The following is a 68,520-nucleotide window of genomic DNA, read 5'->3' as shown; positions in this document are numbered from 1 at the left end:
TCCTGGAAGGAAAGAGCAGCCGCTTCACTGTTGCTCCTGCAGCTCAGATCCCAGTCCCACAGGTGCATTGATAACAAAGGGGACAGAGTTTTTTCCCAGGGGCTGCAAGAGCTGAGACTCCCAGGGCCCTTTGTGCAGAGTCACTTTCCTGCCCAGCCCAGCCAGCACTTCCCCACAGGTCTCTCTCAACTACCTGCAGTCTCCGGCTGAGGAGTTGGAGCCAGGGGTTGGTTCCAGCCACCGCCTCAAGTCTCCCGGGCTAGGCACAGAGGGGGTTTAGTGCAGGTCTCTCCCGTGCACAGACCCCGCTGGGGAGCAGCAGCGGCTCAGCCCAGGGCCCCGGCTAGCATGGGCAGCTTGGACCTGCATAGTGTATATGATCCCTTTGTTCTTTATTATTCCCCCTTTCCTATTCCCCTCCTTGAGCTGCAAACTCTCTGCTGCTCCAGCCCCTTCCTGTGCCCCTCGATACCAACCCCCGCTACAACAACCCCCTGGGACGGGGACTTCCTCAGTCTGCAACACGGAACTAGAACCCAGGCGTCCTGATTTCCAGATCCCAGCTCCCTTCCCCGCGCCTCCCCCACTCCTACTCTCCACCTCACAGCCTGGGATCAGACAGCTCCATTCACCGGGTGTCAAGAACACCGCTGACAGGGAAGTGCCGGAGGCACCAGCCAATCCCCGCCAGGGGTGGAGCCACCCCCTCCATGTCCCACCGCAGCCTCCCCCTGCCCCCAGGCCAAGGAGCCCTTTGTAGTGGCAGAGGAGTCATGGGCCAGTGGCTGGGAACCCAGCTTGGAGCATGCAGGACGTGCACACCTGCCCTGGGGGCCTGCTAGGGCATTTCAGTGGGCTGGGCTGTGGGGCAGGTGCAAGGGGCAGAATCAGGAATTGCTCCTTTGCTGTCACTGAGCAGGCTGCATGGATCTGAGCTGTGCTCTTTAACATCTGATGAAACCACTGCCCTCACTCGCCATCCCCAGATCTGTTCCCTGCTGTAAACTGGAGCTAATCTGTGCCCAAAACAAAACAGCCTGCAGCGGGGTCAAACAGGTGAAGGGAGGGGAAAGGAGAGAAAGACAATTGGGCACAGAGTGCAGGAGTGGGATTTAGAAAGGGGGGAATGCACTGCCAGATAGGGAAACCCTGGGATAGGGAGGGGTAAGTTACCACAAGTGGGGTGAGCCATGTGCAATGGTTGTCAAAATAAGGTGTGGACTGGTAGGGGGGCTTGTGTTCCTCACTGGATGGTCCAATTCAGCACCCTCTTCCCAGGGTTATGGTGTTAAAGGTGCAGTGTGGCCCAAAGCCCAGATACAGCTGCTCTTCTCTGTCTGAACTGATGTACTGAGCTGACAAAAGAAATGGGATACAGAAGAAGTTTACACATAGATGCCATCCTAAAAATAAAAAGGAGTACTTGTGGCACCTTAGAGACTAACCAATTTATTTGAGCATAAGCTTTCGTGAGCTACAGCTCACTTCATCGGATGCATACAGTGGAAAATATAGTGGGGAGATTTTATATACACAGAGAACATGAAACAATGGGTGTTACCATACAGACTGTAACAAGAGTGATCACGAAAGGTGAGCCATTACCAGCAGGAGAGCGGCGGAGGGCGGGGAGGGGAAAAATCAAGGTGGGCCATTTCCAGCACTTTACAAGAACAGTAGGAGGGGAAATAAACAAGGGGAAATAGTTTTACTTTGTGTAAAAAGAAAATTATAAATTTATAAATTGGTTAGTCTCTAAGGTTCCACAAGTACTCCTTTTCTTTTTACACAAAGTAAAACTATTTCCCCTTGTTTATTTCCCCTCCTACTGTTCTTGTAAAGTGCTGGAAATGGCCCACCTTGATTTTTCCCCTCCCCGCCCTCCGCCGCTCTCCCGCTGGTAATGGCTCACCTTTCTTGATCACTCTTGTTACAGTCTGTATGGTAACACCCATTGTTTCATGTTCTCTGTGTATATAAAATCTCCCCACTATATTTTCCACTGTATGCATCCGATGAAGTGAGCTGTAGCTCACGAAAGCTTATGCTCAAATAAATTGGTTAGTCTCTAAGGTGCCACAAGTACTCCTTTTCTTTTTGCGAATACAGACTAACACAGCTGCTACTCTGAAACCCATCCTAAAAATGTTCATCGTTATCATACATAGAATCATAGAATATCAGGATTGGAAGGGACCTCAGGAGGTCATCTAGTCCAACCCCCTGCTCAAAGCAGGACCAATCCCCAATTTTTGCCCCAAATCCCTAAATGGCCCCCTCAAGGATTGAACTCACAACCCTGGGTTTAGCAGGCCAATGCTGTGTTTAAAAGAATTCCTTGTCAGTTTACATAGATGGAATGTGCCCATGCACATAGCCTCATAGTAGCTCACAGATTTGTCTTATCTGTAGTTCTGCTCCATTTCCTGTAATCCTCTGGAAATGTCGTTTCACTCCATTTATTTTTAAAACACTATTTTTATGACTCATTGCCCTTAGCACATCATCATTTACCTTGTTTAACGGTGAACAGACAGATGTCGGGCTACTTAATGTATGGTTTTAATAGCATACAAAAACGGAAAATAATAATCAATGCTAGTGGATAAACAATTACATGCCATAGTATTTTGAAATATAAAATATCCTATTATTGTGATTTTGTAATTTACAATTGTTATTTCAATTTTTTTGTTTTTATTTTCTCTATAGCACACGTTTATTCTTTGTTATTATGTAACTTCAGGGGTGTCTGATTTCCTGAGTTGCCATAAAAACCTCTATTTCTTTGGATCTACCAATGAGGACAGATTTCCGTAATCATTATTTTGCCTCTCTCCAGCACTCAGGTAACTTCCAACATAGACAAAGCCTTATTCCCGAATAGGAGTGTCCACCCAGGTAGTTATTCCAGTATAACAACGTCATTATTGGTATAGTTATACCAGTATGATTCCCTGTACAGAAAAGCCCTAAGACTATGCAGCATGAAGTTACAATAGATGTTAAATGCATCATTATATTCTTAGTGAGATGTTAATTTTGACACTGCTAGTCTGCGTAGCCACCAAATCTCCTTCACCATCTGAGGTATTTGCACAGGAATGTCTACAGCCCTCCATTTGTGTCTTTTGTGGGAGTGTCCTGGAAAATGAGCTAAAGCATTTAAAACTTCCCCTCCCTTCCCTTTTGTTAGAGAGGATGTTTTATCAGGGGCAATTTCAGCCAGCTAATATTATAATAAATGGTTTAAAGTTACCATTTCAGGACAAGTAGTTCTGTCTCTCTGCTCTTCTCTGGTCAGCACAACTTTCATGATCAGGATGATGAAAGCCCAATACCGTTATGGTAGATCCTGGTGTGCAAGCAAAGGGTGGTTGCAGCCATCCTGGTGATGCTCACCTATTGCAATTTACCCACCCTACCTAGCTGTACAGTGACTCCCTCGCTGTATATATATATATATATATATATATAAAGGGGCGTCACCCTCATTAACCCATTATTCCAGGTTTCGTGATCTCAGCTGCAAAGATTGCCTCTGTTGTGGTTCTAGGATTAATTCATAAGAACATAAGAATGGCCACATTGGGTCAGACCAAAGGTCCATCTAGTCCAGTATCCTGTCTTCTGACAGTGGCCAATGCCAGGTGCCCTAGAGGGAATGAACAGAACAGGGATCATCAAGTGATCCATCCTCTGCTGCTCATTCCCAGCTTCTGGAAAACAGAGGCTAGGGACACCATCCTTGCCCATCCTGGCTAATAGCCATTGATGGACCTACCCTCCATGAAATTATCTAGTTCTTTTTTGATCCCTGTTATAGTCTTGACCTTCACAACATCCTCTGGCAAGGAGTTCCACAGGTTGACTGAGCATTGTGTGAAAAAATACTTCCTTTTGTTTGTTTTAAACCTGCTGCCTATTAATTTCATTTGATGGCCCTTAGTTCTTGTGTTACGAGAAAGAGTAAATAACACTTCCCTAGTTACTTTCTCCACACCATTCATGATTTTATAGACCTCTATCATATCCCCCCTTAGTCATCGCTTTTACAAACTGAAAAGTCCCCATCTTATTAATCTCTCCTCATAAGAAAGCCGTTCCATGCACCTAATCATTTTTGTTGTCCTTTTCTGAACCTTTTCCAATTCCAATATATCTTTTTTGAGATGGGTGACCACATCTGCATGCAGTATTCAAGATGTGGGTGTACCATGGCTTTATATAGAGGCAATATGATATTTTCTGTCTTATTATCCATCCCTTTCTTAATGATTCCCAAAATTCTGTTGGTTTTTTGACTGCCGCTGCACATTGAGTGGATGTTTTCAGAGAACTATCCACAATGACTCCAAGATCTCTCTCTTGAGTGGTAACAGCTAATTTAGACCCCATCATTTTATATGTATAGTTGGGATTATGTTTTCCAATGTGCATTACTTTTCGTTTTTCAACATTGAATTTCATCTGCCACTTTGTTGCCCAGTCACCCAGTTTTGAGAGATCCTTTTGTAGCTCTTCGCAGTCTGCCTTGGACTTAATTATCTTGAATAATTTTGTATCTGCAAATTTTGCCACCTCACCATTTACCCCCTTTTCCAGATAATTTATGAATATGTTAAATAAGACTGGTCCCAGTACAGACCCCTGGGGGACACCACTATTTACCTCTCTCCATTCTGAAAACTGACCATTTATTCCTACCCTGTTTCCTATCTTTTAACCAGTTACCAGCCCATGAAAGAACCTTCCCTCTTATCCCATGACAGCTTACTTTGCTTAAGAGCCTTTGATAAGGGACCTTGTTAAAGGCTTTCTGAAAATCTAAATACATTATATCCACTGGATCCCCCTTGTCCACATGCTTGTTGACACCCTCAAAGAATTCTAGTATATTGGTGAGGCATGATTTCCCTTTACAAAAACCACGTTGACTATTCCCCAACAAATTATGTTCATCTACGTGTTTGACGATTTTGTTCTTTATTATAGTTTCAACTAGTTTGCCTGGTACTGAAGTCAGGCTTACCGGCCTCTAATTGCCAGGGTCACCTCTGGAGCCCTTTTTAAAAATTGGTGTCACATTAGCTATCCTCCAGTCATCGGGTACAGAAGCTGATTTAAATGATAGGTTACAGACAACAGTTGGTAGTCCTGCAATTTAACATTTGAGTTCCTTCAGAACTCTTGGGTGAATACCAACTGGTCCTGGTGACTTACTACTGTTTAGTTATCAATTTGTTCCAAAACTTCCTGTAATGACACCTCAATCTGTAACAGTTCCTCAGATTTGTCACCTAAAAAAGAATGGCTCAGTTTTGGGAATCTCCCTCACATCCTCAGCCGTGATGACCAATGCAAAGAATTCATTTAGTTTCTCTGCAACGGTCTTATCATCCCTGAGTGCTCCTTTAGCATCTCCATTGGTGGGGAAGGATAGCTTGGTGGTTTGAGCATTGGCCTGCTAAACTCAGGGTTGTGAGTTCAATCCTTGAGGGGGCCATTTGGGATCTGGGGCAAAAATCGGGGATTTTCGCCGGCTTCCTGCTTCTGATATATTTTAGAAAAATGTTGCTATTACTTTTGTAGTCTTTGGCTAGCTGTTCTTCAAATTCTTCTTTGGCCTCCCTCATTGTATTTTTACACTTCATTTGCCAGAGTTTATGCTCTTTTCTATTCTCCTCATTAGGATTTAACTTCCACTTCTTAAAGGATGCCTTTTTGCCTCTCACTGCTTCTTTTACTTTGTTGTTTAGCTACGGTGGCTCTTTTTTGGTTCTCTTATTATGTTTTCTAATTTGGGGTATACATTTAAGTTGAGCCTCTGTTATGGTGTCTTTAAAAAGTTTCCATGCAGCTTGGAGGGATTTTACTTTTGGTGCTAAAAGAAAAGGAGTACTTGTGGCACCTTAGAGACTAACCAATTTATTTGAGCATGAGCTTTAACTTTTAATTTCTGTTTAACTAACCTCCTCATTTTGTGTAGTTCCCCTTTCTGAAATTAAATGCTACAGTGTTGGGCCACTGTGGTGTTTTCCCCACTACAGGGATGTTAAATTTAATTATATTATGGTCACTATTACCAAGCGGTCCAGCTATATTCGTCTCTTGGACCTGATCCTGTGCTCCATTTAGGACTAAATCAAGAATTGCCTCTCCTCTTGTGGGTTCCAGGACTAGCTGCTCCAAGAAGCAGTCATTTAAGGTGTCAAGAAACTTTATCTCTGCATCCTGTCCTGAGGTGACAGGTACTCAGTCAATATGGGGATAGTTGAAATCCCTCTGAAACCTCTCATTATTACTGAGTTTTTTACTTTAATAGCCTCTCTAAACTCCTTGAGCATTTCACAGTCACTGTCACCATCCTGGTCAGGTGGTCTGTAATATATCCCTACTGCTATATTCTTATTATTCAAGTATGGAATTACTATCCATAGAAACTCTATGGTACAATTTGATTCATTTAAAATTTTTACTTCATTTGATTCTACACTTTCTTTCACATATAGTGCCACTCCCCCACCAGCACAACCTGTTCTGTCCTTCTGATATATTTCGTACCCTGGTATTACTGTGTCCCATTGATTATCCTCATTCCACCAAGTTTCTGTGATGCCTATTATATCAACATCCTCATTTAATACGAGGCACTCTAGTTCACCCATCTTATTATTTAGACTTCAAGCACTGGTATATAAGCACTTTAAAAACTTGTCACTTTTTAGCTGTCTGCCATTACATGATGTAATTGAATGGGACTTTTTTTCTTTTGCCTGTTTCTCATCAGATCCTACTGTGGCCCTGCTCTCGCTCAGCCTCTTCCCCCTGAAGCCCTGCTCCTGCTTGGTCTCTTCCCCCTGAAGCCCCACATGGGAGGGAGGGGGTGGAGAGGAGCATCCACTGGTAAAACTAAAAGTCAGCGCCCATGCTACTGGGCACCCCATGGCTAGTGCCCAATTTTCTGATTGCAGGCGCTAATTGTTAGAGGGAATGTTGGTTGGGGGAGGGCTGGGTATGTTTGGAACTGGAGTTGTGGGCTGCGTCTCCACTCCTTCTAGTAGTCCCTCTTTTCCTGTGGACAATCTACCCCTGCCCGCTCTCCAGTCTGCCTCAGTGTAGCTTTAAAAAGCCCTGCCATGGGTGTCAGTGAGTCCTAGGCACCTGCAGGACAGGATTGGGCTGTGAAATCTGGCAGCTGTGAGGCTGGTAGTGATGGCTTGTAAAAACCACACCCCCCTGCTTCGTTCAGGTGGCACTGCGAGAGCCTAGCTATAAAAAGAGAGAGAGGAAGCCAATGAGCAGACCCAAAAAGAGAAGCTGCTGGTGGGTGCCCAATGTCCACCCCTCTGAGATTTGCCCAGGAGGAGGGTTTGCCTGAGTGCATAGCAACCATAGGGCCCATGCTGCCGGGTGGGTCTGAGCCAGGAAACCATCTGCGTTGGAGCCCAGGGAGTGCAGGGCCAGACACGTGCTGTGTAATGTGAAGCCCCTTGGGCTGCTGTGCAGATGAGTGCCTGTCCTCATATTGGCCTGGAGAGACCCCTGCCCATGTTCTGATATTATAAAAAGAAAAGGAGTACTTGTGGCACCTTAGAGACTAACCAATTTATTTGAGCATAAGTTTTCGTGAGCTACAGCTCACTTCATTGGATGCATACTGTGGAAAGTGTAGAAGATCTTTAAAAGATAAAGATAAAAAGATCTTCTACACTTTCCACAGTATGCATCTGATGAAGTGAGCTGTAGCTCACGAAAGCTTATGCTCAAATAAATTGGTTAGTCTCTAAGGTGCCACAAGTACTCCTTTTCTTTTTGCGAATACAGACTAACACGGCTGTTACTCTGAAATCTGATATTACAATGACCAGAGTTATACTGTAACATGTAGAGGGGAGATGGGGCGAGAGGATCGGAAATGTGGCCTGGTTGATTGGAGAATTTGGATCAGCACAAGTTGACGAGGTTTGGGGGAAAAAAGTCCTTTCTGTTGCCAATGTACCAGATGTTGCTGCTCACCTCTCCTCTAAGCCCACCATCCTTCCTGGTCTAAGGGCTGATCTACACACAGATTTTGCACCAGTATAAGTATGTAGGTTAGGTGTGTGTGTGATGTCAACCAAAATAGTTATACCACTAGTGGAGAGGCTAACAGAGGGAGTTTGCCTGGGATCTGTCTGAGTGGAGGTACGCTAAGTGCTCCATTACGGGGGCTGTGTTGGTGAGTATCTGAGTGTCTGTTGCGGGGACAGTTTGTCAGTTTGACTGTGTGCTTGATTGTTTGAAAAGTGTGAATTGGGAGTGCTTTGTTCCAGGTGAGCCTTGAGTGGGCCTGACTGTTATAAAAAGCCAGTCAGCTGCAAACAGTGGAGTGGCGAACAATGGAGAGGCTAACAGAGGGAGTTTGCCTGGGAGTTTGCCTGGAGAGAGTCCACTGAGGCTTTCATCTTGCAGGCTTCTCTGAGTAGTTACTACAGCTCCTGAGGAAGCTCGTAGAAGGAAGGTAATATGGATGGTGAGCATTCAGCTGTTGTGACCTGCACTGGATGTGCCATGTTTGTCTTTCTTCCACAGGACAGAAGCGACTTTGTCTGTACAAAGTGCAAGCTGGTCTCCATATTGGAAGAGAAAGTTCAAGGTCTGGAGAAACAAGTATTGACCCTGCGTTGCATAAGAGAAACTGAAGATTTCCTGGACAGACGTCAGGATATGCTTCTACAGGCACAATGTTCTGAAGATTCAGAGCAGGCTGCACAGTGGGGACAGAAGGACGGTGAAGAAATTTGGCAGCATGTGACCTCCAGAAGAAGAAAGGGGAGCGTCCATGTATCAGCAATGCAGACACAGGTAAGCAACCGTTTTCATGTTCTCTCCACAGGTACTAATGTGAAGAGTGGACTAGATGATACATCAGAGGAAAGGGAACAGAAGGAGACTCCATCGATTGGAAGGCATGAGATGCACTGTCCTAGGGATAAAGAAAAGGAGTACTTGTGGCACCTTAGAGACTAACCAATTTATTTGAGCATAAGCTTTCGTGAGCTGAAGTGAGCTGTAGCTCATGAAAGCTTATGCTCAAATAAATTGGTTAGTCTCTAAGGTGCCACAAGCACTCCTTTTCTTTTTGCAAATACAGACTAACACGGCTGTTACTCTGAAACCTGTCCTAGGGATGGGGGTTCCACGACCACCACTCTCAAGAGAAGGAGGTGGGTGGTGGTGGTCGGGGACTCCCTCCTCAGGGGCATTGAGTCATCCATCTGCCGCCCCGACCGGGAAAACCGAGAAGTCTGCTGCTTGCCAGGAGCTAGGATTCACGATGTGATGGAGAGACTGCTGAGACTCATCAAGCCCTCGGATCGCTACCCCTTCCTGCTTCTCCACGTGGGCACCAATGATACTGCCAAGAATGACCTTGAGCAGATCACTGCAGACTACGTGGCTCTAGGAAGAAGGATAAAGGAGTTTGAGGCCCAAGTGGTGTTCTTGTCCATCCTCCCTGGGGAAGGAAAAGGCCCAGGTAGAGACCGTCGAATCGTGGAAGTCAACGAATGGCTATGCAGGTGATGTCGGAGAGAAGGCTTTGGATTCTTTGACCATGGGATGGTGTTCCAAGAAGGAGGAGTGCTAGGCAGAGACGGGCTCCACCTAACGAAGAGAGGGAAGAGCATCTTCGCAAGCAGGCCGGCTAACCTAGTGAGGAGGGCTTTAAACTAGATTCACCGGGGGAAGGAGACCAAAGCCCTGAGGTAAGTGGGGAAGTGGGATACCGGGAGGAAGCATGAGCTGGAGAATGCGAGAGGGGAGGGCTCCTGCCTCATACTGAGAAAGAGGGATGATCAGCGAGTTATCTTAAGTGCCTATACACAAATGCAAGAAGCCTGGGAAACAAGCAGGGAGAACTAGAAGTCCTGGCACAGTCAAGGAATTATGATGTGACTGGAATAACAGAGACTTGGTGGGATAACTCACATGACTGGAGTACTGTCATGGATGGATATAAACTGCTCAGGAAGGACTAGCTGGCAGCCGGTGTCAAGTGGAGTGCCCCAGGGGTCGGTCCTGGGGCCGGTTTTGTTCAATATCTTCATAAATGATCTGGAGGATGGTGTGGATTGCACTCTCAGCAAATTTGCGGATGATACTAAACTGGGAGGAGTGATAGATACGCTGGAGGGCAGGGATAGGATACAGAGCGACCTAGACAAATTGGAGGATTGGGCCAAAAGAAATCTGATGAGGTTCAATAAGGATAAGTGCAGGGTCCTGCACTTAGGACAGAAGAACCCAATGCACAGCTACAGACTAGGGACCGAATGGCTAGGCAGCAGTTCTGCGGAAAAGGACCTAGGGGTGACAATGGACGAGAAGCTGGATATGAGTCAGCAGTGTGCCCTTGTTGCCAAGAAGGCCAATGGCATTTTGGGATGTAAAAGTAGGGGCATAGCGAGCAGATCGAGGGACGTGATCGTTCCCCTCTATTCAACATTGGTGAGGCCTCATCTGGAGTACTGTGTCCAGTTTTGTGCCCCACACTACAAGAAGGATGTGGAGAAATTGGAGAGAGCCCAGTGAAGGGCAACAAAAATTATTAGGGGTCTGGAACACATGACTTATGAGGAGAGGCTGAGGGAACTGGGATTGTTTAGTCTGCAGAAGAGAAGAATGAGGGGGGATTTGATAGCTGCTTTCAACTACCTGAGAGTGGTTCCAGAGAGGATGGTTCTAGACTATTCTCAGTGGTAAAAGAGGACAGAACAAGGAGTAATGGTCTCAAGTTGCAGTGGGGGAGGTTTAGGTTGGATATTAGGAAAATCTTTTTCACTAGGAGGGTGGTGAAACACTGGAATGCGTTACCTAGGGAGGTGGTAGAATCTCCTTCCTTAGAAGTTTTTAAGGTCAGGCTTGACAAAGCCCTGGCTGGGATGATTTAATTGGGGATTGGTCCTGCTTTGAGCAGGGGGTTGGACTAGATGACCTCCTGAGGTCCCTTCCAACCCTGAGATTCTATGATTCTATGATTCTATGACTGGCAGGGCAGAAAAGGTGGGGGAATTGCATTGTATGTAAGAGAGCAGTATGACTGCTCAGAGCTCTGGTATGAAACTGCAGAGAAACCTGAGTGTCTCTGGATTAAGTTTAGAAGTGTGAGCAACAAAGGTGATGTCACGGTGGGAGTCTACTATAGATCACCGGACCAGGGGGATGAGGTGGATGAGGCTTTCTTCCAGCAACTAACAGAAGTTACTAGATTGCAGGCCCTGGTTCTCATGAGAGACTTCAATCACCCTGATATCTGCTGGGAGAGCAATACAGCGGTGCACAGACAATCCAGGAAGTTTTTGGAAAGTGTAGGGGACAATTTCCTGGTGCAAGTGCTGGAGGAACCAACTAGGGGCAGAGCTCTTCTTGACCTGCTGCTCACAAACCGGGAAGAATTAGTAGGGGAAGTAAAAGTGGATGGGAACCTGGGAGGCAGTGACCATGAGGTGGTCGAGTTCAGGATCCTGACACAGGGAAGAAAGGAGAGCAGCAGAATATGGACCCTGGACTTCAGAAAAGCAGACTCTGACAACCTCAGGGAACTGATGGGCAGGATCCCCTGGGAGAATAACATGAGGGGGCAAGGAGTCCAGGAGAGCTGGCTGTATTGTAAAGAATCCTTATTGAGGTTTTAGGGACAAACCATCCCGATGTATAGAAAGAATAGTAAATATGGCAGGCGACCAGCTTGGCTTAACAGTGAAATCCTTGCTGATCTTAAACACAAAAAAGAAGCTTACAAGAAGTGGAAGATTGGACAAATGACCAGGGAAGAGTATAAAAATATTGCTCAGGCATGCAGGAGTGAAATCAGGAAGGCCAAAACACACCTAGAGTTGCAGCTAGCAAGAGATGTTACGAGTAACAAGAAGGGTTTCTTCAGGTATGTTAGCAACAAGAAGAAAGTCAAGGAAAGTGTGGGCCCCTTACTGAATGAGGGAGGCAACCCAGTGACAGAGGATGTGGAAAAAGCTAATGTACTCAATGCTTTTTTTGCCTCTGTCTTCACGAACAAGGTCAGCTCCCAGACTACTGCACTGGGCAGCACAGCATGGGGAGGAGGTGACCAGCCCTCTGTGGAGAAAGAAGTGGTTCGGGACTATTTAGAAAAGCTGGACGAGCACAAGTCCATGGGGCCGGATGCGCTGCATCTGAGAGTGCTAAAGGAGTTGGCGGATGTGATTGCAGAGCTATTTGCCATAATCTTTGAAAACTCATGGCGATCGGGGGAGGTCCTGGATGACTGGAAAAAGGCAAATGTAGTTCCCATCTTTAAAAAAGGGAAGAAGGAGGATCCCGGGAACTATAGGCCAGTCAGCTTCACCTTCGTCCCTGGAAAAATCATGGAGCAGGGAATCAATTCAAGGAATCAATTCTGAAGCACTTAGAGGAGAGGAAAGTGACCAGGAACAGTCAGCATGGATTCACCAAGGGCAAGTCATGCCTGACTAATCTAATTTCCTTCTATGATGAGATAACTGGCTCTGTGGATGAGGGGAAAGCAGTGGACGTGTTATTCCTTGACTTTAGCAAAGCTTTTGACACTGTCTCCCACGGTATTCTTGCCAGCAAGTTAAAGAAGTGTGGGCTGGATGAATGAACTATAATGTGGGTAGAAAGTTGGCTAGATTGTCGGGCTCAATGGGTAGTGATCAATGGCTCCATGTCTAGTTGGCAGCCGGTTTCAAGTGGAGTGCCCCAAGGGTCGGTCCTTGGGCCGGTTTTGTTCAATATCTTCATAAATGATCTGGAGGATGGTGTGGATTGCACCCTCAGCAAGTTTGCAGATGACAGTAAACTGGGAGAAGAGGTAAATACGCTGGAGGGTGGGGATAGGATACAGAGGGACCTAGACAAATTAGAGGACTGGGCCAAAAGAAATCTGATGAGGTTCAACAAGGACAAGTGCAGGGTCCTGCACTTAGGACGGAAGAACCCCATGCACCGCTACAGACTAGGGACCGAATGGCTCAGCAGCAGTTCTGCAGAAAAGGACCTAGGGGTTACAGTGGATGAGAAGCTGGATATGAGTCAACAGTGTGCCCTTGTTGCCAAGAAGGCCAATGGCATTTTGGGATGTATAAGTAGGGGCAGAGCGAGCAGATCGAGGGACGTGATCGTTCCCCTCTATTCGGCATTGGTGAGGCCTCATCTGGAGTACTGTGTCCAGTTTTGTGCCCCACACTGCAAGAAGGATGTGAAAAAATTGGAAAGAGTCCAGCAGAGGGCAACAAAAATGATTAGGGGACTGGAACACATGAGTTATGAGGAGAGGCTGAGGGTACTGGGTTCGTTTAGTCTGCGGAAGAGAAGAACGAAGGGGGATTTGATAGCTGCTTTCAACTACCTGAAAGGGGGTTCCAAAGAGGATGGCTCTAGACTGTTCTCAGTGGTAGCTGATGACAGAACAAGGAGCAATGGTCTCAAGTTGCAGTGGGGGAGATTTAGGTTGGATATTAGGAAAAACTTTTTCACTAGGAAAGTGGTGAAACACTGGAATGCGTTACCTAGGGAGGTGGTGGAATGTCCTTCCTTAGACATTTTTAAGGTCAGGCTTGACAAAACCCTGGCTGGGATGATTTAGTTGGGTATTGGTCCTTCTTTGAGCAGGGGTTGGACTAGATGACCTCCTGAGGTCCCTTCCAACCCTGATATTCTATGATTCTATGATTCAATTTTTTGTGACACACTGAGTTTGAGTTTGTCCTGCATTTGCCTCCTTAGCACCTCCTTGTGTGTTGTTAGTTTAGTGCCCTCCTGACTGCTCCAGTTAGTTTCCAACTGAGAAGATTGACCCCCTGCATGTGAAATTTAGGCTATCCTGTTCTTACAACCCCTTCTCTCACTGGAATGTGGCCCAATAGTCCATACCAAACTTACAACTTTATCTCAGTCACACAGCCAACAGTTTTTACTGCCCTCTTTTGCTCATGGGACTGGAAAGATCTCTGAGAAGATAACTTGGATCTCTTGGCTTGGAGATATAAAAACAGGCCAAAGTCTTAACACCAAGGCTGTGTCCACCAATTCCCTATGTGGGGCGGGAGAGAGTGCAACACAGACATTTGACTCTCCATAACCATGTTCACATCTGTTGGAATTTCACACACACACACACACACCAATGGAAGGGGACTGGGTCAAAATCATGGAAGTCTATGCATGGAATATTCCTCAGATACATAATTCACTCTCATCTCACCTGTTAACTTTCCCTAGGAATAGGTTTTCAGATTCTTAAACCCAGTATAATCATCCCACAGACACATGAGGAATCTAAAATGAGTTAGAAACCATCAACGTATGAAGGAAAGAGCTGGGATCCCCCTCCCCCAAAAACCCATGAGCTTCTCTAGGTTTGCCTCATTTCCCAAGGTCAGGACTGTGGCCAGCAGGTGTCATATCCTCTTAGAAGACATCACTCATGGCTTCCCACCCACCCTGATAGATACCTTCTCCCTGGGAGTTCAGGTGGGATCTGGAGGCAGAAATTGGTCCCCTTCTCTCTCTCCTCTGTGGAAAGAGTTGAGAGAAAGATGTTGATTCAATTCCAGATTTTTTAAATCTCCCATTAGTTATTGTGTTTTCCTCCCCCCCCCCCCGCCCTCCCCCAACCTTTCTGAGGTTCCTGGCACAGGGAACGGCTCCTGTCTGGATTCTCTCTCAAACCCAGAAGGCGAGAAGGGACAGTGAGTGAGAACACAGAGGAAAATCCTCAGCGGGAAAGCCCTGAGCAAGTGGAACGACATGGGGCATTGTGGGGAAGACCCACTTGTGAGTGTCAATGCAAGGAAGCATCAGACCCCCTGCCCCCACAGGGAAGAATTGGTGCAAATCCACTCACTGTGAGGAAGTTTCAAGGACCTTCAGGAAATCATGGATCAGCAGAGAGAAAGAAAAAAATGTATCAAGTGTCAGAAACAAAATCACTCAGAGCTCAACCCTTCTTTGATATCAGAGACATCACATGGGAGAGACTCCCTATATTAAGAACATATGAATGGACAGAGTGGGTCAGATCAATGGCCCATCTGCCCAGTATCCTGTATTCCGACAGTGGCCAATGCAGGTGCCCCAGAGGGAATGAACAGAGCAGGGAAATTATCAAGTGATCCATCATCTGTCATCTAGTCTCAACTGTCCTGGCAGTTAGAGGTGTAGGGACACCCAGAGTATGGGGTTGTGCCATTGATGGACCTATCCTCGAAGAACTTAATTATTTTTTGAACCCAGTTATACTTTTGGCCTTCACAACATCCCCTGGCAATGAGTTCCAAGGGTTGCCTATGTGTTGTGTGAAGAAATACTTCCTTTTGTTTGTTTTAAACATGTAGTCTATTAATTTCATTGGGTGATCCCTAGTTCTTGTGTTATGAGACGGGGTAAATAACACTTCCTTATTTGCTTTTTCCACACCAGTCATGATTTTACAGACCTCTATCATATCCTCCTTTAGACGCCTCTTTTCCAAGCTGAACAGTCCTAGTCTTACTAATCTCTCCTCATATGGAAGTTGTTCCATATCCCTAATAATTTCTGTTGCCCTTCTCTGTACCTTTTCCAATTCTAATATGTCTCTTTTGAGATGGGCGACCAGAACTACATGCCATATTCAAGCTGTGGGTGTACCATGGATTTATGTAGTGGCATTAGGATATTTTCTGTTCTATTTTCTATCCCTTTTCTAATGGTTCCTGGACTGTGGGGAAAGCATCAATCAGAGCTCAAACTTTACTAACTATAATAAAATCCACAGTAGAGCAAGAGAGGAACAGATAGACCTGTATCTTTGCGCATGCCCAGAGGTGGAAACAAGGGCACCACGGGAAATGTTAGTGCAAAAACATAGGGGCCAACAGAGTTACAGCTTCACGCTGCGAGAACCTTTCACCACTGCCTCCCCTCTGCCAGAGCTGCACACCACGGTGAGAAGTGCGGTTGCAGCCTACCTTTCACTGTGGTGTGTAGCAATATGCATAGTACCTGTACTGTACACGCCACCATAAGTGTAAACAGAGCCTCAGTTGTCTTGTTTCTTCTGTTTCCTTTCTTGGATGAGATGAGATGAAAAGGCTCAGTTCAGATGAGAGTGCTAAGAGCTCAGAGAGATCTGACTTACCAAATTTCAGGCCAATCTGGCTATTTTTATTTATTTTAGAGAAGGGGCAAAAATGGGAATTATTATACACACTCAGTGGCTTTGTAAAGTGTAACCTATAAACCAGTGGTTATTAACCTGGGGTGCATGCACCCCCTGGGGGTGCGAGATGCCCTTTCTGGGGGTGCGAGACATGCCAGATTTTTTTAGAAGGTAAATCATCGAAAACACAAATTAAGCACAGGCACGTAACTACTTTGTTTCATCAAACCTATGTATTTATTAACATTATACATTTAACAATTACTGTAATATACAAACAAAATATAAAATATACAAACAAAATATATCTAGGTTTAAAGAACTGACCTACTTCAATGATTTTTGATAAGGGGTGCGAGAACATATTTTGAGAACCAAAGGGTGCAGGCTGCAGTAAAAGTTAAGAACCACTGCTATAAACCCTTATAAAGAGACGTTGCTGGCAGCCCCATCTTGCCCCATTAAATAAATATGTTTACTCAGGTTCTCACTAGATAAAGGACTCTGGACTCTGGGGAACTCAGCTCATAGAATCATAGAATATAAGAGTTGGAAGGGACCCCAGAAGGTCATCTAGTCCAACCCCCTGCTCGAAGCAGGACCAAATCCCAGTTAAATCATCCCAGCCAGGGCTTTGTCAAGCCTGACCTTAAAAACCTCTAAGGAAGGAGATTCTACCACCTCCCTAGGTAACGCATTCCAGTGTTTCACCACCCTCTTAGTGAAAAAGTTTTTCCTAATATCCAATCTAAACCTCCCCCACTGCAACTTGAGACCATTACTCCTCGTTCTGTCATCTGATACCATTGAGAACAGTCTAGAGCCATCCTCTTTGGAACCCCCTTTCAGGTAGTTGAAAGCAGCTATCAAATCCCCCCTCATTCTTCTCTTCTGCAGGCTAAACAATCCCAGCTCCCTCAGCCTCTCCTCATAACTCATGTGTTCCAGACCCCTAATCATTTTTGTTGCCCTTCGCTGGACTCTCTCCAATTTATCCACATCCTTCTTGAAGTGTGGGGCCCAAAACTGGACACAGTACTCCAGATGAGGCCTCACCAATGTCGAATAGAGGGGAACGATCACGTCCCTCGATCTGCTCGCTATGCCCCTACTTATACATCCCAAAATGCCATTGGCCTTCTTGGCAACAAGGGCACACTGCTGACTCATATCCAGCTTCTCGTCCACTGTCACCCCTAGGTCCTTTTCCGCAGAACTGCTGCCTAGCCATTCGGTCCCTAGTCTGTAGCTGTGCATTGGGTTCTTCCGTCCTAAGTGCAGGACCCTGCACTTATCCTTATTGAACCTCATCAGATTTCTTTTGGCCCAATCCTCCAATTTGTCTAGGTCCTTCTGTCTGAGGAATTAAAGGAGTGGAGCAGGCATCAAAGTTTTTGGGACATCCCTCCCACAGGAAATGGATCCATATAAGTCATGGAGCCCAGCCAGATGTCGCGGTGTATGGAGAGGCGGGGACAAGTCTACAGAGTGAGTGAAAGGCCTGAACTAAGTAGTCTTCCCTCTGTCTCTCTGGCTTCATGGATGAGGAATAGGACATGGGAAAGGAGAGCACCCAAGTCCAAGGAGACTTAGCTAATGGGACTCTTTCTCTCCTGTTTTCCCAGACATTGTCAGGAGGCAGAAGAACCCAGCAACTCGGCAGCAAGGAGCTGATTAGTCATCTCCTTCTTTGCCTGGGGTTTGTAGGCCAGGCAGAGTCAGAGGTCACTGGTCAGCATGGAGTTAGCTGCTGCTGGCTTTTTCCTAGACAGATATTTGACTGTATCCTGCCCATATTTGTGGGATTGGGCAAATGCATTACTCATTTTGGCCAACCTGACTGAGGGCCCGTGGACAATTTCTTTCTCACATGTGTTCTCCGGTGTTTTGTGAGGCCTGTGCTGGATCTGAAGCTTTTCCCACACTCGGGGCATTTATAAGGTTTCTCTCCTGTGTGGAGTCTCCGATGGATAGTGAGAGTTGAGCTGGCCCGGAAGCATTTCCCACACTCAAAGCATTTATAGGGTTTCTCTCCCGTATGGATTCTTTGATGTCTAATGAGGGTCCTGCTGTTTCTGAAGCTTCTTCCGCAGTTGCGGCATACATGAGCTTCATGTCCCATGTGGGTTCTCTGATGGACGACAAGGGCTGAATGAACAGTGTAGCTTTTCCCACACTCAGGGCTTTGATGCGGTTTCACTGACAGGTGTTTCTTTTGATGCTTTTGGAGGGATTCACTCCTGATGAAGGTTTCCACGCTGTCAGGGCATTGGTAGGCTCTCTCCCCGCTATGGATTTTGCGATGCTTATTGAGGGACTTGTTTGCAATGAAGGCTTTCTCACAGTCAGGGCATTTATAGGGTCTCTCCCCCGTGTGCATTCTCTTATGGCTAATGAGGCTTGAGTTGGAGATGAAGCCTTTCCCGCAATCAGGACATCTATAGGGTCTCTCTCCTGTGTGGGTTCTCCGGTGTCTAAGGAGGGATGAGCTACTGCAGAAGCTTTTCTCACACTCGATACATACATGTTTTCTCTGTGCCATCTGTATTCCTTGATGGCTCTTAATGTTGTGGTTTTTGTGACCTTCCCCACTGTGAGTGGATTGAACCCATTTCTTCTCTGGGTAGTTTCCTTGTGGCCTCTCTGGTCTGCCTTGACTCTCACAGGCTAGAGAGACATCCCCTTCTGATCTTCCCGATGACATCTCACCACCTTCCCATTGAGGATCCTCCTCCTCCTTCTCACTCACCATCCCATCACCTGCTGGGACAGAGAGAGAATCCAGACAGGAGTCATTCCCTGTGCTGAGGGGAGGGGAGGAAAGGGAACCTCAGAAATGGGGGAACAAACAAAATAACTGCTGGGAAGATTGAAAAATTAGGAGGCAATTTTCCCCACCCCCAACTCTTTCACCAGAGGAAAGAGAGGAGGGGACCAATTCTGCCTTCACATCCCATCTGAATACTCAGGGGGAGGAAACTACAGCCAAGTCTCAGTCAGGAGGGGTGGGAAACCATGAGTGACATCTGCCATAAGAATACGGCACCTGATGGGCACAAGCCTGACCTGAGTGAGATGAGGAAGAAGTGGAGGCGCTCACGGGGCCTTTGTCATAATCCCACCATTTTCCTTTCCTCAGCCATTGTTTGAGAATGGGTCTAACGGGTTCTTCCTCTGAGCTTTCCTCGGAGCTCTGGATATCTGGGACCCAGGCTTCTTCCCCTCGTTCTAGCTGAGCAAGCAACTCAGGTTGGTAAATCGGAGATCCTGCTTGGGGGAAAGAAACAGGTGACAACAGCGTGAAGCACAGATTTGCAGAGTGTTTGATACAGAGAATGTGCTGTGATTTTTTTCAAACCTAACCTCTTCTTAAAAAAATAAAATCCTCTGCCCACCCACCTGGCTGTTCAAAGCCACAGGACCCTCTGCTAAGAGTGAGGATTTAACTCTTCATGTCTCTTCTGGGAACTCACACAGCCAGATGCCCATCATCAAAGGGGTTCCTAAGTTACATAGAAAACAGCTGCATCTCCATGGATCTGCTCCTTAAAAGCAGAGAGGGGCCAGGTGACTGTGAGAGAATAGTAAAGAGGTTCAGGGCCAGTGAACGCAGTCATTGCCCTGAAAAGTTTGCTATCTAGACAGGGATCAAGGAGTGAGTGTAACAAACAACAAGGGAGAGGGTAGGCTGGTGGAGGGTAATAATGAATAGAACAGGCAGAGACCCATACTAGTAACACCCATGGCCTAAATGAAAATAGTCACATTTTTTAACAAAAGCAACCTCTGTTAAGGAACAAAGTATGTAGGTTACACCGGCAGGATCGGGGACTGTATCATGGGAAGCAGTGACTTTGAAAAGGACTTAGGGGTCATGGCAGATAATCAGCTGAATGTGATCTCCCGGTGCAATGCTATGGCTAAAAGGGTTAACATGATCCTTGGATGTATAAAAGAGGGATATCAAGGAGGATGGGAAATTTATACAGAGTTGATGCGACCATTACTGGACATTGTGTTCAGTTCTGGCATCCACCCTTCAAGCAGGGTGATGAAAAAAATTAGAAAGGTTTCAGAAAAGACGTGTGAGAATGATTCAAGGTCTGGAAAACCTCTCATACTGAGAGAATTAAGAAACTCAAATTGTTTATTTTATCCAAGAGAAGGTTAAGAGGTGACTTGGTCATGGCCTAGAAGCACCAACTGAAGGAGGAGATTTCTGATAACAGAGGGGTTTTCAATCTAGCAAACAAAGGCAGAATAAGATCCAAGGGCTGGAAGCTGCACTAGAGAAATTTGGATTAGAAATAAGATACAATCTTTTTTTAACAGTGAGGACGATTAACCATTGGAACAACTGGCCAAGGGATGAGGCAGATTCTCCATTTCTTTAGATCCAGATTGGATGTCTCTTTAAAAATGATTTGCTCCAGCCCAATCAGTAGTTATGGACTTAAGTGGATGAAATTATCTGGCCTGTATTTTGCAGGAGGTTGGACTAGATGATCATAGTGGTCCCTTGTTGTCTGAATATCCATGAAAATCTGTGTCCATTTTTGAAGTAATCTTTCTTTCTTTCTTTCTTTCTTTCTTTCTTTCTTTCTTTCTTTCTTTCTTTCTTAACCTCAGCCTATTTCTATTATTTTGATAGACTCTGACTCTAATTCCTTGGGAAAAGGACAATGGAAATTCCTCAGGAAAATAAAAATTGGACCATGTCACTCAAAGGTCTAAGTCTAAAATTAACCTGTTCAGGAAAGATGGAAGAAGCTGAACAAGGATACCCAGAGTCAGTTACAGCTGCAGGGAAAAGAGGAAGGTAGCAGAAAAGAAGAATGAACTAATGTACCCAAAGAGGCTAAGGAGACTAATGTGAGATTTTACAAAGCTACCAGGTCAAAAAGGAGCATTGGACAAGGCAGATCCATTAACAAATGGAGGGTAAGGAAAAGAATAATGACTCATAGATGACCAGGCACTAAACTTTATAATGGCCCTCTCCAGCAAGTAAAATATGGAGATGCTAGTTGTGGACCCATAGTTAAGATTGACATTAAGGCTAATTTTGCACTTAAAGCAGGATTCCGCCTCAATGTTATGTCTGAAGAACACAGTGTAAACTCCTCAAAATTGCAGCACTTACGTTTTGAACATGGAATCTTTTTTTTGAGAATTTGCTAGTAAATCCATTAATTAGTTTACAAGTTAAAAATAATTAAATAATGGGTCCTTTAAGAAATTTTACCACTTGGTGTCTCACTTTTTTCATTTCAAGTGATCTTAGTAACGTAATAATGCAGATTCTTTAAACTTCCCTTATAGTTAAAACTCACTGGCATCTTCTATATAAGTTTAATTTGAAGGGCTTTTGTGTGTGTGTGTGTTTGTTTTTAAGATTCATGGTCATTTATTGCCGTCATTGTTCATAAATGAAAATTTCTCCTCCAATAGAATAATCTTCAGAAAGTTCCGTGAAGCCCTGCTCTATTTCAAAATGGCTGCCATCTCCTTTTGTTCTCAGTGAGACTAATCCAGCAGTTCTCAAACTTCATTGTACCGTCACCCCCTTCTGACAACAAAAAATGCTACATGACCCCAGGAAGGGGGGGCCAAAGCCAGAGCCCCACCTCCCCAGACAGGGGGCTAAAATTGAAGCCCACAGGCTTCAGCCCTCGTTGGGGGGGCCTGTAACCTGAGCCCCACCGCCCAGGGCTGAAGCCCTCGAGCTTCGGCTTTGGCCCCAGGTGGTGGGGCTCGGGCTTCAGTTTCAGCCCCAGACCACAGCAAGTCTAACAGCAACCCTGGCAACCCCATTAAAACAGGGTTGCAACCCACTTTGTTGTCCTGATCCACAGTTTGAGAACCGCTGTCTGCAGGCTGCCCTTAGCAAAGATGGCCACAGTCTCCATTCATTACTACTCTCTGACTCCTGACAACCTACGGTATGTCTACACTACAATAAAAAACCTGGCACCGAGTCTCAGCACTTGGGCTCCAGCCCAAAAAAGGGAAGAAGGAGGATCCTGGGAACTACAGGCCAGTCAGCCTCACTTCAGTCCCTGGAAAAATCATGGAGCAGGTCCTCAAAGAATCAATCCTGAAGCACTTGCATGAGAGGAAAGTGATCAGGAACAGCCAGCATGGATTCACCAAGGGAAGGTCATGCCTGACTAATCTAATCGCCTTTTCTGATGAGATTACTGGTTCTGTGGATGAAGGGAAAGCAGTGGATGTATTGTTTCTTGACTTTAGCAAAGCTTTTGACACGGTCTCCCACAGTATTCTTGTCAGCAAGTTAAGGAAGTATGGGCTGGATGAATGCACTACAAGGTGGGTAGAAAGCTGGCTAGATTGTCGGGCTCAACGGGTAGTGATCAATGGCTCCATATCTAGTTGGCAGCCGGTATCAAGTGGAGTACCCCAAGGGTCGGTCCTGGGGCCGGTTTTGTTCAATATCTTCATAAATGATCTGGAGGATGGTGTGGATTGCACTCTCAGCAAATTTGCGGATGATACTAAACTGGGAGGAGTGGTAGATACGCTGGAGGGGAGGGATAGGATACAGAAAGACCTAGACAAATTGGAGGATTGGGCCAAAAGAAATCTGATGAGGTTCAATAAGGATAAGTGCAGGGTCGTGCACTTAGGACGGAAGAACCCAATGCACAGCTACAGACTAGGGACCGAATGGCTAGGCAGCAGTTCTGCGGAAAAGGACCTAGGGGTAACAGTGGACGAGAAGCTGGATATGAGTCAGCAGTGTGCCCTTGTTGCCAAGAAGGCCAATGGCATTTTGGGATGTATAAGTAGGGGCATAGCGAGCAGATCGAGGGACGTGATCGTTCCCCTCTATTCGACATTGGTGAGGCCTCATCTGGAGTACTGTGTCCAGTTTTGGGCCCCACACTTCAAGAAGGATGTGGATAAATTGGAGAGAGTCCAGCGAAGGGCAACAAAAATGATTAGGGGACTGGAACACATGCATTATGAGGAGAGGCTGAGGGAGCTGGGATTGTTTAGCCTGCAGAAGAGAAGAATGAGGGGGGATTTGATAGCTGCTTTCAACTACCTGAAAGGGGGTTCCAAAGAGGATGGCTCTAGACTGTTCTCAATGGTATCAGATGACAGAACGAGGAGTAATGGTCTCAAGTTGCAGTGGGGGAGGTTTAGATTGGATATTAGGAAAAACTTTTTCACTAAGAGGGTGGTGAAACACTGGAATGCGTTACCTAGGGAGGTGGTAGAATCTCCTTCCTTAGAGGTTTTTAAGGTCAGGCTTGACAAAGCCCTGGCTGGGATGATTTAACTGGGAATTGGTCCTGCTTTGAGCAGGGGGTTGGACTAGATGACCTTCTGGGGTCCCTTCCAACCCTGATATTCTATGATTCTATGCTTCTATGATTCTAAGCCTGAATCTCTACACTGCAATTTTATAGCCCCACAGCCCCAGCCTGAGTCAGCTGACCTGGGCCAGCAGCAGCCATGCTGCAGGTCTTTGATTGCAGTGTAGACATACCCATAAAGGGCAGCTTGGCTGAATTCCCCCTTGAGAACAATGAGAGAGGGCAGCTATTTTGAAAAAGGATAATTTTGTGTGAATTTCTCTGAAAGATAAGATTTTACTTGCCAGCCTCTGTGGAAGGATAAAACTTTCTGTCATGACAAATAACAGCAAACAGTGACCCGTAGTCCTAAATCTTTATTTTCAAAAGCTGCACATTGCACCACACCAATTCAACCAGGGTTTAAAGTGCACTGGTTCCAAATGGGTCAGACATATTTTTAGTACTGCATTGGGGAGAGAAACCTCTCTGATTGGCTGACTTCGCTACTGCCCCACATCCTGGGTATGGGCAGCCAATCAGGGCTGCTGCAGGAGGCAGGCAGAGCTTTCCTCCCTCCCCTCAGGAACCAGCACTATTCTCACAGTAGCTCAGTTTGGCTCTGCTCCCTTGTCCCCCACCATGAACAACATGACAACTCCTCTGCTTCTCTCCTCTCTCCCTGCAACACCTGGCCTGGAAGCAGGGATGGTGGAGGGGACCATAGTGCCGACCCTCCCCCCCGGGTTGGGACAGGGGTTGAAGAGCCCCAGGAGCTGTAGGAGGGGCAGAGTTGGCACGGGGGGTGGGGGTGGGGACAGAAGAGATGTGGGAGAAGAACAGATGGGGCCTGGAGGCCAAAATTAGTGGCAGGGTCTAAGGATAAATAGATGTGGGGGTGATGGTAGACCCCCATTTCAGGTAGGAGGGGAAAACTTTGTGTGTGTGTGTGTGCATGCACTCACGCATGTGTGTTTGTTTGAATACATGTGTGTACATGTGTGTGCATGCACTCATGCACTGGGGAATGTGAGGTGTAGGAGGGAGGGAGTGTGTGCAGGGAGTTGCAGAGAGGCACGGGGAAGTTAGGGGTGTTTTCAGGGGACTGGGGGATTTGGGGAGCATGTGTACTGTGGGAAACAGGGATGCAAAGCAGCTGTCAACCCAACTGGACGGTATGCTCTGCTTGCTTTGTGCTGCTCCGAAGTGGTGTAAAGCAGCCACAGCCTACGGCTGAATCTGGCTGGCGCTGCCAAATGTCGCTTGTCTTGCGTGGCACCCATGCATCTTGCCAGGCTTGTCTGCACTCCCGATGCCCAGCTGGGGCGTCATATTCAGCAGGGTTGCAGGAATGGGCTGCAATTTTGCCTCATGGCTGCCAGAGGCTCCCGGGGAACCTGCTGAGTGGGCAGCCATGTGGCTTCCATTTCACTGTTTCCCTGCCCATATCCAGCAGTGGGGAGCAGTAAGCAGTGGCAGCAGAGTCAGCAGGTCTCAGGCTCCACCACCCAGCAAGCAGCCAGCTCCACATGAACATTCCCAGCCAACTACTCCCATACCCAGCCATCGGCCATCCCTGCCAGCTGCCTCCATCTACCCCTGAAGCTCCCAAGCTGCTCCTATCTTCCCCCCTTGATTTGTATGAAAATCTACCTACACTAGCCATCACCCAGCTGACCCAGACACACCCACAAAGCCAGCTGTCCCCAAATCTCTACCCCCCCGGCACTGAGCTGTTCCATCTCCCCCCACCACTAGACACCCCACAAGCCCACCTACCCTGGCTTCCCCCTCCACACACAGACAGCCCCGACCTACTCCCCAGACACCGTCAGTACGCCTGCCCACCTGCCAAGTTTCATGCAACTTCATGTCCTGTCCCTTCATGATTTGGGACAAGATGTATTGTCCTCAAGCCTTGGGCGACAGGGGATGGATCACTTGATGATTACCCATTCTGTTCATTCCCTCTGGGGCACCTGGTGTTGGCCACTATAGGAAGACAGGATACTGGACTAGATGGACCTTTGGTCTGACCCAGTATGGCTGTTCTTATGTTCTTAAGACGGAGCTTATGGCCACATACAAATTATGCAAATGATGGTTTAATTTGCATAAAATGTCACACATGGAGTTGTACAAACTTGGCAGCTATGTCTAGTCTAAATGTTAAAATAAAAATAAAAGATTTGCTGTTGATCCCATGTTTATTCAAGCAATGAGAAATAGCCCATGGTAACATTCTCTTTGGGCTTCTTGCTTACTGTTCATGCATGCCATTTTTAATTTAAATAAACAAATACATGTTTTGCTTGGGAATTTCTATGTTAAGAACTGGGATAGAAATTGAGATTACACATCAGTAATGTAGGGTAATTATACATTATATGGAGACTGTAATTATCTCAAATCAAGTATTATAAGACCAGGAAATTCAGAGTTAAATAACCTAAAAAAACAACAAAAATCCAAACATGTTAAGGTATGAAATATCTAACAGAATGTTGGGAATCATTAAGAAAGGGATAGATAATAAGACAGAAAATATCATGTTGCCTCTATATAAATCCTTGGCACTCCCATATCTTGAATACTGCGTGCAGACGTGGTTGTCCAATCTCAAAAAAGATATATTGGAATTGGAAAAGATTCAGAAAAGGGCAACAAAAATGAGTAGGGGTTTGGAACAGCTTCCATCTGATGAGAGATTAATAAGACTGGGACTTTTGAGTTTGGAAAAGTGATGACTAAGGGGGGATATGATAGAGGCCTATAAAATTATGACTGGTGTGGAGAAAGTAAATAAGGAAGTGTTATTTACTCCTTCTCATAAAACAAGAACTAGGGATCACCAAATGAAATTAATAAGCAGCAGGTTTAAAACAAACAAAAGGAAGTATTTCTTCACACAATGCACAGTCAACCTGTGGAACTCCTTGCCAGGGGATGTTGTGAAGGCCAAGACACTAATAGGGTTAAAAAAAGAACTAGATAAGTTCATGGAGGATAGGTCCATCAATGGTTGTTAGCCAGGATGGGCAGGGACAGTGTCCCTAGCCTCTGTTTGCCAGAAGCTGGGAATGGACAACAGGGGATGGATCACTTCATGATTACCTGTTCTGTTCATTCCCTCTGGGGCACCTTGCAATATCCATTGTCAGAAGACAGGATACTGGGCTAGATGGACCTTTGGTCTGATCCAGTGTGGCCATTCTTATGTACACAAACCACCTTAACTCATCCCTATGATGATGCCATGGGGGGAAGGAGGAGCAAAATCAAATGTGTCTTTAAAAATCAATTGAATCTGATCTCGGACAATGAACCTTAAAATGCTTTAAGTGTGACCTACTGGGTACAGCACGATCCTGTCACTCTCAAGATAGAGCTCTGCTGCTGGGTGATTGTGGCCAAGTCACATCATGGCTCTGTGCCTTGGTTTCCCCACCGGTACAGTGGGGATAATGATACTGCCCTCCTTTGTGAAGCCCTTTGCACTCTACTGATTAAAAGAGGTATGGTTATTGTGTGGTCTCACTGCAGGGTGGAGTTAAAGCCATCTGGGTGCCCTAACTGTGTGTTTCCAGAGCTTAAAGCATTTATAATTCTTTTGAGTGTCACACTAATTCTGAATTTCCTGGGCTTGTAACACTTGGCTCTGGGAGAATTACAGCATCCCTGTGACTTATTTGACCCTAAATTATTGGTCTGTCCTCTCAAACTTACTTCCAGGGTTTTGTATGGGAATAGAAAGGGAGTGTGCACAGTTACCTGGAGAAATCTGGCAGTGCACCGGTGTGGGAGCGGGAATGGTCTCCCTAGGGTAGGGTTGGGAGCCCCATCACTCAGAATATTTGAATCAAGGACTGGCCAAAGCACTAGAAAATGCACCACAGGGAACAATCCTGCCTTGGCTCAGGGAGATGGATGGCATCGGGATTTTCCCCTCTACCCCTTACTTATCCCATGGAAGTGAGTGAGCAGGGAATGGTCTCTATTAAGAACATAAGAATGGCCATACTGGGTCAGAGCAAAGGTCCACCTAGCCCAGTATCCTGTCTTCCAACAGTGGCCAATGCCAGGTGCCCCAGAGGGAGTGAACAGAACAGGTGATCATCAAGTGATCCATCCCCTCTCGCCCATTCCCAGCTTCTGGCAAACGTGGGCTCTGGAAAAGTCTGATCCCTCTGATATCTACAGCTCCAGTAGAGCATCCAGGGCCCTTCAGAGACCCCCACCAGTTCTCCTAACCAAGTGGCGAGGAATCCTTACCCATTGTGAGCACTGTCCTGCAATGCTTTGGCACAGCATCCCCGAAGGGGGCTCTCTGAGCAGGGTCCAGCAGAGCCCACTGCTCCTCTGTGGCACAGACGGTCACCTCCTCGAAAGCCTCTGGCACCTGAAACAGCATCCTCCACTCAGGACCAGCACCCGCAGCAGTACGCCCCCAGCTCAGCCATGGGCAGGGCATGAGAACAGCCTCACCCCCAGGCACAGGGTGCAGGAATTCTCACACACACACAAACCCACCAGCAGCTCCCTGAAAATCCCCTACCTGAGCTGGCTCCACCACAGCCATTTCCCTTCCCTGTCCCCTGGGAGGACGGGTCAGCCTGGAGTGAAACGTGGTCCTTATTCTGCAGCCTGTCAGGGTGAGAAAGGTGATGGAGGAGGTTTCAGAAGACTTTGGTCCATTTCACACCCCGATTGCCCCCCCCCTCCCCCGCAGAGAGACTAGTTCTAAACTCTGTGAGGCTGGGAAAACCCTGGGGCACTTTATTCCAGTGCAGACCCAGCCCCTCCCACCAGGACCAAACCCACCCAGACATTGGTGCCCCCCCCCCAGGTACTGAGCCTCTCAGCCAAGTGCAGAACCAAAGGAGCCGCACTGGGGGTCCCCCTGACACTGTCCCCAGGGCAGCGCATCCCCCCAGCAGCGCGGGGACCAGGCAGAGGCAGGAACTGGCTTTTCCTCTCCCTGCGCCTCCCCTTGTCCCAGGAAAGTCAATCTGCCCGGGGTGCTGCAGGGAATGGGGCTGGGCAGGGCTGGGAGCCGGGAACCTCCCTCCCCACTGATTGCTCCTCCTGCCCCTGCCAGTCTCTGCCCCTGTCTCCCTCCTGCCCCCTCGGGCTGGGAGACTCGGTCCCTGGCTCGGTCCTGGGCGGTCGCTCTCCCGGCGCTGGCTCGGCTTCTGCAGGCGCTCGGGGGGCAGAGCCTGGGGGGGTCGGGGGGCCAGCAGCTCCGGGACTCGCAGACCCCCGCCCCCCCGGGAGCAGAGCTGGGGCGAGGAGGGGCCGTTAGTGCAGAGTCACTTTCCTGCCCGGCCCCGGCCCTTTCCCCGGGTCTCTCCCCTCACCTGCAGGCTCCGGCTCAGGGGCTGGTGTCGGCAGAGCCCGGGGCTGCCCCACGGGCTAGTTCCAGCCACCGCAGAAAGTTCCCATCTCCCAGCACAGAGCCCACTGGGGGAGCAGCAGCTGCACATCAGGCTCCCAGATCACAATGGAGACGGAGGCAGCGGCAGCAACAGCAGCATCTGACCCAGGAATCCCAGAGACCCCACCTCCCCCCTGCGGAACAAACACAGACAGAGAACTCACAAGGTTGCCCTCCCTTAGCAATAGCCACAGCCCTCTGGTGGCAGCGGGTACTTAAACCTCCTCCCTGTGCCCCGGCCCATCATTGTGCTCCTAGCAAGTGTGGGTGGGGGCCCCAACCATCCACTCCCTGGAAAGTGTTGGTGGGAGGAACCCACCTTGCACACCCACCTCTAGGCAAGGTGGCTTTGTGCTGGGTCATCAGGGTGAGTGCTGGGGGAGGTGCCAGAGGTTGGGAGGGGAAAAGCAGCTGGGGAGTTCCCAGCCCTGGGGATTTTATTGCAAAACTCATGATATTTGTGTTTCTTTAAAATTTTCACGTCGTCCCATGATCGCCAGCATCTGCCTTGCAATTTCTCCCTCAGCCAAAGCAATCCCCATCCCCCAATTACTTTCTGTGGGCCTGAGTCCACGCTGCTCTCTCAGAAAATACCTGCCATTCCCCAGGAAGCTGCCCCCCAATAAATAGTTTGGCCGACTCCTGTTGTTCAGTCAATGAGTCTGAACCCAGGCTGTTCATTAGTGAAGACGAGGGCCGATCTATGGCTAGGGATGTGGGGAGCGGAAGGAAACTGGGTGCGGGAGTAGAGGTGGGAGAGAAAAAAGGTAAGGAGAAAGAGTATGTGAAGGAATTAGAGGGGATAATATGTGGACAGGAGACTGGGGAAGTGAAGGAGGAGAATGTGAGTGGAGGAGAAGATGGGGTGGGGTAGGGTGCCATACAGGAAAGGGAGGAATGACACAATGATAGCAGAGGGAGATGTTTGCCAGAAGCTGGGAATGGGCGACAGGGGATGGATCACTTGATGATCACCTGTTCTGTTCATTCTCTCTGGGGCCCCTGGCCTTGGCCACTGTAGGAAGACAGGATACTGGGCTAGATGGTCTGACCCAGTGTGGCCGTTTTTATGTTCTTATGAGATGGAAGGGGTAGAAAGGCAGCTCCCCAATGCCTGGAGTTAGGAGAAGTAAATCCCCTTTGCCCACCCTACAGAGAAGTTTACAAGTTTCCGTGTGCATTTAAATTTTGCATAAGGGCTGCTGTCACACTGATTGGGTGCCAGCAGCTTCATCCTGAAAGCTCGTAAATCACAAGGTACATACACACATACACACACACACAATTTACACTATCTTAAAGGCAGTTTCTTGATTTTGAGTTATAACTCATGAACGTCAAGCATTTGGGGTGGTTAATACTGCAAACAGCCTATAAGGAGCCACCATCTTCTCCAAGGGCAGCTTGTCTTCCTGCCCCTTGGCAATAAGAGGAGGTGCTGATGGTTTGGCGACAGCTGGCTTTGCTAAGAGGATCCCATAGCCTCACTCCCATTGAGAACAATAGGAGATAGAGGCTGCCATATAAGAGATGGCATTCTCTGGAGGAGAACGTTATCCACCAATCTCTGAGGAAACCTAAATTTTCAGTTACGTAGAATAATGTCACCCAAATTAACATTAATGATAAAAATTCTTTTCCAAAGCTACTTGTCATGGTTAAGTGGTACACGAGCACCTGGCCCTGACAAAAAGGTTCCCTGAGTTTAATCAGGGAGGGACTCCCAAGGAGAAGGGAAGCTTCTGAGAAGAGGAGCTCACCAGAGCAGGAATCCTTGGAGATACTCGGCATTCAGGTAGGCCTGATCTCAGCAAAAGGATCTCCCAAACAGAGGTGGAAGGCTAGGCTGCCAGGAACTATGTGATGCCCTGGGGAAGAGCTGCAGCTGACAGATCTCCACAAGTCATTTAGGAGGACCCACACTGTGAAAATTTTTCACACCCCATGAATTTTTCACACCCCTTCCAAACTTTTCACACCCACCTGGCAAATTTTCACACCTCATGCAAACCTCTATTCACACCCATAAGTGAAGATTGGCCGGAGCGGGTAAGGACACTAAGAGGGGCATGACATAGGTCTGGTTCCCAATTATGGGCTATGGGGCACAGGCATGATTTCTGATGGTAGCACCTCCTCTCAGTCAGTGCTGAGATGGGTCTATAAATCACAGCCCTCGATGTCCCCCATAATTGCCATGTGCATTCATTTTTATTCCTGAGGTAAGTCAGCCCCTGTGACCCACTCTGCAGCTTCCCCATCCTCGCCTCTGCCAATCAATCTCAATCTAGGTCTCTGCTTAGGCCCAACCAGGAGTGTGAGCCAATCGGTGGCACCTTGTGGGCAGTGGGACCTCCAAGTCCCAGGTCAACCAGAGAGAGTATCTAAGCCAGAAATCTGGCCTCCAGCACTGAGCTCTTGGTTGGCAACAGCACCCCGGAAGCACTTAAGCCCTTCAAGTATGAAAGTGGCCATCTTGTTCCAAGAGCACATTTTCAGAAATTGTGGAAAGACAGAGAGGAAACATGGACTCCTTCACCATCCCAGTGAGAATTATGGAATTTGTTTTAGCTCCCACAGTGCTTGGACAGCTGCAGAGAAAGTGCTACCTCAGAGACTGCTCTGAGGACACGGAAGGGGAGGCTGAGAAGAGCCATTTGGTGAAGTCGCTGCTGAAGTCCCTGGAATCTAACTGGGAGAACCAAGCTATCGTGTTGTCTGACAAGCATGTTGCCTGCCATAGTCTGAACCCATGGAAGAGGAGACCTCTTTTGAGGCTGGGGGGAGGGTCTCCCTTGAACATAATAGCCATACTGGGTCAGACCAAAGGTCCATCTAGCCCAGTATCCTGTCTTCCGACAGTGGCCAATGCCAGGTGCCCCAGAGGGAATGAACAGAATAGGCAGTCATTAAGTGATCCATCCCCTGTCACCCATTCCCAGCTTCTGGCAAACAGAGGCTAGGGACACCACCCCTGCCAATAGCCATTGATGGACCTATCCTCCAGGAACTTGTCTAGTTCCTTTTTGAACCCTGTTACAGTCTTGGCCTTCCCAACATGCTCTGGCAAGAAGTTTCACAGGTTGACTGTGCATTCTGTGAAGAAATATTTTCTTGTGTTTCTTTTAAATCTGCTGCCTATTAATTTCATTTGGTGCTTTGAACGACAGAGCCACGTTGCAGGTAAATAAAGTATAAAATATGGAGGGGCTGAGGATGTTGGGGGCTAGGAACAGACCGCAGCTGTTGAAATCTAAAACGGTTGCCTACCAGTTGTTTCTTTTCTGAAAATCTCTCAACAGCAGGATGATGTTTTTCTAGTGGCCTTTGAGAACCTACACATTGGTAGTCCTGTGCGGATGAATTTATCTCATATCAGGTGTCTCAAGATGAGACATGGAGCTCAAGAAGAAATGCTGAGTAAGAACAAACTGAAGCTCTGAATCTGTAATAGTTTTTTTCTCCTGCTGATAATAGCCTATCTTAATTAATTAGCTTCTTACTCCACCTTTTCATGTTCTCTGTATGTCTATATATCTTCTTACTATATGTTCCATTCTATGCATCTGATGAAGTGGGCTGTAGCCCAAGAAAGCTTATGCTCAAATAAATTTGTTAGTCTCTAAGGTGCCACAAGTACTCCTGTTCTTTTTGTGGATACAGACTAACACGGCTGCTACTCTGAATCTGTAATAGTATGGCTCATGATGGGCATTTTCCAGGGGCATCTGGAAAAAGTTGTGTTTAACCAAGTGATTAATAAAACTTGTTTTCTGTTTAAATTTTTTGTTGTGAACACGACACCTCCATACTCATGTTAGCAAAAGACATCACAGCTACACAGGCAGCTCTGTTAAAGAAAATGTATTACTTCCCAAGAAGGGTGGGAGCTTTGAACCCTGTTTTTCAAGCAGCCAAAAAGCATACTAAAGCTTTGACTAGAAGGCAAGTCACAATATGGCTTTCAGACCAGGATGCTTACCCTTTAAACAAACCAGAACAACTCTGTTTTAAAAGAAATAAGGCTATCGATTCAGATGTGGATGCATAATGGCAGGCAGATTTGGTGGATATGCATCAGACCTCCAAACACAGTGGTGGTTTTAAGCACATCTTAACGGTGATAAGACATTCTGTCTAAACATGATTGGGCCTTAGGCCTAAAAGACAAGACTGAAGACATAGTATGTAAGGCCTCTGAATCTATTTTTGATGAAGGGCACATACCCCTAATTACAGACTGATCAGGGAGAAGAATTTTTAAACAAGCAAGATAGTCAAAACAACATAAGAATCACCATTTTGTTACTAATATTCAAGTCAAAGCGGGGATTATGGAGTGATTTAACAGAACTTTAAAATCGAAGATGTGGTGGCATTTTATGAGCCACGCCACCTTTTGCTACATCAGTGTGTTACCAGTTTATAAAGAGTTTATAAAGAGTTTCAGCCAAAACTTTCACCAAACTATTTGTAGCAGGCCTGTTGATGTTGATGAGACCTCAAATTCTCTGAAGGTGTGGGAAATGGCTTATGGAGAGAGTTTTAAATAAAATCACTGTTCCTTCTTTTAGAAAAGGATCTAAAACCAAAGAAGTTGTTGACAAAGGTTTTACGAATAAACATTTACTGATGAAATATTCATTGTGGATGAAGCCTTAACCAAACAAACAAAGGAAATATTTCTTCCCACAACGTGCAGTCAACCTGTGGAACTCTTTGCCAGAGAATGTTGTGAAGGCCAAGACTATAACAGGGTTCAAAAAGGAACTAGATAAGTTCTTGGAGGATAGGTCCATCAATGGCTATTAGTCAGGATGGGCAGGGATGGTGTCTCCAGCCTCTATTTGCCAGAAGCTGGGAATGGGTGATGGGATGGATCACTTGATGATCACCTGGTCTGTTCATTCCCTCTGAAGCACCTGGCATTGGCCACTGTCGGAAGACAAGATACTGGGCTAGATGGACGGTTGGTCTGACCCAGTATGGCCATCCTTATGTTCTTAACCAAGAGACAGAGGCCTGCATACAAGTTAAAAGATAACAGGGATGAGACAGTCATTGGTTCTTCTTACTCTGAAGACTTACAAAAAGATAAACCCAAACAGGGCAGGATTTAGAGGGCTGAAATGCTTCTAGCTGAGAAAGGAAAGGGGAGAAAAAAAGGGGTTGCTGCTAATGGCCTGTGATGGGATGGGATCTGAGTTACCCAGGAAAGAATTTTCTGTAGCATCTGGCTGATGAATTTTGCCCATATGCTCAGGGTTTAGCTGATCACCATATTTGGGGTCGGGAAGGAATTTTCCTCCAGGGTAGATTGGTAGACGCCCTAGAGTTTTTTCGCCTTCCTCTGTAGCATGGGGCACGGGTCACTTGCTGGACGATTCTCTGCTCCTTGAAGTCATTAAACCACGATTTGAGGACTTCATAGGTGAGGTTTTTCGCAGGAGTGGGTGGGTGAGATTCTGTGGCCTGCATTGTGCAGAAGGTCAGACTAGATGATCATAGATTCATAGAATATCAGGGTTGAAAGGGACTTCAGGAGGTCACCTAGTCCAACCCCCTGCTCAAAGCAGGACCAATCCCCAATTTTTGCCCCAGATCCCTAACTGGCCCCCTCAAGGATTGAACTCATAACCCTGGGTTTAGCAGGCCAATGCTCAAACCACTGAGCTATCCCTCCCCCCTAATAATCATAATGGTTCCTTCTGACCTTAGGATCTATGAATCTATGAAATGGTTGGGCTGGCCCAATGGATTTAACAGTTGGGTGGAAGTCTCAATTCTATGACATTTAGACGTAAAATAAAACAATTACACCTGCAAGAAGGAGTGGGGGGAAAAGAGTCACAAGAGCTTTTACATCACTTTATCTAGCAATGCTTGCTCGGAGGTTTTCCCCCCAAAACATCAGCTTGACCTTTACTATAAGCTAGTTAAATCCCTGGATCTCGTAGAGGCCTGGGAGGTGGGTTGAGTTTCTAATGTGCCGGGGGGTGCTCCCCCCAGGTCTGCCCCCACTCCACCCCTTCCCCCAAGGCCCTGCCCCCAACCTGCCTCTTCCCACCCCCGCTGTGCCTCCATCCTGGCTCTTCCCGCCCTGTTCTGCTCCCTCCTCTGAGCATGGCCCATCCCCACTCCTCCTTCCCCAGTGCCTCTTGCACACTGCAGAACAGCTGATCCACAGCAGGTGGGAGGCACTGGAGCGGGGTGGGGGAGGCACTGACCAGCGGGGCTGCAGCATGTGGGAGGCGCTGGGGGGAGGGGGAGGTGCTGATAGGGCAATTGCCGGTGGGTGCTAAGCACTCACCATTTTTTTCCATGGGTGTCCCGGAGCACTCATGGAGTTGGCACCTATGGGGGGTGTGTGGAAATACAATACCCACACCACTGGAACAGTATCACTGAAGCCATCCCTTTTGAAGTTACTCATGGAGCTAAGAAATGGAGCTTCTTCCTAGACACACTTATTACGCATCCATACCCAAATTACTGGATCACATGGACAAAACCGCAGCTAGGCAACTGGTACCGCTTGAGGCGGTCATGAACTATGATCTCATGGGTAGAAGAAAAGTTAGACTTAACTCCTCTGAGGGCACTTATGCTTTTGCTACCAGTGGGCAGCTAGCCAGTATATTGGGATTGTTCTCTGATGGTAGTATAAAAAGAAATCCCCTTCTCAGCAGACATTGCAGGGGCTTTCAGAGGAGCATTGGTTGGGACGTTTCTGCAGTTGGGAGTCAGAGGAGTGAGGGGAAATTTAGAAGGGGTTGGTATAGTGCAGGGAAGAGTGGGGTGAAGAGGAGGCCCCAGTTGTGCAATGGAGGGTACTGGGGACTTCGTCTCTGTCTTCTCCAAACCCGCACGTCTACGACTGTCCCCCACATCTGCCACCCCCATCAAAAAATGGCCCCACACACTGCATGCTGCTCCCGGCGCTGTTCCGGCATCCTCTCCACAGCTCCTCCACTTGCAGCACCCACAATGATGCTCTTTTCTCCATGGGGAGGACAGTTGGGGATGGACAACCAGGCTCGACAGGCAAAGGGACGGGAGACAAAGAGATGATGCAGGGGCGGTGAAATGACTAACGTGCAGCCAGGGAATTCTGTGGCCAGGATAATCAATGCTAAGGTGCTAAAGCTGCACTCTGGTATGTGGGGGTGTTGAAAAAATATTTTTTATAAATTAATTGCCCCAAAACTTAATTAGTGCAGAGTTAAGATTGCTCAGTGTGGTGCCTGGTGCCCTTCCAGAATGTGGAGAGTGGCTAAACTGAAACCTCTAAAAATCAGGCAATACAAAGCGAAGGTAGATGCCACCCCAGCAGCGCCATCTCTTTGAGTGATGTCCTAACGCACCATTAACACACTTACTAGCACTCTGCCCTTGCGCTTTGGGAACCAGGGCACATGAACATGCCTGGGGAGATGAGGATGTGCAACAAATATTTTATTATGAATTTATTTGGAAAAAGAGAAACCAATAGAGGGAAAGACTTCCATGAGAAATAGACTCCACAAAATCTGCACCTCCAGAATAACAAGACCTCTCTCAGCCCCCATCCAGAAACATGGAGGGGCGGGAAGAGGGGAACATGGACAGGAACAAGGAGGCCAAGGCTGGGGACGCAGCTGCGGATGGGTCTGTGGCTGGGAGCAGAGCCGCAGACGGGCCCTCAGCCAGATGTGGAGCAGCAGTGAGACTGGGGCCGAGGTCAGATGCAGGGCCAGGAGCCAGGGTCGCACCTGGGGGTAGGGCCAGAGCAGAGCTGGGAGCGGGGTGTGGCTGGGTGGTGCTCCCTCCCCGTCCCCCATGGGAGCTGGCTTGGCCCACCAAGCCCTCCTGAACGTTCCTCCATGGCTCCCTAAGGGGGGGCCACCCCACAGTTTGGGAACCTTGCATCATTCTATTCCCTCTGCAAGTTCCCTGTGTGCCTCCCTCCCATCGCCTCTATTTCAGGTTCCCCCATTCCTCCCACCCCCATGCCAAGGGCTCCCAGGCTCCCATTTTTCCCTAAACATTTTAAACTCTGCTGGGACTACAGGGCTCAGATGGGGGGTGTTGCTAGCTGGAAGGTATCAATAGTTGCCATCAATGAGATTGTAACATCACTCCTGAGTTGCGGAAGGCAGATGAAAGTATTGTTGTCCTTTGGCTGCATAAGCTCTTTCAAACCCTCCAGTGCATGAATACCATCCCCCATGACTGGAAGAAGGGTGTTATTCTGGCTCAAACTTTGGTGGCACAAATAAGAAGGCCAGCAATGGATACAAACTGAATATACAGCTAGACCACCTTAAGCATCTAGCCAGAGATCAATCTGAGTGTCCCTCAGTTTCCAAGAAGGCCACATTCCTTTGGGATTTGCAATGATCAACCTGTTCTTTGATCTACAGACAATTGGAGACTCAGTAGGGTTCGGCCCAATTGGATGTGGTGTTCAAAAGTTATTGCGTTACATCCAGATAAACGGAGAAATGCCATCAAATTGATTGTCGGTCCTCTCTTTCCTCAGCCAAATAAGGACCTTTCCCTGCTTAGGTACCTGCATCCTTCTTAACACACAGTAATTAGTGACTTGCATGGTTCCCTGGGAGGTGGACGCATCATGCTGTTGTCGGTCTGGAGGAAAATCTTCACTTCTGTGTTAATGTCTTGAATTAACGAAGCACTTTTGCGAAGGTCACGATATTCACAGTGTGGCTTGAGATCTCATTGTTCCACGATTGACCGGATTTTTACCTCGAGACAGCTTTGTGAGAAGACAGCTGAACTTAATAAGCCATGCACAGCCATGGTACAGATTTCCACCAGCCCTTTGAGTCAGTGCACTGAACAAGGCCGTAGGTCTGATGAGGTGACACGGCATCCCTGGATATCCTTGACAGAGAAGCTCTATCATGGAAGGAAAGCTGCGTTGGAGTCAATAGCAGATACAGAGCATGGTGTCCTATATCCACGCAAGTTCAACAAGGCTGAGTTCTGACACCATCGTTGTTCAGTGTCAACAATTGATCGGTTGACGAATAAGATTGAGGAGGCAGAAGTGGGTGGAATTGAGCTGAATACTACTCTGCTTTGAGATCTCAAATACATCAATGACATTGTCTTGCTGGTTCAGTCTCAATTGCACATTGATCTGGTTATTAATCCCCAGCTATTACCATCCAGTGGCCTCCAGCTCCAGATTGCAACCAACTCAGTATTAACCTGTCCAGACAGGAGACTGAGCAAGTGGCAACTGTCATATATTTGGCCAGTATCATGGACAGGGCTGCAGGATGCTCAAAAGATGGCACTTATACAGTAGCAGTGGTTGCCGTGTTTCGGGCCTTTCAGCGACCTTTTTGGGAATATTGTGACATCAAGCTTGCTATGAAAATGTGGCTCTAAAGAAGCATGGTTCTATTAATTCTATTGTATGGAAGTGGGCGCTGGGGAAGACTGAAGAACATCATATTCTCATCATCTGCATAAACTGCTCCTGATCCAGCGGCAGGACAAGATCAGAAATGAGGCTATTTGAAGCCAAACCCAGCAACCACCTCCAACAGTATGGGTTTGGTTTCAGTGGCTTTCTTGGTGTGGACATATTATAGAAAGGAAGACCAATGAGTTCCGAAGTGTGTTTATGAAAGAATGCCACTAAACAGCCAAGGATCACATGGGCACCAGAAACTTTGGTGGCACAAATACGATGGCCAGCGATGGATATAAACTGAATAGACCACCTTATGCACCTAGCCAGAGATCAATCCAAGTGGCTCTGAATTTCCAAGAAGGCCACATTCCTTTGGGATTTGCCGTATCAGCCATTTCTTTGATCTACAGACAATTGGAGACTCAGAAGGGTTTGACCCAATTGGATACGGTGTTCAAAAGTTATCGCATTACATCCAGAAAAATGCCATCAAATTGACTGTCGGTCCTTTCTTTCCTCAGCCAGTTAAGGACCTTTTCCCTGCTCTGGTACCTGCATCCTTCTTAATACACAGTAATTAGTGAGGTTGCATGGTTCCCTGGGAGGTGGGAGACTACTATTATCCCCATGGTGGGAATGGGAGGAACAGATACACAGAGAGGAGGGGAGGAACTCAGCTGGTTATAGAACCTAGCATTCCAGCCTCCCACTTCCACCCCCCCGCTCTAATCTAGACCTCACTCCCTTCTCAGAGCTGGGATCTGAACCCAGGAGTCCTGAGTCGCAATTCCCCCTGCTCTCACTATTACACCATACTACTCTCACTGGAACTGTGCAATCCCCACAAAGACCCCCACCTCTCCAGGGAATCTCCACCTCAAATCCCCCCAATCTCCAGCCGACTGCCTGTGACTGCAGAGATGTACAGTACACCTAACATGATGCTAAAATTCTGCAACTTCTGATCAGCATCTCTTACCGCCTGGTAAGTACAAACTCACCGGGCCTCTCACTGCTTCCCTGAATAATGTGCCTCTGCCCCTGCCCAAGAGGTCTTAGGAGCTGCCGACGTGTCTCCAAGACAAACTGCAAGGGAGCTTTAGTTTACCTCTTCTCTAAATTGGAAAGTGTGCGTGGAACCCACAGAAATGTCTCCCCATTAATTCCATCACCTGCTCCTCCCAGACCCTGATATGACCCATCTCCCCAGTAGTGCTCCCTAGCGCTCCAGCCTATTCTGGCCTAAACCACCATCCACTGGAACCCAAACCATCTAGCCACCTGCTGCCCCACCCAGATCCACCCTCAAATGAAGCAAATTATAGTTTATTGCAGGTGGGCACAGACCCATTGCCCCACAGTGAGAGCTCCCATCTTCTGTGGACTTTTTGATGGGAAATTAGAGCAACCTTCGCCTTGTAGCTTTTCCCACAGTCAGGGCATGTATAGGGTCTCTCTCCCGTGTGTGTTCTCTGATGAACAACCAGGTGTGAGCTCTGAATGAAACTTTCCCCACAGTCAGCACACTTATAAGGTTTTACTCCGGTGTGGATTCTCTGATGAACAGTGCGGTTTGATTTTGAACTGAAGCTTTTCCCACAGTCGGGGCATTTATAGGGTCTCTCTCCCATGTGGATTCTCTGATGTGAAATAAGGTTTGAGCACCGTGTGAATCTGTCCCCACACTCACAGCAGGGATAAGGTTTCTGACCCGAGTGCGTTGTCTGGTGCGAAATGAGGTGTGACCTCCGAGTGAAGGTTTTCCCACAGTCACTGCACATAAATGGTTTCTCTCCTGTGTGTAGTTTCAGATGTCTAGTAAGGTTTGATTTGTGATTGAACTTTTTCCCGCACTCAATACATTCATGCTGTTTCTTTTTAGTGCCGATTCTCAGCTGGATCACTGTTTCATTGAGATCCTCTGAGCCTTCCCCTTGGTGAGTGGATTTACCCTGTATCTTCCCTTGGTAGTTTTCCTGCTGCCTTTCTGACCTGCACCGACTCTCATGGGCTTCTTCCAGATCAGGACTCTGGGAAACGTTCGCTTTGGATATTCCCGATACCATCCCGTGAGGTTCCACTTGCTTGGGACCTTCCTGCTGTGGATTCTCCTCTTCATCCCCACTCATCATCCCATCACCTGCTGGGACAGAAAGAATCCAGACAGGAGTCAGTCTCTGTGCCGGAGGACAGGGAACCTCAGAAAGGGGAACAGGAAAGGGGGGAACAAACCGAAATATCTGCTGGGGAAATTGAAAAACCAGGAGCTGAATTCCACCCCATCCCCACCTTTCCCAGAAGACAGAGAGAGGAGGGGACCACTTATGCTTCCACATTCCATGAGAACACTCAGGGGGGAAGGGATGTACTGCCAGGTTTCAGTCATGATGGGTGGGAAGCCATGAATGATATCTACCAGGAAGATATGTCACCAATCTTCATCTGTAGGGCCCTACCAAATTCACTGTTCATTTTGGTCAATTTCATGGTCAGAGGGTTTTAAAAATGGTAAATTTCATGATTTCAGCTATTTAAATATGAAATTTCATGGTATTGTAATTGTAGGGGTCCTGACCCAAAAATAGGATGACCAGATGTCCCAATTTTATAGGGATAGTCCTGATTTTTGGAGCTTTTTCTTACATAGGCACCTATTACCCCCCACCCCCGTCCCGATTTTTCACACTTGCTTCTGGTCACCCTGCCCAAAAAGGAGTTGTGGGGGGTGGGGGTCACAAGGTTAGTGTAGGGGGGGTTGCAGTACTACTACTCCTACTTCTGTGCTGCCGCTGGTGGCGGTGCTGCCTTCAGAGCTGAGCAGCTGGAGAGAGGGCGGCTGCTGGCTGGGAGCCCAGCTCTGAAGGCAGAGCCGCTGCCAGCAGCAGCGCAGAAGTAAGGGTAGCATAGTATGGTATCCCGCCCAACTCTGAAGTCAGCACAGAAGTAAGGGTGGCAATACTGTGACCCCCTAAAATAACCTTGTGACCCTCCTGAAACTCCCTTTTGGATCAGGACACCCAATTTGAGAAACACTGGTCTCCCCCCGTGGAATCTGTGTAGTACAGGGTAAAAGCACACAAAAGACCAGATTTCACAGGGGGGAGACCAGATTTCACGGTCCGTGACATGTTTTTCATGGCCGTGAATTTGTTAGGGCCCTCTTCATCTGGGCGAGGTGAGGTAGCACTGGATGAGCATGCCGGGCCTTTGTGGGAATCCCAGCTGTTTACATCAATGATAGATGGTTTCTCCAATCTGTGTTACTCATTCCTCACCTGTGCAGATGTTTCTCAGGATCTCTCTTTCCTTACAGCATTGGAGATCGGGCACCCAGAGTTCTTTGCCCCACTCCACCCGGGCAATCATGTCAGGTTTTGGAATTAGAAAACCTGTTCCAGGGAAAGCAAACACGTGAGTCCAGGGTTTTACAGAGTTGTTTCCAGATGTGCTGACTGGGTGGGCACACTTGTATAAACCAAACAGATGGGCAAATGTTCCTGGAGATCTTTTGCGGGAAGTCAGATGTTTCCTGGAAGATGTGCTGTTGCTCCAGCACAAGATCCAGGGATCTTTACACACTGGGTAATTTTATAACTCTGGAAGAGCATAGCTGTGCAACCTCTTCCCCATTTCTAACAGTGCTGAAGGCAGAGCTCTTGCCAGGCAGAGAGCTATTCCTGGGAAGGGAGGGAGACATGAAATCTTGTTTTATGTGAGTGTGCGCCCATGTTTAATAACACAGAGAGGTATCTACCACCCAGCCTCTCCCTTGGAAACAATGGGGATGGATTATTCTCTGCATTGTGTCTCTGAATCTCCTCTCCCATGGGAGAGAGTGTGGGGGAGACAATCTTTCTCACATGGGTTCTGGGGGCTATGGGGCGGGAATGTCAGAAAATGCCTCCCCCTCAGAGTTTGCACCCAGGGAGGAACGTTCCTGATTCTCTAACGTTTGAGAATGTTTTGCTTGTCTGGTTTGACATGGGAAATGTTGACATTAACGGGGGTCCCGGATGTAGGTTATTAAAGCAGGAAGGCTTGAAGACAGATGTTTTCACTAACAAGGTCAGCTCCCAGACTGCTGCGCTGGGCATCGCAAAATGGGGAAGAGATGGCCAGCCCTCTGTGGAGATAGAGGTGGTTAGGGACTATTTAGAAAAGCTGGACGTGCACAAGTCCATGGGGCCGGACGAGTTGCATCCGAGAGTGCTGAAGGAATTGGCGGCTGTGATTGCAGAGCCATTGGCCATTATCTTTGAAAACTCGTGGCGAACGGGGGAAGTCCCGGATGACTGGAAAAAGGCTAATGTAGTGCCAATCTTTAAAAAAGGGAAGAAGGAGGATCCTGGGAACTACAGGCCAGTCAGCCTCACCTCAGTCCCTGGAAAAATCATGGAGCAGGTCCTCAAAGAATCAATCCTGAAGCACTTGCATGAGAGGAAAGTGATCAGGAACAGCCAGCATGGATTCACCAAGGGAAGGTCATGCCTGACTAATCTAATCGCCTTTTATGATGAGATTACTGGTTCTGTGGATGAAGGGAAAGCAGTGGATGTATTGTTTCTTGACTTTAGCAAAGCTTTTGACACGGTCTCCCACAGTATTCTTGTCAGCAAGTTAAGGAAGTATGGGCTGGATGAATGCACTATAAGGTGGGTAGAAAGCTGGCTAGATTGTCGGGCTCAACGGGTAGTGATCAATGGCTCCATGTCTAGTTGGCAGCCGGTATCAAGTGGAGTGCCCCAAAGGTCGGTCCTGGGGCCGGTTTTGTTCAATATCTTCATAAATGATCTGGAGGATGGTGTGGATTGCACTCTCAGCAAATTTGCGGATGATACTAAACTGGGAGGAGTGGTAGATACGCTGGAGGGGAGGGATAGGATACAGAAGGACCTAAACAAATTGGAGGATTGGGCCAAAAGAAATCTGATGAGGTTCAATAAGGATAAGTGCAGGGTCCTGCACTTAGGACGGAAGAACCCAATGCACAGCTACAGACTAGGGACCGAATGGCTAGGCAGCAGTTCTGCGGAAAAGGACCTAGGGGTAACAGTGGACGAGAAGCTGGATATGAGTCAGCAGTGTGCCCTTGTTGCCAAGAAGGCCAATGGCATTTTGGGATGTATAAGTAGGGGTATAGCGAGCAGATCGAGGGACGTGATCGTTCCCCTCTATTCGACATTGGTGAGGCCTCATCTGGAGTACTGTGTCCAGTTTTGGGCCCCACACTACAAGAAGGATGTGGATAAATTGGAGAGAGTCCAGCGAAGGGCAACAAAAATGATTAGGGGTCTGGAACACATGAGTTATGAGGAGAGGCTGAGGGAGCTGGGATTGTTTAGCCTGCAGAAGAGAAGAATGAGGGGGGATTTGATAGCTGCTTTCAACTACCTGAAAGGGGGTTCCAAAGAGGATGGCTCTAGATTGTTCTCAATGGTAGCAGATGACAGAACGAGGAGTAATGGTCTCAAGTTGCAGTGGGGGAGGTTTAGATTGGATATTAGGAAAAACTTTTTCACTAAGAGGGTGGTGAAACACTGGAATGCGTTACCTAGGGAGGTGGTAGAATCTCCTTCCTTAGAGGTTTTTAAGGTCAGGCTTGACAAAGCCCTGGCTGGGATGATTTAACTGGGAATTGGTCCTGCTTTGAGCAGGGTGTTGGACTAAATGACCTTCTGGGGTTCCTTCCAACCCTGATATTCTATGATTCTATGATTCTATGATGGGCAAGGGGCCTGCTCAACCCCACCAGCTGAGCCCACAGAAACGGCCTCCCCTCAGGCCTCCAATAACGTCCCCGGGGTTAAATCTCTGACGTCAGCCCCCACGGTCCGTCAGAGAAAGACACATACCTATGTCGCTGTCCAGCTCCAGTCGCAGAGTCTCTAGGGGAAGGAGAGCACGAGAGAGGTGAGAATTCAGGCCCCAGCATTCATGGGGATGTTCCAATTGGACGTTAATGTAACTGCGCTTTTAATTATGAACTAGCAAGGCAGCCCAAGGCCAGCAATGCAGCTGCTCCAGACAGGGCAAGCCCCCGAGGGCTATTGCCATGGCAAAGGGCAGTTCACCCAAGGTGGGGAACGCAAGATGGTGCCCGGGGTAAGTGATGTCACGAGAGCCACCGACTCCTCTCCAGGGCGACCGTTACTCTAACCAAAGGAGATGCCACCACGAGACTCCCATTTACCTTTGAATCCCTGCAGCAGCTCCAGCAGGATGGCACTTCTCTGAGAGAAATCCCCAAGTCTCTTCTCCAGCTCCACAAACCCAGACTCTGGCTTCTGCAGCGTCCTGTACTCCCTGCTGGAGAAAGGCGGAGGAGTGACAAAGGGACCTGGTCCACAACCCAAGCCCAGCAGCTCCCCAAACTCCAGGGTTATAAGCTTTGTAGAATGAGATGGTGTCACCTGCCTTGAGCCCTGTGCCTTCAGTGGGCCCAGGGCAAAATGGGGATGTGGGGAGACACCGAGGCAAGGAACAGTGGCCAGTTTGGGAGCTTTCTTTGAACCTGGTCCTTTCACACAAAGCCCATAACACTTAAGCTAAAGGAGGAACCTCATTGGCTGTCAGATAGTAGCTGGCTTCTCTCCTTACGGGGGCAGCCGCCAGGCGCGTAGACACTTAGCATCCAGGCCCGCCCAAATCTGAGCAGGGGTTTAGTGCTGCCACAGCAGCCTGGAGCATCCCTGGGGCACCTGCAATCCAAGCTGGAGCTGCGCACTCGCCCTTCAGAAAGCTATGCTCCGGCAGCTCTGCCTTGCCATTTTCTGAGCTGCCCCATGTGCGTTTCCAGCTTGGCAGGTGAAGCCCTGTGTCTGGGGGCACCAGGGCTAGGAAGAGGGTGTGGCGTCAGGGGAGAAGCCGAGCTAGCACCGTCTGTCATTGCCCATCCACCCACAAGTCGGTGCCCACCCATATTTCCACTCCTAGCTATGCCACTGGCAGCCACTAGGGGGAGACATGATCACGCCCCCCAAGCCAGTGTGTCACGCTCTGTGGGCAGCTGTGTATTCAGTGCGGTTTCCAAGCCTAAGTGACCATGAGGGAGACGGAGCCCAGAACTCACCTGCTCCCAGAGCTGCCCACACCCTAGAGAGAGAGAGAGAGAAAGAAGAGGCAGTCAGAGGATGTATCCCAGGCTGGGGGAGGCCTCTGCTCCTGCAGGCAAGTTGCTGTTGGAGTCTCAGCTATTTGGGGAATTTCAGACACTCAGAGAGCAGCGGCCATCCCATCCAGGTGGGATAATTAGGCTACGGCTACACTGGCACTTTACAGCACTGCAACTTCCTCGCTCAGGGGTGTGAAAAAACACCTCCCTGAGTGCAGCAAGTTACAGCACTGTAAAGCACCAGTGTAAACAGTGCCCCAGCGCTGGGAGCCGCACTCCCAGCGCTCTAAACTAATCCCCTCATGGAGGTGGATTACTAGGAGTGCTCCCGCGGCAGCGCTTTCAAGTTTCGAGTATAGCCATGCCCTTACTCTCAGCAGCCCCCGGGGAACCCCTGCTGAGAGGTCCTCACTGGCAACCCAGGCACTTCACAAGAAGAAAACATTTGTGATATTCAGCGTGAACTTCGCATGGTGCTAAGAGCCCACACAAGCCCCTCTTCCCCACTTAACCCAGGGGCTGATTTGGGCTGACACGGGCCCTCTGCACTGGGAGGAATTTCACTCTCAAAGAGTAAGGACATATAGATGCTTAACAGGGCGGGAGAGATGGTCTTGGGGTTACAGGACTCAGGAGCCCTGGATCCCATTCCTGGTTCTCACAAAGACTCACTGTGTGACCTTGGGTGAGTCCCTGCCTCTCTCGGCATCTCAGTTTCTCCCCTGTGTAAAATGGGAATATGATCCCAACCCCCCCTGCTTTGGGATCTAGTGCTGAGATGCTGCCATAGAATTGCTGTGCATTGTCATTGCAATAGCACAGTCTCACCTGTACAGACTGGCTCAGTGGCGCCTGCTTGTTCTCTCCTCCCCTCTGATCGAGCAGTTCACTGAGCAGAGAAATCTCCCGGGACAGTTCAGAGATGCTCTCGTCCCTTCTCTTGACAATGGTTCTGTCCAGCTTTTCCAGCTGGGACAGCAGCAGCTGCTCCTGCTTCTCCAGAAACCCACGTAGATCCTTCCATTTGCAGAGGATCCTTTGTCTCTCGGCTTCCATCTGTTTCTGCAATTACAGGGAGAGGGTGGCATGGTAACCAGGGGAATATCATACATTTGTCTCCCAGCAAGATGGGAGAGATATTGGCCAGAGCCAGGATCCCTTATGGTGCATGATGGGAAGTTCACTTAGAACAGGAAGGATGGAGGGCTCAGGGCAGGGGAGAGCCGCATGTCACTAATGACAACAGGATAGACTTTTCTCTCAATCTCACAACTTGCATTGAACCAAAATCTCCATCCAGTCAGCCCACATTTTATCTCCTTTCGGTGCTCTACCTTCAAGATTTTAAGGTTAGGAGGGACCATTAGATCATCTAGACCAGTGGTTCTCAACCCGCAGCCCAATGAGCACGCAGCTGCAGCCAGTCACACTGGGTTTACAATGGCACAGGGCCCATACTCAGAAGGGTCCCCGGCACCTGGACTGTAGCCCCACCTCATGCTCTGCCCACGCTCCGTTCTGAAGCCCCGTCCCCGCTCGGTCTCTTCGCCCTGGAGGCCCAGCCCATCACTCGCTCCTCTCCACCACCTCCCCTCCTGGCCCCCTGCTCCCTCCTCTCTGCCCCTCCCACCCCGTGTAAGCAGTGGGCAGGGCCTTGGGGGGAAGAGGCCAAGATAGGGCAGGGCCTCGGGGCAGAGCCCAGGCAGAGTGGGGGCAGGGCCACGGAGTGGGGGTGTGTGTAGGGCAGCCCACAATGGTAAATAGGTTGAGATTCACTGATCTAGCTGGTCTCTGGTATATCACACACTGTCCAATTTCAAACCAGTGGCTCCTATATTGAACCCAACAACCGGTATCTGACTAAAGCAGGTCTTCCAGAAAGACATCCACTCTGGATTGGAAGGAATCAAAAGATGGAGAATCCACCGCTTCCCTTGGTAGTTTGTCCTACTGGTTAATCACCCTCACTTTTTTATAAAAGTGTCTTATTTCTCATTTGAATTTGTCTGGCTTCAGCTTCCAGCCATGGGTTCTTGTTATGCTTTTCTCTGACAGTGAAAGAGCCCTTCAGGACCCAGTATTTTCTTCCTATGGAGGCCCTGTGCCACCTTTACAGGAGCCCTGGTCCCTGTAATATCTGAACAGCTTGGGCAGGGGTTTTTCTGGGCCAAGACGCAGACAGACGCTTTCCTACATGGCAGCCACTCACACTCCGAGGGCATCACATGACCCAACCCCTGACCGATCCTGCCCTTCTCCCTGGGCTGCAATGGGGATGGTTCCCTGACGGGGCTGGCAGGACGAGCCCTGTGTTGCCATGTCACTCAGGGTACTGTGACACCAGGCAAGCCTTGGGGAAGGGTTTCTGGGCACCTACCAGCAGCTTCTCACTTTGCATCTCCTCATCAGCTTTGGCTTCTTCTCTCTCTTTTATCAGACAGGCCAGCCGCTCTTTCGACATATCCTGGAAGAAGCGGGGGTGGGAGTCAGGTGTAAGAGGATTTGATTTTACAGACAGTGTCACAGCTGCCAGATTTCAGGGACCCCTCTGCCCAGCAGTATCCCTGGCACACACTCACACAGATCCTAGGGCAGGATTTGGCCCTTAGCTTTCTTTCTTTAAAGCACCGATACTCAGACTGAGGCTCGAGAACTGCAAGTGGCTCTTCAATGTGTCTCCTGCGGCTCTTTGCAGCACATGATAGTAAAACACTGTGTGATTTCATTATTAACCAATCTATGTTATTAACCAATCAGGATGCTTTTATTATGTTATTAACCAATTATGGCATTAACTTGCACTAAGTTATTAACTTATTTGCTTTGAGAATTATATATATATATATATATATATATATATAAAAGCTCTCCTTGAATCATAGGATGATTGTCAAATAATTGCAGCTGAGTTGTGGACAAGAAATGGAAAATTGCAGAAAAGTAATAATGGACCTTTATTAATTGCGGTAATTTGGAAAAGCTGGCTGACAGCAGAAGCCCTGGCCACCCATAGCTGATAGCGAGAGTCCTGGCTGTCTGGGGCTGACAGCTGGAGCCCTGCCATGCAAGGGGATGACAGCCGGAGCCCTGGCCGCCCAGGGCTGTCAGTGAGGCTGACTGTTAAAAGATAACATACATACACCTGAATTCAGCACCAAAATTGTGGTGGAAGTCTAATATTGTGGGATCCACAATTTCCGCAAAATTGTAAATTAAGTAGGGCTATATATATATATATTTCCCCTGTCATACTGTTTAAATATGACTATATAGTACTATAGTAAATGAAACAATGAATTCACACAACTGTGGCTCTTTTGGCTAATAGTGATCACTAATTTGGCTCCTAAACCACTGACTATCACTGCTTTAAAGCTACAGCAGATGGGAGAGGGGATGGCAATAAGGGGCTGGATTGTCCTTACATAAACAGAGAGAACTGGAAGTAGTAATGATACAGCACAAAAGCACAGCTCCAAAACCTGCCGACCCTCCCCTCCTCAACATCCTCCTCCCCCCCACAGTTCCAAACTCCTTCCCAACCCCCTGACATGCCCCCAAGCCCAGCTCCAAATATTGCCACACACCCCATATCTTCTCCAGAGACCCTGGGTGCACACCATCAATGTATCCCACATCCCCATCACCCCAAAGCCAAATACCCCCCCAACCAAAATCCCAGCTCTTAAAAACCCCATGTGTTCAATTCCCCCGGCCCCCACACACACTGTACCCACACATCCTAGCTCCAAACAAACACCCCCCACATTAAGATGACCCACTATGAATATCCGCTTACTTTCGGAAGTGGGGGTGGGGAGAGGCTGAGACTTGGCACCATGCTCTGCAGTGGGCATTGGGCTATAGCTCCCCACCTTCATCTCCCGACCCCAGCCCCAGCCTCTCCCTGGTTCAGTCACACCCACCCTGCAGCAAGGGCTGTTCTCTCTAGTTTGTGACTAGCCCATCGCTTCTCACCTTAGTGCCTTGGGTCATCCCCCGCTCTGGGCCCCACAGGGGGAACTCAGGGTCCCTGGAGCAAACCACGGAGATGGGTTCCTGATCCCCTTGGCAGGACACTGTCAGCACTTCCCTGGGTCTACCTCATGTCCCACCTCTGCTCGCTCCTCTCCCCCACCCCATGCACTGAGCTGCCTGATGATTCCCATATGGCCAGCTCTTCTGATTTGAGTCTCATGATGTATTGTGATTTTTCCCCTAAGGCCCCAGAACCTGGAGTCGTGTGACTACACCAGACTCTCAGCTTTCACTTTCTACAAAAATTAAGTTTCTCATCCTTATGGTTGCAATTAAAAAGCATCAACGTGGTGAACCTTCAAGGCTCAAAAGCCAGAAAGAAAATAGAAAAGGGTGACCATACGTTCCGTTTCGGCCGGGACAGTCCCCTTTTTTAAGCTGTGTCCCGCCCGTCCCAACATTTTTGGCAAAAGTGGGCATTTGTCCCATTTGCTCTTGCCAACTTGATCAGATGGCAAGAGCAAATGGGACAAATGCCACTTTTGTCAAATAAGTGGGGTGTGGAGGAACATGCGGTCGGGAGACAGGGCTTAGGCAGGGGGCAGGCAGGGCTCTGGCAAGCAGTGAAGCGAGCCTTGCGCGGGGAGGGGAGGGGGGCAGGGCTCAGGCGAGTAGCTGGGGCCAGTCCCACACAGGGCGGGAGTGGCTCAGGCAAGTGGCTGGGGCCAGCCCCGTGCCATCTCCCATTTTCCCTTTGGGAATATGGTCACTCTAAAATAAAGAGATATCCACGTGTGTTATTTTTTTTTAAAAATCTCACGATTCTTAAGTCAATCTCTTGATTTTCAAATGCTTCGGTGGGCAATAGCATCATCCCCACCACGCTCCACAGAGCCTCCTGCAGGGAACTTTGAAGGAGGAGCCAGGGCCCCGCAGGAAGGAAGGAAGCACCAGGCAGCAGTCAGTCTGTGTGCACATGGCTAGCATGCCAGCTGCAGCTGCAGCACTTCTGTCAATACTTCTCTGCCTCAGTTTTACAAGCATGGTATCCCACACTCACGTTATTATTACCCAGTATGTGGCACATGAAACATGCAGGACGGGCTTCTGGCATCTAGGACAGCAAGGGCTCCACTCCGGTTCCTCCAGGGGGTGTGGGATGCAGGCCCGCGGGCAGATGTTGTGCCCACAGCTGGCATCTATGAAATATTCCAGGCACACGGGGCAGGAGGAGAGCGTATCTGGCAGGCTCGGCCCTGGGCTCCCGTTACCGGCCATGGCTGCTCCGCACATACAAAGGGCTCTAGTCTCTGCTGGGGTTGGGGGCGAGGGGGGCAAGGCGAGGTTGTGGTGGGAAATGGAGAGGCGTCTCCTCGCCAGGGATTGGCTCATGTTCTGGGGGCCCCCGCCAGGGTCTTTGTGACACTGGGAGCATTGAGACAAAAGTCAGCCTGGAGGGGAGAGAAAACACCCTGATCCCAGGCAGCCGGGTCTGCAGATCCACTGGGGGAGCGGGAGGAGAGAGCCAGGCTGGGGGAAAGGGAAGGGGAGCGGCAGGGCTGGGGAGACCGGACGCCTGGGTTCTAACCCCAGGGTCTGGGAAGGTTCGGGTCCAACCCGAGAAAGCCCCAGGGGCGGTTGCAGCCCGAGTCGCTATGGAGGGACGCACAGGAAGGGAGCGGTGTGCGGCTGAGAGCGGGTGGCTGGTGTGGGAGGAAGGGGAGGGGGAGAGGAAAGAAGAGAGGGATCAGAGTCTCGGCATCATCCCCTTGCCTGGGAGCTGCTCATCAGCTCGGCTGTTAGAAGAAGCGGCTTCTGCTGCCAACCTTGGGAGCCCGGGCTGAGCCGCTACTGCTCCCCTCCCAGCTGCGTCTGTGCTGGGGAGAGCCCTGCATTAACCCCCTCTGGGCCCAGCCGGGGGACTTTCTCCGGGGGCCGGAACCAGCCCCGGGCTCTGCCGACACCAGCCCCTGAGCCGGAGCCTGCAGGTGAGGGGAGAGACCCGGGGAAAGGGCTGGGGCCGGGCAGGAAAGTGGCTCCGCACCAACGGCCCCTGGGAATCTGCTCCCTTGTTTAATGCGCCTGCCGAAGGGATTGGAGCTGCCTTAACAGCAAGGCTGCTGCTGCTTCTGGTCTCAGTCTGCTCTGAGCACTGGTCAGGATCTGTCCTAGGGGCAAAGTTGCGGGGTGGTGGCTTCAGATGGGGAAATTGGGGAGGAAGAAGTGGGACTTAAGGGGCACCATCAACAGACTCCCCTCCCCAAGGGGGTGTCCCCTTTTTGTCTGAGGGAGGGTAGGGTTGTCAGGAAGGTTAAGGGTGAAAAATATGACAGAGAAGTAGAGAGACAGTGTGAAATGTGGTCAGTTTAATCATCTCTGAAGTTAGGTGAACAACAGGGGAGAGACAAAGGGGTGGCTCACAGGAGAGGGGAGAGTGTGTGTGCAGTAGTGATGGAGGGGGTGGGGTGGGGTTGGTTAAAGGCGCAGCTGCTGTCAAAAAAGCAATCAGAATGTTGGGAATCATTAGGAAAGGGATCTCACAAAAGTGGGTGACGGGGCAACAAAATGGCAGATGAAATGTAATGTTGACCAATTCAAAGTAATGCACATTGGAAAACATAATCCCAACTATACATATAAAATGATGGGGTCTAAATTAGCTGTTAACACTCAAGAGAGATCTTGGAGTCATTGTGGATGGTTCTCTGAAAACATCCACTCAGTGTGCAGCAGCAGTCAACAAAGCGAACAGAATGTTGAGAATCATTAAGAAAGGGATAGATAATAAGACAGAAAATAAGACATATTGCCTCTCTATAAATCCATGCAACGCCCACATCTTGAATACTGCGTGCAGATATGGTCGCCCCATCTCAAAAAAGATATATTGGAATTGGAAAAGGTTCAGAAAAGGCAACAAAAAATTATTAGGGGTGTGGAACAGCTTCCATACAAGGAGAGACTAATGAGACTGGGATTTTTCAGCTTGGAAAATAGACAGCTAAGGGGGGATATGATAGAGGTCTATAAAATCATGACTGATGCAGAGAAAGTAAATAAGGAATTGTTATTTGCTCCTTCTAATAATACAAGAACTAGGGGTCACCAAGTAAAATTAATAAGCAGAAGGTTTAAAACAAACAAAAGGAAATATTTCTTCACACAATGCACAGTCAACCTGTGGAACTCTTTGCCAGAGAATGTTGTGAAGGTCAAGACTATAACAGGGTTCAAAAAAGAACTAGATAAGGTAAAAAGAAAAGGAGGACTTGTGGCACCTTAGAGACTAACCAATTTATTTGAGCATGAGCTTTCGTGAGCTACAGCTCACTTCATCGGATGCATACCGTGGAAACTGCAGCAGACTTTATATACACACAGAGATCATGAAACAATACCTCCTCCCACCCCACTGTCCTGCTGGTAATAGCTTATCTAAAGTGATCATCAAGTTGGGCCATTTCCAGCACAAATCCAGGTTTTCTCACCCTCCACCCCCCCCCCCCCCCCACAAACTCACTCTCCTGCTGGTAATAGCCAGAAGTTGGGAATGGGCGACAGGGGATGGATCACTTAACTTATCTGTTCTGTTCATTCACTCTGGGGCACCTTGCCATGGCCACAGTTGGAAGACAGGATACTGGGCTAGATGGACCTTTGGTATGACCTTGTATGGCCGTTCATATGTTCTTATTCTTCATTTACAAATATAACCCCACTACCAACCTCTCTAAGATAAGCAGTGGGGTCCTCTCAAATTTTGGTTTGATAGATAAACCTCTGTGGTTGTGAAGTGCCAGTAGGGAAGTGTTTGCTCTATCATGCACATCAGGAGTAAAAGGATTTGGACAGTGTTACTTTCTTCCTACCTTGTAAAAATGTTACCCACCCATCCCCACTGAAATGATCTGCACAGATCACTTGGGAGGATGGGGGCATTCAGTGGTTATTCCTTATCAAGGGCACATCAGAGTAGAAGGATCCTGAATGTTCAGCTGTTAAAGGGATATTTCTGCTGCCAGATAGTCTGTATTTTTTTTTAAATCTTTAACACTCACATCACTTCATAATAGCTTCAAAAATCATGTTTGACTGGGGAGAAAGAGCCTATCAAATTTCAGACTCTCATGCTTCAGAAAAGTCTGTGTTTCTCTAAATAATATTTCTGTTGGACACACCCATGCTTTCATAACTTCCTGGAAAATAGCAATGTTTCATTGGAGAGAACAGGCCTGTCAGATTTTATCCCCCAAAATATAAATTTCAGACCATAATGTGCATACTTTCCCTTTCTCGTCAGCATTTTATTTATTAGTGTCACTAACTAGTGGCAGAGGGATGTAACTAGAGCTTTATCAAGCACATAGTTGTGACCAAATCCTGCCTGACAGTTGCTGAACTATAATTCAGACAAGGCATTAGGTTGGACATTAGGAAAAACTTCCTAACTGTCAAGGTGGTTAAGCACTGGAATAAATTGTCTAGGGAGGTTGTGGAATCTCCATCATTGGAGAATTTTTGAGAGCAGGTTGGACAAACACCTGTCAGGGATGGTCTAGATAATACTTAGTCCTGCCACGAGTGCAGGGGACTGAACTAGATGAGCAAGGTCCCTTCCAGTTCTATGATTCTATGTACCCACAATTTTTAAAGGTTACCCAAAAAACAGTTGGGTTCATGACCAATTTCCCCCCTTGTGCTCAATGAAAAAGGATCTGAAAGAGACTTTGGTTTTCTTCTTTTTTTTTAAATATTAGAAGTACACAAGTATTCTAATATTTTCTAAAAGACTGTATGGACAACTGAAGAACTATTAGGTTTACAAAATTTAGGGAACAGAGCAAAGGAAACATGATTTTATCCCAGGATTTTTTTTTTTAAAGTATCAGTCACTGTAGTTAGAGCTGTGTGAAACTGGAATTTCAGGGAAAATTCTGTGTTTTTTAAATTTGTTCCAGATCAGAAAGAAATGTAAAAATTTGGTATTTCCCTTGACTGGACACAATATTCCAGCTGAGGCCTAATCAGCATGAAGTAGAGCGGAAGAAGTATTTCTCGTGTTTTGCTTTCAACACTCATGCGAATACATATCAGAATAATGTTTTTTTTTTTTTTTTTGCAACAGTGTTACATCGTTGACTCATATTTAGCTTGTGGTCCACTATGACCCCCAGATCCCTTTCCACAGTACTCCTTCCTTGGCAGTCATTTCCCATTTTGAATGTGTGCAAGTGATTGTTCCTTCCTAAGTGGAGTACTTTGCATTTGTCCTTATTGAATGTCATCCTATTTACTTCAGACCGTTTCTCCAGTTTGTCCATATCATTTTGAATTTTAATCCTAGCCTCCAAAGAACTTGCAACCCCTCCCAGCTTGGTATTGTCTACAAACTTTATAAGTGTGCTCTCTATGCCAGGGGTGGCCAACCTGAGCCTGAGAAGGAGCCAGAATTTACCAATGTACATTGCCAAAGAGCCACAGTAATTCGTCAGCGGCCCGCATCAGCTCCCCCACCCCTGCTCCCCACGCCTCTCACCCACCGGCAGCCCCGCCGACCGGCGCCTCCCCCTCCCTCTGTGCACCTCCCGAACAGCATGCAGGAGGCTCTGGGGGGGGGGGGGTAGGGGGAAGGAGTGAGGTTATGGAAGGCTCAGGAGAGGGCCCTGGAAGGGGTGGAGTGGGGGCAGGGCCTGTGGCAGAGCCAAAGGTTGAGCAGTGAGCACCTCCCGGCACATTGGAAAGTTGGCACCTGTAGCTCCATCCCTGGAATCAGTGTCTATACAAGGAGCCGCATATTAACTTCTGAAGAGCTTCATGTGGCTCAGGAGCCACAGGTTGGCCACCTCTGCTCTATGCCATTATCTAAATCATTGATGAAGATATTGAAGACAACTGTACCCAGATATAATCCCTGTGGGACCCTACTTGATATGCCCTTCCAACTTGACTGTGAACCACTGATAACTACTCTGTGGTGATGGTTTTCCAATCAGTTATGCAGTCACCTTATAGTAGCTCCATCTCGGTTGTATTTCCCTTGTTTGTTTATGAAAAGGTCATGCAAGACAGTCTCAAAAGCCGTATTACAGTCAAGATATACCACATTTACTGCTTTCTGCCATTCACAAGGCTTATTACCCGGTCAAAGAAAGCTATTAGGTTGGTTCTTGACAAATCCATGCTGACTGTTACTTATCACCTTATTATCTTCTAGGTGTTTGCACAGTGATTGCTTAATTATTTGCTCCATTATTTTTCCGGATACTGAAGTTAAGCTGACTGGTCTGTAATTCCCCAGGTTGTCCTTATTTCCCTTTTTATAGATTGGCACTATAATTGCCCTTTTCCAGTCCTCTGGAATCTCTCCTGTCTTCCATGACTTTTCAAAGATAATTGCTAATGGCTCAGATATCTCCTCAGTCAGCTCCTTGAGTATTCTAGGATGTATTTAATCAGGCCATGGTGACTTGAAGACATCTAACTCTTCTAAGTAATTTTTAACTTGTTCTTTCCATATTTTAGCCTCTGATCCTATGTCATTTTCACTGGCATTCACTATGTTTGACGTCCAATCGCTACTAACCTTCTTGGTGAAAACTGAAACAAAGAAGTCATTGAGCACCTCTGCCATTTCCACATTTTCTGTTATTGTCTTTCTCCCCTCATTGAGTAACCGGCCTACTCTGTCCTTCATCTCCCTCTTGCTTCTAATGTATTTGTAGAATGTTTTCTTGTCACCCTTCGTCTCTAGCTAGTTTAATCTCGTTTTGTGCCTTAGTCTTCCTAATTTTGTCCTTACATGCTTGTGTTATTTGTTTATATTCATGCTTTGTAATTTGACCTAGTTTCCACTTTTTGTAGGACTCTTTTTTGAGTTTCAGATCAATCAAGATCTCCTGGTGAAGCCAGGGTGGTCTCTTGCCATACTCCCTATCTGTCCTATTCATATGAGTATCTGAATATCCACAGGGCTTAAATAGACACAGACTCCTTGTGTCCCCTGCCTTGGGCTGGTTCCCTCTCCTGAGGTTCTCTGGTTCCCTCCCCTGAGGTTCTCTGTATTGCAGTCAAGATATACCACATCTACTGAGGTTCTCTGGCCTTCTGCAGTGTTGTGACAAGTGGCTTATTATCTGCTCTCTGCCCAAGTAATCAATGCCCCATGTTTGGGGATCCCTAAGTTTATTCCAGGAGACACACAACATGTTTCCCTCCAGTCACTAGGCTTTCCCATGGGGTCTTCATGAACATTTCCCCATCTTTGAGGATGAAATATCCCTCCTGGAAAGAAAGAGGCTGGATGGGACCGGGTGGGATGTTCTCTCTGGGAAATGGTTAATGGAGCTATAACAAACTCTGATAATCACCCCTTTCCATCCTATGAGCAGGACCCTCCTCCTGCCCCCTCCCCGCCCGCGACCACCTCACCAGACCTTATTTCCCACATGGACCAAGGGGAAGAACCCAGTGCCCCAGACCCTCAAGATTCTTCAGAAAAGGAGACACTGAGCGACTCCCACATAGGTAAGGAATAAGTCAAACCAAACCCCAAAACTGCCAATGCCCCTGTAAGCGCTCTGACCCCTGCCTCTTCTCAGCTCAGTCAGAAAAGTAGCTAGCAGGTGTCATAGCCTCATGGCAGACATATGGCCTGTCACCCATCCTGACTGAGACCAGCCAGTAGTGACCTCTCCTCCACGTTCAGGTGGGCTGAGGAGGAAGAATTGGTCCCTCTGCTCCTTCTCCTTCGCTGGCTGGGTATTGAGCTTATCAGCTGGTTTGTTTTGTTTTGTTTTACCCGTATTTGCCATTCACCTTTGCAGCACAGGGAATGACTCATGTCTGGATTCAGAAGGGAGCTGATGGGTTCAGCAGGGAGAATGAAGATGAGAGTCCTCAGCAGGAAAGTCCCGAGCGAATGGACCTGCATGGGATGTTATCAGGAAGCACCAAAGGGGAAGTTTCCCAGAATCATGAAAAGGAAAAAGCCAGTGCGAGTCAGTCTTATAAATGCCCCGACTGTGGGAAAAGCTTCCACTGGAGCTCACGCCTTGCCATTCATCAGCGAATCCACACAGGAGAGAAGCCACATAAGTGTGCCGACTGTGGGAAAGGCTTCAATTGGAGGGCACAGCTTATCACACACTGGAGATGTCACACGGGAGAGAAACCCTTTACATGTGAGGACTGTGGGAAAAGCTTCATGCGGAGCTCCATCCTTACTGAACACAAGAGAATACACACGGGAGAGACACCTTACAAATGCGACTATTGCGGGGAAAGATTTGCCTGGAGCTCAGCCCTCTCTGTACACAGGAGAATCCACGTGGAAGGGGAACACTATCGATGTAAAGATTGTGGGAAAAGCTTCTGCATGAGCTCGGATCTTAATAAACATAGAAGAGTGCACACGGGAGAGAGACCCTATAAATGCCCTGACTGTGGGAAGAGCTTCAGAGTGAGCTCAAACCTCACGGCACATCGGAGGATCCACACCGGAGAGAGACCCTATAAATGCCCCGAATGTGAGCAAAGCTTCCGGCAGAGCTCCACCCTTCTTAAACATCAGAGACTACACTTGCAAGAGAGGCCATATAAATGCCCTGAGTGTGGGCAAAGCTTCTGTGTCAGCTCAGCCCTGACTGTTCATCAGAGGATCCACACGGGAGAGAGACCTTACAGATGCAAAGGCTGTGGGAAAAGCTTCAGTAACAGCTCATCCCTTGTCACCCACCAGAGGATCCACACGGGAGAGAAACCCTATAAATGCCCCGACTGCGGGAAGAGTTTCAGCCAGCGCTCGGCCCTGTCTGCGCACAGGAGCATCCACAGAGGAGAGAGACCCTATAAATGTGACTGTGGGGAAAGTTTCATTGTGAGTGCTGACCTTCTCAAGCATCAGAGGATCCACACGGGAGAGAAACTCTACAATTGCAAAGACTGTGGGAAAAGCTTCTCTCGGAGCACCAACCTTGCTGCCCACGGGCGGATCCACCGGGGAGAGAAACCTTATAAATGCCCCGACTGTGGGAAAAGCTTCACTAGCAGCTCAACCCTTATTACGCATCGGAGAGTGCACACGGGAGAGAGGCCCTATAACTGCTCTGACTGCGGGAGGAGGTTCAGTCAGAGCTCAGCCCTTACTAAGCATCGGAGAATCCACACGGGAGAGAGGCCCTATAACTGCTCTGACTGTGGGAACAGCTTCACCAACAGCTCCCATCTTATTAGACATCAGAGAACCCACACGGGAGACAGTCCCTATAAATGCCCCGAATGTGGGAAAAGATTCAGGCAGAGCTCGGCCCTTCTGAAACATTGGAGACTCCACAGGGGAAACACTGTAAATGTCGACTTTACAGAGAATGCTCAGACCACCAGTGAAGCCAGGTGGGATGGGAATCCGTGATGGACCTTGATTGGAACTCTGCAGCATTAAAAAAAATTGCAGGAAAACTCACTTGAGCATTGTGGGGGAGAGGTCTGTCTGTGTGGGGGAAGCACCGGAGTGGGGATGGTGCTGGGTGCTTTGGGAATGGGGCTGCAGGAAGCAGAGGGAGGCTTTGAGGCGGGTGAATCAGTTGTTTGGTGTTTGTGGGGAGAGAGCTGGGGTGTGGGGTGGTTCGTACAGTCTGTAATTCCCTGAGTTAGCCAAGCTCCTTGCGGCAACGTCTGGCAGGAGTGGAGGTGTTGGGCAATATGGGTGTCAAAGTTTGACTCAGACTCACAATTTATCAGACCACTCTGTTTTATTAGCAAAGCTGCTCTGCTAATACATTTAGAAGTGAGCTCCCCGAGTGGGGCTTGTGTCTTTTAATTTATACAGTTTTTTGGAGAACAAGTTACAGAGAAGTTACAGACAAAAGAAGAAAAAGATTTTAGTCACCACCCTTCGAGATCGCTGAGACCAGTCACGTATCTCCAATTACCTGCCACCCTTAACAATCTCCTTTAACAGCTTCCAGTTAACTTAACTAATTGCCCTTCACACCTTCCATTCTGATGCCTGCTTCTTAGATGTGCTGGCTGTATCTTAATTGCTTCTCCATTCAAAAGCTAACTGTCCCTACGTGTGCTCCCTCAGATACTTTGTAACATGTTTTGGCATGCCCTCTCATATACAATGTATCCAGCATGTCCCCTTATACAACGTTATACTTATACAATGTTATACTTCCACAATCCCCCCTTTTGGTCAAGGCTACGCCCATGACCAATGACTTACTGGATTCCATACATCAATCGTTCTTTTTCATTACTTCCACTGGTGACATTTAACAACATTAGATTAGCATTCTGGTTAGGGGTAACCTGATGGATGGTGTGTCTTGTGCAGTTTTGGATACAACAAGAAATCAATTGAAAACACACAAAGATTATTAGAATTCCAAATAGGATAGTCAGGATTCCTTGAAACAACCAGTTTCCCAGACTAGAGAAATTGAATAAGTTACTTATCCATTTCCACAAGGAACTTGGTTCTTCATGGAGAAGGTATGCAATTTGCTCCAGATGGCTAGCACAATTTATTACCTCATTAGTATTATCAGGTATGTATACACAGCATTCTGTTCCAATTAGAGCACAGGTCCCTCCTTTGGCTGCCAGTATTGTATCTAATGCCCAACGGTTTTGGAGGGCCACTTGTCGGACAGCTCCTGCTTCTTTGGCTAGAGCTTTTAAGCTCTCTCCTGTTTCGTTGGCCATGATCTCAACCACCGCTTGTAACCTTAAAAGCCTTTTTGCATGGTGGATTACCCCCCCCTACTGGGACTAAAGAAATGTCAACAGCATTCTTCCCAAGTTAGGGGGCTTATGTTATCCACATACCATTTAGCATCTGGCAAGTCCCTCCTTTTTCGCCTGAAATTACGGAGGCGATTTCGTGGGAGGGATTGAAGCACCCAGAATTGTGGGAAAAGCTGAGCAGGATAACAGATACCTGACCAATTTGCTGGTAACACAGTGTAAGCATTTTCCCCACAAACCCAATGATGTCCCATTAAAGCTGGGAAGGGTTGACTGCAACCCTTTGACATGTAAGAATTTACGAAGGAGGAATAGTATCCCCCAAAGGGCACAGGATGATTTTCACTGGGAGAAGAGGTAGCATTCACATGACATTTGTAGATGGTGCTGTTTTTCTCAGGGAGGCTGTAGGGGGAGCAAGAGATTGAATCTTTGGTTTGATCCCAGGTTGAGAGGAAGTTTATCTTTCCATACCCGGTTCGCCATTCTCCAACCTTGTTTGAATAGTCCCATACACCATGGGACACGATGTATTGGAGACAGCTGCTCCTCCCTAGATTCAGCCCTGTCCCATTGCACACCCAGGACCAGTGGCCCTTTCCTTTCACCACACTTATAAGTTTAGGAACATATGTTTTTCCCAGCCCCCAAGTGTCATTTTCCTTCCATGTCCTTTTAAGTGGATAGGGTTTTCCAGCAAGCTCTGAGGAATTCAAAGGGATTGCCATGGTGGGGATACTAGCTTGTGAGTGAGCTGGGATGTGGCTGCAGACCCAGCAATTAGAAATATTCAGGATCTGGGCTATCTGCACCTGTTGTTGGATGAAAGAATTGTCACTGTCACTCTGGATTCCCCAGACCCTCAGGACACAGTAGCTGAGGATTAAGCTTCTCAAAGGACACATGTTGGAAGCCGGACCCTTTCTGGTTCCGACAACCCCTTTCGAGGGAACCGCAGTCACGGTTTTACGTCCACCAGGCAGCAGGCACTAGGCTCACTACTGCTTCTTGTTTGTTGGGTCCTGCTGTCTGCCTACCCTCTGCTTCTGGCAACCGTTACGAGAGCGCAGATTGTAAGGTATTGCAGGCTGTTCCTCTTTGTCTTCTGGGGTTGAAGCTGGTTCGGCGTGGTCTTGCAGAGGTGCTTGGTCCCCTTGAGGTGGCGCTGGCTTACACTGTGAGGCGTGGATCCATGCAGCGATGCCGGATAATTTCACTGCTGTCTGGGTGGTGAGCAGTACCTGGTATGGACCCTTCCACCGGGGTTCCAAGGCGTGCTTCCGAAGGTGGTGCCGCAGGTAGACCCAATCACCAAGCTCAAGAGTGTGACAGGCAGCAGAGGTGGGTTCCGTAGGCCAAGCTGCTCGCACCTGTGAATGGAAGGAGCTCACAGCTTGCATTAACCCTTTGCAGTACTGGAGGAGCGTGCTGTGAGTTAGGTTTAGGTCTGGGGCTGGGGTAATAGTAGCCATTGTTCGCATAGGGCATCCCATGATGATTTCAAATGGACTCAATTTGTGTCTCTGGGATGGGGATGACCGAATTTCCATAAGGGCCAGTGGTAAAGCAGCTGGCCAGTTTAACCCTGTGGAACTACAGATTTTTGCCAGCTTATTTTTAAGCACACCATTTCGCCTTTCAACTGCCCCTGCACTCTGTGGATGGTAAGGGCAGTGCAACAGGTGGGTGACATGTAATACCTGGTTTAGATGTTGAACAATTTTTCCAGTAAAATGTGTTCCCCGGTCACTAGACAAAGTGGCAGGAATTCCCTTGGTAGGGATAATGTGGTTTAACAGACATTTTGCAACGGACAATGAATCAGCTTTGTGACAGGGAAAGGCTTCAATCCAACCCGAAAACAGACATATTATAACTAAAATGAATTCATATTTCTGACACTTCGGCATTTGTACAAAATCAAGTTGCCAATGTAGGAAAGGTGCTTGAGGCAAACCCCGGAACCCTTGTGTTACTTTTACAGATTTGCCTACATTGTGGCTTTGACAAGTAACACAAGCGGCACAGTGGCGGGTTGCAAAGGAGCTGAAATGGGGAGCTCACCACCCCGCCTTACTCATAGCAGAGACCATCCCCTCCTTGCCGACATGTGAAACACCATGTAGCAGGGCAGCTAGAGACAGGTAGAGTGAGAGGGGGGCTACAAAGGTACCGGTGGGCGATCGCCAAAGGGAATCAGAATGCAAAGAGCAATCCAAAGCACTCCAGGAGTCTTTCTCTGTTTCTGGAGCAGAATCCTGGAGCTGAGCGAGATGAGACAGGGATTGGTGGCGTTACAGAGACAGAGAGGGGACCAAGAAACGCTTCTGGTGAAGGTTTTATAGTGGCGGCATGTTTTGCAGCAGCATCAGCAAGTGCATTACCTTTTGCCACCTCGGTGTCTGCCGCTGAGTGGCCAGTACACTTAACACTTGCCAAGGCAGACGGTAGTAAAACTGCATACAGGAGGGCGGCAATGTAGGGGCCATTCTTGATAGGGGTACCAGTAGAGGTAAGAAAACCTCGAGCCTGCCAGAGGGTGCCAAAGTCATGCACAACCCCAAAGGCATACCGAGAATCAGTAAAAATAGTGGCAGAGAGCCCCTCGGCTAGAAAGCAGGCACGGGTTAGAGCAATCAGTTCAGCCACCTGGGCAGAGGTCACAGAGGGTAAGGGCGCAGCTTCTATGGTCTCAGAGAGAGAGAGACCACAGCGTACCCTGCAAGAAGGTGGCCTTGGTCATTTCTATAACAGGACCCATCAGTGAATAATACCTGGTCAGAGTTAAGGAGAGGTACATCTGAAAGGTCGGGGCACGGGATAGTGATAGCGGAGACAGTTGCAAGGCAGTCATGGGGTTCACTATCACTAGGTAAAGGAAGGAGGGTAGCAGGGTTTAACCGGGAGCAGCGCTTAATAGTGATATGTGAGGCTGAAAGCAGCAAAAGTTCATACCTAGTGAGACGAGCAGAGGAGAGGTGAGCAGTGTTGCGTTGCAGAAGGAGAGTTTCCACAGAATGGGGAACCATGAGAGTGAGAGGAGAGCGGAGGACAAGGGACTCAGACATCTCGACCAGGCGCGCTGCAGCAGCTACAGCGCGTAGGCAAGGGGGTAACCCTGGGCTACAGGGTCCAAGGTTGCAGAAAAATAAGCCACCGGGCGATTGCTGTCACCGTGCTCCTGAGTAAGAACCCCGAGGGCACAAGCAGATTGTTCGTGACAGAAAAGGGTAAAAGGCTTGTCATAGTTAGGTACCCCTAAGGCAGGGGCAGAGGCTAAATTCTGCTTAAGGGAGATGAAGGCAGCATTTGCTTCAAGTGGCCATGGCATGGGGTTAGGTACAGAGGATCGAGTGAGTTCTTGGAGTGGTTTACCCAGAGAAGCATATTGGGGAATCCATTGCCTACAGAACCCTGTCATGCCTAAGAATTTTCTGACCTGGCGTGGAGAGCAAGGCTGGGGAAAGCTAAGGATGGCTTGTACCCGGCCTGGAGAGAGTGTACGGGAGCCCTGGGAGAGAAGGAAGCCTAGGTATGTGACAGAGGTTTGGCAGAGCTGCAATTTTGTGCGAGAAGCCTTATGACCCTTGTTCGCTAAAGCTGTGAGAAGTGTTAGTGAATCAGTTTCTGAGGCAGACAGAGAGGGGGAGCACAGGAGTAAGTCGTCCACATATTGGATCAGTGTGGATCCTGATGGGAAAACCAGATCAGCGAGATCCCTGGCTAGGGCTTGAGAAAAATAGGATGGCCTCTCTGTATACCCCTGGGGAAGGGTAGTCCATGTATATTGCTGACCCTTGTAGGAGAAGGCAAAGAGATACTGGGATTCAGAGTGAACTGGGACAGAGAAGAAAGCGGAGCACAAATCTACAACAGTAAAGTGGGTTGCATTTGGAGGAATAGACGCTAGTATTGTAGCAGGGTTAGGAACCACTGGAAAAGAAGGTATGACAATACGGTTAATAGCTCGAAGGTCTTGAACAAATCACCACAATTTGCCATCAGCCTTTTGAACTGGGAGGATAGAGGTGTTACAGGGGCTGGAACAAGGGACAATAATTCCTTGTTCTTTTTAATCAGATATAACTGGAGCAATCCCAGCCTCTGCCTCAGGATTCAAAGGATACTGAGACAGGCGAGGCAGGGGTTTGGAATTGTCTACAGTAGTCCGAACTGGGTCAGTATTTAATTGGCCCACTTCAGATGGGTGAGATGGTCATAGGGAGGAAGGAACCTGAGAGATTAGGTGCTCTAGGGACGGAGTTAAGGGACAGCAAGGGACCGGAGTGGAGAGGGAAGTTTCAGACAGCAGGGAGGCTACAGAATCACATAAGGAAGACTGAGGGATTTGCAGATAGACACCATCTGGGGAGCAGTAAATAGAACAGCCAAGTTTGCATAGCAAGTCCTGTCCCAGAAGGTTTGCAGGGGTGGAATCAGAGAGGAGGAATGCATGCTCCTCAGAGAGGGGACCGACCTGAACAGACAAAGGTTTTGAGAGGGGAAAAGAGGTAGGGATCCCTGTAATGCCAACAGCAGACACAGATTTTCCAGATCGGGGAACCTCAGGCAAGTCAGTGGTGCAGATTGTAGAAAGAGAAGCTCCAATATCAACAAGAAAAGGGAGAGAGATCATTTACAGTCAGGACTCATTCTCCAGTAGGGGACAGAGGTAATAAGGGAGCTAAAACTTTGTGAGGTTCCCCAGCATCCCGTCATTGTTGGGGTGAAAAATAGGGTTGGGGATCAGCTGGAGGAACCAGCGGGGGGTTCACTTGATTTCCCATACAATTATTTGGTCGTCTTGGACACTCTTTTTTCCAGTGTCCAGGCTGTTTACAGTAGTTACAAACCCCAGTTAATCCAGCCCCCAGCCCCCTTCCGCAACCCCGTCCCTGTCCCCGGTGTGGTCTGCTTAGTCCTGAATAATGCTGTATCTACAGAGCCATTAACTTTTGGGAGGACTGTTCCTCCTTTCCTTTTAAAGTGCGGTGGCAATCCTCTGCTACTGCCAGCAATTTGTCCATGGTTTCAGTCTCCCATCCCACACTTATTCGTTTTAACATGCTGCCTGTGGCAGGGAGAAGACCATCAACAAATGCATGTGCCAAGGCCCCCTGCCCATTTACATCGGGCTCTTGTATTCCTGAATGTTGTAGGAAAATATCAGTTAGCCGGGACCTATAGTCGCCTGCGCTTTCTCCTTGCCCTTGCTTACAGCAACGTATTGCTGTCCAGTTTGTTTTAGGAGACCACACTTTGGGAATGGTTTGATGCAGGCGCTTCCAAAGAGCCATACACCGGTCTCTGTATGCCGAATCTGGGCCAGTACTTTTTATGGTTGAGTGGCGTGCCTCAGCTGGCCAGTCTGCGGCAGCCAACCATTTTTCATAATAACTGGCAGGAGCTAACAATTTACACAGTTGGAGGGGATCTGTCTCAGAGGGTTCATAGGTTTCACAGATTAACAGAAACTCCTCAGCAAATTTGACAGAGTTTTCCTGTGGTTTGGGAAAACTTTTAACTATAGATAAAAGTTCCGTACGAGTCCAGGTCTTATAATCCCATATGGACTCACTTTCTCCCATCTTAAGGACTCATAAGGGTGCCACAACAGTTTGATCAGAGTCTCTCATTAACCTCCCATCAGATTCTCTTTTCCAAGAAGAGATGTCAAGAGAATCTTTGCAGACTGCTTTGGATTTCTTCATAATATTTTGCAGAGCTGCGAGGCCAATGAGGGTATCTTCTTCACTTTCATTATCTGTAGTCACTGAAGATTTTTCCTTTTCTGATTTCTTATTTGCGCAGGAGTATGGTGGGGATCGGGTTTGATCCGGATCATTGCACAGGACTGGGCAAAGGGGAGCGCTCGGACTAGTGGTGGGAGAGACTGCATCCAATTGAACTGTTAGTTTTTTGATAGAATTTTTAAGAGAGGTGAGTTTTGACTCAGTCCATCTACGATTTGCCTCTTCCCACCACTGCATGAAGCAGTCTACTTCTCCTCTCTCCAATTTGGTTTTTGGGAGGACGAGTTTGCTTTTTAAAGCGTCCACTCGATCCTTGTCCCAAGAACCTAACAGTGGCCACTGTAATTTGGGGTTCTCTAGAGCTAATTTGGACCATTTTTCAAGAAACCTACAAGAGTCCGGACCCCTCCTAAAATACATAAAATAAGCTGGAGTTCCCTTAGGGAACGGTTCTACCTTAGACTTCTGATTACCCATCCAGGAGGACTTCACACAGCACTCACACAAGAAGGAAATTCGGGCTCAGCAGAGCGGTGCCCGGTGCAACACACAAAAAGGAGCCCACAGGCTACTGCTTCAACTGCCCTTGCTTTCACACCAGGGGTTATACCCAAGGTGTGGTGCGGCTGCAGCTGTGCAGATTCCACTTATTCAGACCGTGGGGACGGGGACCCCTTGGTCAGCCAGTCTCCGGACAGAGATGGCTCCCAGATTCACACACAAACCACTGGGAAGACGGATAGACACAAAGACAAGACAGTCCTCAAACTGGTTAAAGCACAAAAATAATAATTACCTGAGACGTCTGATTCCAGAAGCTGGATCCAAAGACCCCTACCCGAACAGAGTGGGAACCAACAAGTTCAATGGCGTAGACTGCGCTGCTGCTGTGTACCTTTCTGTCTTGTGGAGGATCGCTTGGACTAAGCGTCCAGGCGCTGGCTGCCACGATCGTCCTGCAAGGCAGTCAGGGATCACACAGCCGCTTGCCATCTCGGAGGAACCTCCAAATTGTCAAAGTTTGACTCAGACTCACAATTTATCAGACCACTCTGTTTTATTAGCAAAGCTGCTCTGCTAATACATTTAGAAGTGAGCCCCCCGAGTGGGGCTTGTGTCTTTTAATTTATACAGTTTTTTGGAGAACAAGTTACAGAGAAGTTACAGACAAAAGAAGAAAAAGATTTTAGTCACCACCCTTCGAGATCCCTGAGACCAGTCACGTATCTTCAATTACCTGCCACCCGTAACAATCTCCTTTAACAGCTTCCAGTTAACTTAACTAATTGCCCTTCACACCTTCCATTCTGATGCCTGCTTCGTAGACGTGCTGGCTGTATCTTAATTGCTTCTCCATTCAAAAGCTAATTGTCCCTACCTGTGCTCCCTCAGATACTTTGTAACATGTTTTGGCATGCCCTCTCATATACAATGTATCCAGCATGTCCCCTTATACAACGTTATACTTATACAATGTTATACTTCCACACCCCCTTTCCCAGGCCGGGGGAGGCCCTGTGTCCCCCTTCCCCCCCTTTCCCGGGCTGGGGGGGCCCTCTGTCCCCTCACTCTCTGTCCCCCTTTCCTGGGCTGGGGGGGGCCCTCTGTCCCCCTTCCTCCCCTTTCCCGGCCTGGGGGGGCCCTCTGTCCCCCTTACCCCTCTTCCCCGGGCTGGGGGGGCCCTCTGTCCCTGTTTCCCCCCTTTCCCGGCCTGGGGGGGCCCTCAGTCCCCCCTCTCCCTTCCCCCCCTTTCCCGGGCTCGGGGGGGGCTCTGTCCCCCCTTCCCCCCTTTTCCGGCTGGAGGGGGCCCTCTGTCCCCCTTCCCCCCTTTCCCGGGCTGTGGGGGGCCCCCCTCCCCCTTCCCCCTCTTCCCTGGGCTGGGGGGACCCTCTTTCCCCCTACCTCCCCCTTCCTGGGCTGGGAGGGGGGCCCTCTGTCCCAGTTCCCACCTTTCCCGGTCTGGGAGGGGGCCCTCTGTCCCCCTTCCCTGCCTTTCCCGGCCATGGGGGGCCTCTCTGTCCCACTTCTCCCCCTTGCCCGGGCTGGGGGGGTGGCCCTCTGTCCCCGTTCCTCCCCTTTCCCGGGCTGGGGGGGGCCTCTGTCCCCATTCCCCCCCTTTCCCTGGCTGGGAGGGGGGCCCTCTGTCCCAGTTCCCACCTTTCCTGGGCTGAGAGGGGGGTCCTCTGTACCCCCTCTCCCATCCCCCCTTTCCCGGGCTCGGGGGGGCCCTCTGTCCCCCCTCTCCCGTTTCCCGGGCTGGTGGGGGGCCCTCTGTCCCCCTTCCCCCCCATTCCCAGGCTGTGGGGGGGCCCTCTGTCCCCCTTCCCCCCCTTTCCCGGGCTGGGGGGGCCCTCTGTCCCAATTCCCCCCTTTCCCAGGCTGGGGGGGACCCTCTGTCCCCGTTCCCCCCTTTCCTGGGCTGTGGGGGGCCCTCTGTCCCGCCTCTCCCATTCCTCGTTTCCCAGGCTGGGCGGGCCCTCTATCCCCCCTCTCCCTTCTCCCCCTTGCCCGGGCTGGGGGGGACCCTTTCTCCCGCTTTCCCGGGATGGTGGTTGGCCCTCTG

At 48.4% G+C, this 68,520-nt stretch overlaps 2 protein-coding genes and 1 long non-coding RNA gene across 5 annotated transcripts in view; 1 reads left to right on the top strand and 2 right to left on the bottom strand.

Moving 5' to 3' along the window:
* The window catches only part of LOC142069068 (uncharacterized), a 3,624-nt gene extending 3,148 nt beyond the window's left edge, over positions 1 to 476 (bottom strand). Inside the window, exon 1 of the long non-coding RNA XR_012664942.1 lies at positions 194 to 476. This is a non-coding gene — a long non-coding RNA (uncharacterized LOC142069068). The remainder of the gene's footprint in view (positions 1 to 193) is intronic.
* A 17,327-nt stretch (positions 477 to 17,803) lies between these two features.
* On the bottom strand, positions 17,804 to 50,817 carry LOC125621775 (uncharacterized). Its single transcript, XM_048819056.2, has 10 exons — positions 50,527 to 50,817; positions 47,855 to 47,941; positions 46,306 to 46,539; positions 45,436 to 45,458; positions 44,557 to 44,672; positions 44,219 to 44,251; positions 41,642 to 41,755; positions 39,760 to 40,509; positions 18,441 to 18,655; positions 17,804 to 18,359 (listed from the first exon to the last, which is right to left on the bottom strand). The coding sequence occupies exons 1-10, from the start codon at positions 50,746 to 50,748 to the stop codon at positions 18,006 to 18,008; spliced, it is 2,148 nt and encodes a 715-aa protein (XP_048675013.2). The 5' UTR covers positions 50,749 to 50,817; the 3' UTR covers positions 17,804 to 18,005.
* Positions 50,818 to 51,003: 186 nt separating this feature from the next.
* Positions 51,004 to 58,915, top strand: LOC125621774 (uncharacterized). Of its 3 annotated transcripts, XM_048819054.2 has the most exons (3): positions 51,004 to 51,443; positions 56,844 to 56,979; positions 57,279 to 58,915. In XM_048819054.2, exons 2-3 carry the CDS (start codon positions 56,901 to 56,903, stop codon positions 58,862 to 58,864), a joined length of 1,665 nt encoding a protein of 554 aa, XP_048675011.2. In that variant the 5' UTR covers positions 51,004 to 51,443; positions 56,844 to 56,900; the 3' UTR covers positions 58,865 to 58,915. The 3 variants fall into 3 exon arrangements, with proteins under 3 accessions (XP_048675011.2, XP_048675012.2, XP_074975496.1); XM_048819055.2 differs by lacking the exon at positions 56,844 to 56,979; XM_075119395.1 differs by lacking the exon at positions 51,004 to 51,443 and having other exon boundaries at positions 55,133 to 56,979.
* The last annotated feature ends 9,605 nt before the right edge of the window (positions 58,916 to 68,520 follow it).

This window comes from Caretta caretta, chromosome 14, assembly GCF_965140235.1.
Source record: "Caretta caretta isolate rCarCar2 chromosome 14, rCarCar1.hap1, whole genome shotgun sequence".
Lineage (NCBI taxonomy): Eukaryota > Metazoa > Chordata > Testudines > Cheloniidae > Caretta > Caretta caretta.
Note: the sequence above shows the minus strand (reverse complement) of the source record. Positions and strands in the feature narration are given on the sequence as shown.

Bases quoted from the DNA above. Each gene is read 5' to 3' on its own strand.
- LOC125621774 (XM_075119395.1), top strand. From the start codon at position 56,787: ATGGTTAATGGAGCTATAACAAACTCTGATAATCACCCCTTTCCATCC. The intron at 56,980-57,278 runs GTAAGGAATAAG...TCACCTTTGCAG, and splicing joins ACTGAGCGACTCCCACATAG to CACAGGGAATGACTCATGTC.
- LOC125621775 (XM_048819056.2), bottom strand. From the start codon at position 50,748: ATGTGCGGAGCAGCCATGGCCGGTAACGGGAGCCCAGGGCCGAGCCTG. The intron at 41,756-44,218 runs GTATGTGTCTTT...TCCCTGGAACAG, and splicing joins GGAGCTGGACAGCGACATAG to GTTTTCTAATTCCAAAACCT. The intron at 18,656-39,759 runs ATCAAAAAGTCC...CCCTCCTTAGAC, and splicing joins GAAGGTTGCTCTAATTTCCC to ACCGGAGAACCCACACAGGA.